This window comes from Aedes aegypti, chromosome 2 (genome assembly GCF_002204515.2).
Source record: "Aedes aegypti strain LVP_AGWG chromosome 2, AaegL5.0 Primary Assembly, whole genome shotgun sequence".
Classification (NCBI taxonomy): Eukaryota; Metazoa; Arthropoda; class Insecta; order Diptera; family Culicidae; genus Aedes; species Aedes aegypti.
This window is the reverse complement of record NC_035108.1, coordinates 260,237,400-260,309,488: the sequence shown is the minus strand read 5'-3', so window position 1 is coordinate 260,309,488 and position 72,089 is coordinate 260,237,400. Positions and strand designations below refer to the sequence as shown.

Genomic DNA, 72,089 nt, shown 5'->3' with positions numbered 1-72,089 from the left:
GTTTTAGAAAATAAAATTTTCCAGTGTGTTTATCATTTTTTACGTAAACTCGATTGGGAATCGTTTAATGATTATTTTCTCATTATTTGGATTGGCGGTAACAATATATATTTTTTTGTTTCAGTGTAACTCAATTGTGTTACATCAGATTTGCACTGAAACTATTCTACCAGTGACTATTCCAATAGCCGCAAACAAAAAGAAAACTTAAACTCGAACTAGGTCGAAAACTGATTTCCATTACTGACTATCATTTATTTGGTTATAAGAACAAACTTCAAAGACGAGTATTAGATTTAAGTCGGTTTAAAATACGCCCAACACGTACAATATATCCCTTTTGTTCAAGGTTAGGTATGTTCAATATAGTTGGATTAAACTCTAAACAGACGAAAGGATGACAGTCTTGTGTGTTTGGTTAGTTTCTGCTTTTTTCTCTTCATATTCATGTAATTTATATCGCTCCGCATTGTCGCTCTATCGGCAACCTCTTCAACTAACCTCTAAACTTAAACGCGAGTCTCCTCATTCATCCCCCTGATTACCCTATATTCAACCTTAAAACAAACAAACTTACTTCTACACAACCTACAGCGCGGGACGAAAAATAATCTATTCTTTGGCATTCAATGCGCCGCGGCTTCCTTACTGCCAATTGGGGTGCTAATTTTGAATTTCTAGTAACAATTTCGCTAAAACCTGGTGGAGGTGTCGTATCGATTGGGTTTTGTTGTTGGCCACGCGGTGTTACTCTGATGATGACGTTCCGGTGTGCACGGTGTTTGGCAATCTTTGTAACATAAATCTTGAGTCACGTTGCTTCCGGCGCTCACAAAGAGATGGCGCTGTGTTTGTCTTTGACACCGAGCTGTTGCGAAATCTTTCGAATTTCTTCGCGGAACGTACATGATGAAGTGTAATCTAAGAAATGAACTCAAAACTGAACAAATAAAATCATAAAGCATTTGTCAACTTGCATGCTCTAATTACCACGAACTCACACATAGATGGCGCCACTGTTCGACGGCGGTCTTTCCTTCCCCCCTAGCGACATAGGTGTCAACTGCGTAGCTTATCACTTGGGCGCCCATATTAAAGCTTCCATCCAGTATTTGTTCGACTCCTCGTACAAAAACAAACACCGAACCGAAAAGGGGTGTAACATGAATCCATTTCTGGGAAACAATAGCCACTATAGATGGGGAATCATTAGAAGCAACCCTTTTTCCCCTTTTGAATGTCGAAGGGTCGAATCCACCCCCAGAACAAACCATACCAAAGAACGACATTTGCAACTTGCCTTCCCCCGGTTGGTCGCCATCGGAAACCAAGTCGGGGGACTTTGCACGATGGGTTGGCGGAGCATTTCGGTTTTAATGATTTAAAGAAAACGAAAGGCCGGAGGATTTAGCAAATGACAAGAATTCAGGGGGGGTGGTTTCGAGGAACCGGAGGTACGGACGAATTTCTTGGGTAACTAATCCTTGTTTGTGTTGCGGAAACAAAAGACCAGGGGAACCAAAAGTGCGGGAGATGTTACCGAGAATTTCTGCCAACAACATCTCCGGTGACAAATCCTCCCCATCGCAAACTTATCACATCGTTTGCAGTTCGTTGTTTACTCAGGCGATCGCTTAATACTCGGTCCAGTTGAAAGATAATTGATATTTACTTGAGTCTGAAAGGGTTTGTATGGAGGGAACCAATTTTTTTTGCTGACGTGGAATGAGTGTAACAATGTAATTAATTCTCCTCAGTTCAAGACTTTAAGATAGATGTGATTTTTTGTTAAAATATCGTAAAGAAACCCAAGTACTCTTATAATGGACTTTAAGCACCTCAAATGGCAGGAACATCGTTACGCTGAATTGATACAATTTCCTTCTGAAGAAAAATCTGAATATTTGAGTAAACCAGCCTAAATTGAGCAAAAAAAAATGTTGTGGGGCAAATATTCAGTTTTTAAGGTTTGTTCTCGATTTTAATAATTTAAAATTTACTATAGAGGCTACTTTAACACCAACAAAAAGCTGACACATTCTTGGTAATATTAAAAAGGCCTCAACAGAAATCTACACTGGTCTCCACAGATGCCTTCACAGAGCATGAGCATGAGCATAAGTATAAATGACCGTACAATTCGTAGTTGCTACTCCGTGATTGACCAGAGCAATCGCGGTTTCTCCACAGATGCCTTCACAGAGGTATCTTAAGAGGTCTTCACATAGATCTCCACTGAAGTCTCCCAAAAGGTCTCCACATAGATTTCCACTAAGGTCTTCATAACTGTATCTACAGGAATATCTACAAAGGTCTCCGCAAAGGACTGTCCAGGAGTCATCAAAATGACCATCACAAAGATTTTTTTCAGGCGATCCTATAGAAGTCTACGAAGATGATTTTCATATAAGTATTTTGGGTTGCAACATCAGAAGAACTGCACTAAAATCCCTACATAAATCTCGACAGAAGTTTCTACAGAGATCTGCTAAATGTTTTCCACAGAAATATCCACAAAGGCCTCCATAGAAATCTACAAAGAGCTCTAAAAATTGATCTTAACATATATGTCTTCACATAGATAACCAAAGAGTTCTCCACAGAGGTCTTCACTGAAGTCTCCCAAAAGCTCTCCACATAAATTTTCACAAAGGTCTTTATGAATGTATCTCCAGAAATATCCGCAGAGGTCTCCACAAAGAACTATTCAGAAGTAATCAAAATGGCCATCACAAAGATTTTTTTCAGGAGATTCTATAGAAGGCTACCAAGAGGTTTTCATAGAAGCATTTATGGATGTCTCAACAGAAGTAATGCAGTAAAGTCCCTACATGAATCTCGACAGAAGTTTTTGCAGGATTCTTCATAGAAGTTTTTTCACTAATATCCACATAAGCCCCGAAGCTTCATAAAAGTTGTATAGCAACAATATCAATAACTGAGAAACCATTTTTTTGCCGATGATATAACTATGAATTTTATTTGTAAGATTTCATTATTGTCAGCTCTACAGAGTCGGAAAATGTCAAAAACGAAAATTGATTTTAATTTTTTTTATTGACGATTTTATTTTGGAAAGAATTGGAACTAAACTAAACTTTTATGGAAAGAATTGACAACTAAAATAATCGAACATCAGGATAATATGGTCAGGCCCACCAATTATATTTTCTTCCAGAGTGGCGATGAAATTCACAAATTTCATATGTTATTGGAAATAAAATTTACTGACATTTAAATCTCATAAAAAGAGAAACCTCAGAACCAAAAATAACAAGATTTACAGGTGCAAGCGATTTGAAGGAGAATTTTTCAATTATAAAATATGATCTTCAGGGAAGTCTTCATAAGTTTGTTATTTTCTAACCAATTTGAAAGCTTTTAGCATCATTATTTTCGAAATGTTTTGAAAAGTTCGAAAAATTTTAAAATTGAATTAAATTACAACAACTCTGAGTTAGAAGTAGTTTTCTCCTAATTTTTCTTCGTTTTACACAAAAAAAAAAACAATTTTATTTTACCATAACTTCATAAGAACTCTACCGATTCCAAATCTTTTCACGTGATTCTGTAGCTAATTTGGTTGATTTTAAAAACTCTATACAACTTATTCAATTAAAACATTGTTTTGACTCAGTTATTTTGCAAAAACTGCCCAAATCATGATTTTTTTCACGAAAATAAAAAAACAATTTTGTTTATTTTTTTGCCGATTAAACATTAATTCTTAGTTAAGTTTCTCTCATTTTTTAAACCTTCTCTAAAAAAAATATTTGCGTTTTCCAACTCGTAATTATTACAAGACGCAAGTTTATAAACTTCAGCTTAATGTGTTTTTTTAAATAGTAAAATAGTTATTTCCGTTAAAAAAATGAAAAATAAAAAAAACACCTTTTTTAAAAATAAACATGTTTTGAAATAGTTTTTGTTCACTAGCTTAGTTAAAACTATTTTTGAATTATATTTGTTGCGTGTGCAGTTTAAAAACAACTGATTTTGCTCCAAAATAATGTAAAAAGTTTTGGAACCGGTTGTGTATTCTTGGAACAAAGAAGAATTTTTTTGATAAAATGAGAAAAAAATCGGAGAAAACTATTTTTAACTAAGACTTGTCTTGATTTGAGACAAATTTGACGATCTTTTAAAAATTTAATTTTGAAAAAGATGGTATGCCAAAAGCTTCAAAATTGGTTAGAAAATAACAAAGTTAAAACTTTACTGTAGGTCATATTTTATAACTAGAAAATCCACTTACAAGTCTTTTGCGCCACCTCTATATCTTAATATTTTTGGCTCAAATTTTGAGGTTTCTTTTTTATGTAATTTAAATTCAGAAAAGCTAACAGATTTTTGGTTTTTGACAAAAAGCCGCACGCTATGAAAAAATATGTCGATTTGGATCACATTTTCAACAAATTTGATTTCATTTCACTTGAATTACTATATAGAACGTGGTTACAACTTTTAAAATGGTTTTTAGACATTTTATTTGGTAAGACTCAGAGGTGGTGGTCATGCACCATCAACAGTGGACGGTTTTACCTCGTTTTAACAATTAGCGCCTTATCTCAAAGCAAAATATTACAACTAAAAGTTCACTTAACTGAAGCATATTTCACATTTCTGTTAATGCTTGAACGGGTAGTCTGTTGTGTTCTTATAAAAATTTCCCTTGCGGGATCAAATTTAATATCGATGAGCAAAAATAGTGTTTTCGATATTTTTTATGAAAAATATTTATGTGAGTATCACCCAAAATACTTCGAAACGACAGAAACGTAGTGTTTAAGTTGAACATTTGAAGAACTAGAGGTGGTCCGTTTTTCCCAGGGGGTGCTCTTACCCGGTCTTCCCTTATGTAGGTTGTTGGAAAATCTTAGTTACTCAAAATGAAAGTAAAACTGTTTCACATTGATAGACGTTCGATGGACTACTTGTTGCAAGATTACACTGGTCGACAAAGGTCTATATACCAGAACAATTAAAGTTAAAAAATAGAGCTTTTTTGGGGATCCAATATTGGCTGTTCAGCTAGACCGCAGCCTCGCTGACCGTACATAGTACGAGCGCGGTAGCCCTGGATGAAGTCAATTTTTAGAAAAAATATGTTGATTCCAGACAAGTTGCATCAAACGGCTTTGCTCCTAAACTCGGTGCTTATACCTCGATTGCTTGAATACCAGATTTTTTTCACAATTTTTTAGGCCTATATAATCTGGTGAGCTCGTTTTATTTTTATTTTCTCGTCTCATAAAGTCCAAAACTAACAAGTTTTACGCAATTGCTCTAATTGATTTTTTTGTGGAAATATGTGGAGTAAATATGTGAAGTCAATCCAAGATAAGCTTACTATTTTGGTTAAACCTTCATAAGTTATTATGAAATCTTAAAAGCTTCACAAAATTTGAAGTGTTGGTTTATAGGCTTTAGGACATTTCGTCGAATGACATTTGGTCGAATGACGTTTGGTCGAATGACATTTGGTCGAAAGTACAATTGGTCGAAAGGACATTTGGTCGAATGGACATTTAGTCGAATGGCCTTAGAACATTTAATTTGGTCGAATAATGTTTAGTTGAATGGAAATTTGGTTGAGAGCTTATTTGAAAAAGTTTATTGAAAGATCATTTGGTAAAATTGATAATTGTTTTATAAATTTGGCAAAGTTGACTTATTGTTTTGAATAATCTGAATCATCAACTGCTGTTGAACCAAAATGGGACTGAAAAACTTAGCTCCTGTGAATTTATTATTATTTTGAAAAATCATCATTCTTTAAAAAACTGCTCAACAAGTTATTTTATTACTCAAAGATGTGAACAAAATGTTTTCTTTATTTATTATTCTTTTGAAATATCATCGTTTTTGATGGAAACATTCAGAGAGAGTGCTTGGGATCTTTCTTGGAATTCTGAAATTAAAACGGCAGGAAAAAAATGCCTCAATAAAACCTTTATGGCGAAGTGAATGTTGAGTGTCGGTAACTCTACTGATGGCCAATTGGCTTATTGTTACTTTCAGCTTAATAACATTCCTCAAGCAAATATATGGCTTTGCTGAAAGTGTTGAAGATCTCGGGTGAATAACAGAGTATACTGTAGAAGCTTTGGATTATTGAAAATGAAAATTTCGCTAATTCTATGTATCGGGTAAGGGAAGATGAGTTGACTGATATCATATGCTTCCTGTTGCAACTAAACCTTTTCGACCAAATGTCTAAATACTTCTAAATACCAAATACTTTCGACCAAACGTAATTCGACCAAATGTCATTCGACCAAATGTCTTTCAACCAAATGTCATAGATTCTGGTTTATATACTAAGGATTTTCGACTTCAACCTCTGCAAAAATGACAACTTAGGCAAAAAAAGCTCTCAGTTAATAACTGTGGAAGTGCTCTTAGAACACTAAGCTGAGTAGCCGGCTCTGTCCCAGTGGGAACGTTAATGCCAAGAAGAAGAAAAAGAAGAAGAAGCAATGAGTTACTCTAGACTCTAGAGTCTCTAGAGAAAATTGATTGAAATTTGCTTGAAGATCCAATATTGTCCAATAAGAGCGTAACCTCGCTAGTCGTACATAGCACGAGCGCGGTAGCACTGGCGGTGATCATTTTTCAACGATAATTTTTTTGATTCCAGACAAGTTGCATTCAACGTTTTCGCTCTCCAATTCGATGCTCATACGTCGTTCACTTGAATACTTAGATTTATTTCTAAAATTTTGATGGTCCATGTAATCTGGTGAGCTCGTTTCATAATTCGATTTTAGTTTTGGACAAGCTAGTGGAAAACTATAATATTTTTTTCAGCGTCACACAATTGCTGTAATTGGTATCTTTCTTGTTAGAATATTTATGGAGTAATTTCAAGAAAAGCTTGTAGTAACACCTTCATGAAGTTTTATGAAATCTAAAAAAAATCATAAATTCATAAAGTCAAGAGTTTTGATCTCATCCTTAGAAATTCAGAGCGCTTCATTGGAGTGCGAAACTGCAAGAACATAGCCGCCGTAAGCAATGAGTTACTCTAGAATACTTCTGCTAAATGCAGACTACCCATTCAACTAGAGAAATACCAACGATTGAATAGTCATCGATACCAAATCTTCAGAAACTTTTTCGCTGCCAATCTCGAGTTCGAACAGCTGGGTCGTCGCGATTCAGCTTCGCGTCAGCTTTTATCCGATTTCAAAACCCATATACATGAAGCAGATGCTCAACTGCGGGCGCAATGTATCGCGTTCTGAAGGCCATCTTTGTCCGTAGAACGAATCAAAAACCGCTAATCGCACCGCGCTACTACGGGGACTAGTTGAACGATCTCGCGGCGGTCAAATTGCCGTTGTCTCACGGTCAGTATTCAGTAACTGGATGATTCCCTGGCTTTTTTCGTCGCACCAGAGAGTTGCGGTTCAAATTTCGCATCGACATTCGACCATTTTACTGTCACTTTCGTTAGACAGACGGTGGATCGAGTTTGCCCCTGGATTGTTGATCAATCAATCCCCGAATCAGCTGTTTTTTCGCTGTCGAGGACTTTGTGGCATTACGTTTCCACTGGGACAGATCCTGATGCTCAGCTTAGTGTTCTTAAGAGCACTTCCACCGTAATTAATTGAGTATATGTCGTGTAGCAAGTTCAAAGATACTCTATGCTCAGGGAAGTCGAAAAAATTTCCATTACGAAAAAATCTTCGACCGGCGGGATTCGAACCTCAATATGATGTTGCTGAATACCTGCCCGTTTACCGATACAACCTTTTTGGAGACTGGTAGTACTGCTGAAATCCCGTTCTCTCCAAACATCCGTCACCGGATCCCTAGTTCCAGTAATGACGCAAACTATTGGCTCCGTATCCAGTCGAGGGGTCCATCGCTCCCCGCTAATGCTAGTGAAACCGACTAATTGAGCCGCACCACGCGGTGATGGCGTGACAAGTGTGTGCGGTATAGTTTAATTTCACAGAAGCCACGCGCAATTTGTACTCATAGCTGGTCGTCGTCGTCGTTTCCAGCAGCTAATGGAGACTATGACGAGAGGCGTGGGCAGAGTGTTGGAAACTCAGCGAGAGGAAGAGGCGATTGCACGATGGATGATGAGATAAGGGGGCCAGAACCGAGGGGCGGCTGTGCAATTCGAAAGATCTGCTAAGAATAGAATGAGAAATTTTCGAATCAATAAGGCCTTTGCGCTGGCTAAGAGCACGGTTGCCTTCTTGTTGACGCTGATCAAGGAAGTACGTACGTGCTGCTGCTGGACGTGATTAAATTGTATGTGCTTAGTAATGCGGAGGTAGGAACAGGTTGAGCCGGCAGAAAAGTGCATGACTTGATTGGTATTTTTAACAAATGTTTCTTCTTCGTCAAAGCCTGCGTGTCATCTTTAGAAGATAACAGAAAAGGACATATTTTCTTCATACTTTCAAAAATGAATGATTTCTCCTAATGCTTCTAAAACTCAACTTATGATATTCCTATAGAAACCAAAAGCTCTTTACTTGAAACCTTCAAGAAGACATATTGTCATGATGAGAGGGTTTCCAATAAATTGGTTAGATGAAGTTAAGGTGAAGATGAATCGTAGCCAAACCTAAAATTTTCAAAAGCACAAATCTGGAGAACCGAACACCCGATTAAGCTGAAAACTTAATCGATTGGCGCCAGCTAGTGACCAATCGATTAAGTTTTCAGGTTAATCGGAAGTTTGGTTATCCAGATTTGTGCTCTTGAAAATTTTAGGTTTGGCTTAGATTCATCTTCACCTTAAGTACCCCCATGCTATATAAAAAATTAACTTTCAAAAATCACATTGAAGGCATTCAACCTGAATGTAACAAATATATAAAATGTCTTTATCACCTTATTGATAGAAAACCGAAACTTTGTTTGAAGAACAAGCTTTTGATCTGAAAATCTATTTTCAGGCTCGTCATGTTGTATGCTGTACCAATATAGACCAGCTGTTGTAATACCAGGAAGAAAGCACTGCAGAGGATTCCAAATAATTTTTTTAAAATGGTTCTGGCAAAGTACTAATGAGTTACATAGAATATCCAATAATTTTGCAGACCCACCCTGTACTTCTGCTTCGTCCATCGTCTGCTCGTGCGAGCAAGTTCAAGATATGGGATGGGCCTGGATGTGCTGCGAGACTTGGAGAGTCGTCTAACACGACGGACTGCAAATCGTCTGCCTGATGTGCACACTCAGATTAATCCAAAACGTGAAATATGACTTCCCCTTTTCTGCTTCTGCTGCGCCTGGCTTCTGGGAAGTGCAAAACAGCGCGCGGTAGCGGAAATAGAAGTACGTGTTGCATGTGCAGTTGCACTTTCGTACGTAGGTAGCTTCGTATCGCCCCTCCAGATATACTTAGAACTTACACATGCCGCACTTGCAGAGACTAGTGTATACCATAGCCGTGTAGCAAGTTCCATCTTCGGACAGTGATTTGCATGCAGAAGCGATACGGAGGTCGCACAGAGGCCTGGTTTTTCAAAAATCTGGCAAAAACAAAATATCCAAACATGGTTTTAAGTTGAAAAAGAAAGCCAAACATGTATATACAATATCAGATTATGAAGAATATATACGAGAATTGAAAAAAAAACAACTGGGATTGGTGGTCTAATGGCTACCGTTTCTATTTCATAAGCAGAAAATCAAGGGTTCAATCCCAGGCCCGTCCTTTTCCTCGTACTTTGTAGTTATATCTTTCACTAGCTTCTATCTTATACTCTTAATCTATTCGTTCATAGCAATCGCTAGAACCAGAAACAGACATGAAATCGTTTCCCTACGCTTCCAATCTTCCAACATTATAGCACGACTTTCCTTACGCCTGATACATAGACAGTCTGCTAACCAGCAAGTCTCTCTGCCACAAAATTACCTTACCCCTATACCTTCCAACATGAACTGGTGTAGATGCAGCGGTATATCCGGTCTACTGTGGGCCAGTTTATATGCAACATCAACTTTTACCCTTTACTTGAATTGGTCTGCATTTCGAAGTGGCGGGCGCCATTGTTGTCTAAAAATAGAAGATCACCAGCACTTATACACTGAGGGTGCCTGTTAGTCCCAAGCAGTCATCTGATTGGTTTCCAAGATTTTTCCTAACCAGAACCACTGTGGTTCGGTGGAGTGAGTTTTCTTAGGCGACACCACACACGGGTCTGGGCCATTCAGACTGCTGCTCGACGCTGACGTTATTCGGTTTAGTTGCAGAACATATACGACGGTTACTAAGTGGTGCTAAGGACTTGGGTTGCGATTTGCGAGGTGCGAGAAATGGGCCCCAACTTACGAGAGTGTTCAAGTTCTCAAGTGGGGGTTTCAAGTACCAAGCCGTATGCTGCGATGGGAGTAAACTGTTTAGGAAATGCCAAATCGGATTCAAATAGAGATTAATTGGCATTAAAAGGGGAAATTAGTTCAGATTGAGTCGAGGTGGCCGAGATTCAAAGCTAATAGACTGAACTTTGAATCTTTCGTATAAGAATAAATGAATGTTTCCAAACTCGCTTCAGCGGAATGCGGTGCCAAATACAATGTCGAAAAACAGGTTATAAGTCAGGGTGAAGAGAAGGACGTCCTGTCCATTACCAATCATACTCAAAATATGATAATTTACAAACATATCGCTGGGAAGGTCTTTCAAGCACTTGGAATTTAAAATAGGTAAGTAACTATCCTTTTTTCTGTAAACAAAGCTGACAAGATCCATGTTTGTTAGCATTTTTTAACTTCAGGTCGCAAGACTGCATTGCTGTTGAGCGGTCCGAAGCGACAAACTGCTAACAAACTTGCATCTTGTATTCGCAGAAGAGAAATTATAATCGATCTTGCGACTTACGCGCTTATTCTAGCACACGCGTGCTATAATTCTTTTGATTGTTTTTGGGAAGCACCTTCACATATGACTTAGTTCATTGGTAGAGTCCTGCCTGTCCGGATAAGTAGCCATGTAACACAATCTTGTTTGTTAACGGCACCATTCCGAATCTTGTGTAAGTAATCATTTGAGAGCCATTTTTTTTAACTTTTCATGAAAATCTTGGTTTTATTAAGGTTTTCACTTGTAGTTTTTACCCAAGTAGCACGCGAAACATCTTCCAAAAAAATGTTTTTCAAAAATAGTTTCAATCGCGTATCAATAAAAGCGTCTGCAACTTACCTGGTTCTAGATCGGTTGCATATGAATATCAAGGCTCATAAAGCTTTATTGCCGTTCCAATGAAAACGCATTTTACTCCTAGTTTGACGTTCAACATTTTTGAAACGACAAGATTTGCTGCAAAAGTCCCTAGCAAATAGCAATAAAGTCAAATCTATCCAGATGTTTTCAGCAACTTTTCAATCAAACTCTTGAAACTTCTCCCGAAATGCCGGTTATAATGTTATGTTTTAAATTATTTTCATTAAAAGCATCCGCAACTTGCATTCAATTTTCGTCCCTATACCCACAACTCAAGAAGATTCATCCCAGTTGCGAGAAAGTTGCACTAAACTTCGTGTATGACAGCTTGTTTGTTTCAATTCAGTTGCAATATGGTTGAGTTGCACCTTACGTATCATCTAACAAAGAAAACATGATCTAGCAACAGATTGTTTGTTTAAAAGGTGTTTCTCATGTGTTGGCGGAAGTTTTTGCGAAAAGTTTAGATTATTTCAGGCGTGGCTTAATTTTGCCAGTTATGAACATGTATTCCGAAGGGTGCAGTCAAAGTTAATGGGCCATGTGGTCGCTTTTATAGTGCATTGGCGAAGCAATTGTTCGAAGAGCTGGTGGAGTAGTGAGTAGAGGAGTAGATTGGTGATCTTGAGTTGCTAGTTTGATAAACAACCCAAGTAACCAAATAGCACTTTTTTCGCCCTCCGTGCTCATATAGGGCTTTAATAGAGCTAACATGTCCTGTATTAGCCATATAATAGCCCTAAAAAGGTGAATAAACGGGTTAATGGCTACTTAGGAATCCCCGAACATCCTATAGCAGTAATGTCCTCTAGTTTGGAGCTTGTTTAGATGAGTTTTATCATACTGATGTAGAGTAGAGGATAAACAGACACTCATGATGTGTTGCAGATCATTATTGATACAGAGAGCGATAAGTGAGAGATACTCTCAATTTTCTCAAAACTCAACCCTGAATCAGTATCAATATTGAAGGTTTGTTGAAAAACTAAGCTCAAAACAGCTCAAAAGTTTTGTGGGAATGGAAATCTCTTGAAACCAAAGGAAATGCTTCTATAGGTGGAACTACTTCAAAGCTTGATTGAAACTTTCAATATTTGATCACCTTTTTTTAAGTTAGAATGTTTATCAGCTATTAGTTGGCTACAAATGTATTGGAGCTTTGGCTTTGTGTTTTTTTATCGATGGACATGAATTTTCAAAAAATATGTTCGAGACTTTCAGAAAGCTTGTTGAAAGTATATTGAAAGATGAACACTTAGCTGTCAGAATAGACCAGGACAAACAGTTTTTGTTTGCAGTTTGTACATTTTTGAAAAAAAAAAAATCAAAACGTTTACCATTTCTATGAAAGTGTGGACCACCCTAATTTTCAATAACATTAAACAAAGGGCAAAACAAGTTCAAGATTTTTATTTAATTTTCAAAAAGGTTCTGTTGATACCTCTTCTCAGCTTGTAAAAATTATAGTAATTTAAGTTGCCTTTCTGAATTGTTGGCAATACTCCTTTAAGAATTGTGAAGCATTTTTTTTTCTCGAAATTCAAGAAATTTTGGTTTTCTTCTAAAATATTCAACATCCTAAAAAATATCGTGTAAGCCAAAGTGCTAACTACTCAACTTATTTTTGCAATCATACATTAGGAATTTTGTTTTTCGATTATGATTTCAATGGGTATTGGCTATCTTTAGACGTATCGTTCGAAATTTCAAAGATTTTATGCACAATTGTAGATCGATTTTTCAAATTTTTTGTTTTTCCATGAAAAATATACGTTTCGATGATACAATACGAATCTGAATTCTGAACCATAATCATTATTATGATCACTTCTCTATAAGTATCAATTTTCGAGTTATTTCAAGTTTAATACACAAAACATTTATATTTTTATTTTAAAATAAGCCATTTTCATTCGTTACTCGCTATTCTTCATCAAAACATTCAGAGATGAAAATTTCTCTCAGAAAAACTTTTTTTATTGAAAACAAGTTGCCATTATGAAATTTTTCCCAAACATCTATTTTCGATCAAGTTTCTACGGCGAAAATTTAAAAAAAATATAAAAGCAGGGCTTTTGTGTGATTTAAAACTTAAGTGTAATTTTTTAATTTTTCATGATAAAAATAAAATATTTTTTCAGTGCATATTTTTCTTGTAGAACAAACGATTCGTTACAACCTCTCCACTAAACGTTTTTTTTCTCTTAAACCAAAAATTTTGGAACTAGAGTTTTTCAAATAAGAAGCATGCAAAAACTTATAGGCCATTTTCAGACGTTATTCTTGAGCTTAAAAGCTCTTCTTAGCTTCTTGAGCTCAATTTATCTACTAATTTGACCATACTGAAAACATGTGTTAAATTTGAGATCATCGGCATTAATTTCAATAATTTTGACTTGTTCTGGATGGTACTCTTTAACATTAGTTTGACAATATCAGAATTCCTGATTATAACATAACAAAAAGTTGTACAATAATGATCGATTTGCCTTCGCTTCTCGGTTTTGAAGTTGATTTTCAATGACGAATCAGCAAGTGGAATGATTCCAAAAGTCCTAGAAGTCCGATTCTGATAAAATTATCTGTTTAGACACGAAATCTAGCACTGTTATGCACACTCTGTAGCTAAAGTTTTCATTCATAATCGTTTCTTTGATCTGAATTTTAAATAATTCGTCATAATCAATCAGCAGATAGCTGATAAAATATTAAAAATTTAACTATCAGTTCTGATAGATAATTTTCTGAAAGTTTTTCCTAGTATAAAAACAGCTTATACGGAGGTTTGTTGATGAGATTATCTAAAATCACAATTTAATTTGTGTTTGTTTGAAAGATGTAGGTTTTATATTATCGACTTCTAATTATCAGAAGGCCTATGATTACGTTTGGTGCCTCTTTTGTCTTTAGGGGTGTGATAATAATTTCAAATATACAGTTCACAATTTTAAAATTAAAAATATCTTTTTGAAAAAGTTTGAAAGTACTCAAAATGTGCTTGTGATAGATAGGAGACCCTCAGTTTTCAAAGTTCGTTTCACCCTTTTTGAAACGTTAATCTAGGTTTGTCGCCTACCTGTTCGCCTCTGGGTCCAACAACGCCGTCTAAGTTGAATCGAAAAATACTGATTTTCTTATATTGATGCGAATAAGAAACCTTCGTGATAGTACTGCCAACGCTGCCGCAACGAGGGAGAGGGAAGACTTTGCCGTAAAATCGCAGGCAAGAACCGCGCGAAAAGCACACACAAAAGTTTTTGAGTGTCCATTAAGTTTTGTTAGTATAGGTTTCTCGGGGGCGACGGCACAGTGATGCGTTTGTCGCTTGCTCACGTATCGCTGCGTTTCCGTTCCCGAGCAAGCGATGGTATATTTTTTAGAGTAAGGAAATTTGAGTTAGTAGCGGTGAGATGATGGTGCTGATTGATGGTGTGGTGGTGTTAGTGGTGAAAATCAAAACGAAAAGTTTTGTTTTTAGTTCAGTGTTAAAATAAAAAATCGTTTGCAATTTATCTAAACAACTCATTCTTTTATTTTTGTGTGTTTTTTTTTCAATTATTTTGTTAATAAATCATCGAATAGTATATAATTTAAAAATAATCAAAAAAGTAAGTAACTTTCTAGTTTATTTCTAATAAAAATTAACACAATTTTCCCTTTCGAGCCGGAACCGGAAACAGGGGGATCCGCGTGAACCCGGCGGACCCGGAAGCGTCAAGCCTCGGTTACGGAGGGTTCACGTGGGGCCGCGGTTCGTTTCCGTCCGTCGCCCGTCGGGCGCTAGCTTTTACTTGTTTTGTCTTTAAGTTTGTCGTTTGATCTTAAATCGAAGTAAAAAGAAAACGTACTTGCGTTTTGGGTTTACACAGATTTTGTGTTTGTTTATCGATCTTCTCTTAAATGCTTGTGTCTATCTTGGCTGCTGATCTTACAATTTACGGATTGCTCAAATTTCGTTGCTTTAAAAAATATACAATGTTCATGCGTTGTTCTGATGTTCGGTTTTCGCATTCCTGAAGCACTCTACTACACAAGTGTATAAGTTTGTCTCAAAACTCGTTAAACTCAAAAACTTAAGTGTAATAATTTAACAAAACAAAAATCAACATAACCAACAAAGGTGTATAATATTAATTTAAAAAGGTGTTCGCTTTTCTAAATGCACAATAATAATATATCAAAATAATAATAGGTTTACTTTTATATATAAAAATACAATAATAAAAAATGAGATAACTAAAAGTGATACGACTAACCACTAACTATCAAAAAAGGGGTAAAATGAGTAATATGTAGCAAAAACACACACAGAAATATGACGACTTGCTTGCCTTAAACGTTAACGAGATACTTTCTACAGACATAAAGTGTTTGTTTCGTTTCATCATATTCAGTAGATAAAAAAGCTAGAGCACGCAACTATGACGCAAAAAACTAGATACAAGTGTATAAAAACAGGATTCCTCCTTGGCCTTACATGTAAACGAGCAAAAAACAAAAACAAAAATCAGTAATACTGCACTGTAAGAATTTTACGTGTAAAAAACTATTTCCCCCTGTTTCGGTAAGAAAATTTCCATTTTCCCCCTTGTTGTTGCGCACGTGAGTCGCAGAATTTTACAATTGAACACAAATAGGAAAAACATTAACACTACTGCGTGGATTCGAGGAGTTTGACTGTGCGGTCCTCTCGTTCTCTTCCCTAAACTTTGTCTTGTACCTCTCTCACTCTCGCTCTCTCTCTTTTTCACTTTCGTGCAACCAATCGCGTGGGTGCAGTGGCGGAGAGGGCGCGCCAATCGAAATCTAAGCGGCTACTGGAATAAATAAGCAAAAATAGGAAACGTGCACACACATATAAGAGAGAAAAAACGAAACGAAAATCATTAGAATAAATTACCGGCAGTTGAGTTTTGAAAAATATGTAACCTATCTAAATAAAAAAACTTCATGCTCTCCTTAAGTAGAGAAATTTGCTCGCGCGAATAGAAAACACCGGATTTGGAGAACGCGGCTCAATTTATGTTACATTTTGACGTTTTGAATGCGCTTCCGATCCCACTGTGGGACGGATCGTCCGTGCTTGGCTCTCGCTTCCGGTTTTTCGCCATTTCGCGTATCAGAAAAATTTTGGTTTTTATCATCGTAAAACGCTACAAAACAGTTTAACAATTTACCTAAATATTTCGTTTTAAATATATGTGTTCTACTAAATGCCTAATTTTTTATCGCCGTATCCAATTCTGTTAGATTTTACCAATTGTTAAGTAATAGATTATTTTTCTTGTCTCGATTACACGCCCTATTGACCTTAAAACCTACACGGAGATGATATTTTCAACATAAAGTAATAGAAACATTCGTTTGCCATGGTTCGCCACCCGGTTGAGAGGGACTGGCGACGACTTAGATTCGTAAGATATTCAAGTAATTAATGCATGTGGGTGTGTGAAATGGCAGTTGGGAATCGCGCCCGCTTGAACCGACGTTTCGGCCGGTCTTCGCCAGGGTCGTTACCTGCGGACATTGTTCGCTGTTTGAGCGATAATTTCCACTTATAACGAATCTGAGCTGTTGCAAGAGTTTTGCAGAGGCGCGATCGACGGCGGCCATTTCCAAGTCTTATTTTATGTACGCTAGCACATTCTTTAAAAAAATCCTATAAGCACTAAAACAAAAACTCCTTCTCACTAGGAAAAATTCGAATAAGATCGGCTTAACTAATGCGCGTCCACGCGTTTGAATGGGTTTGTGTGTGTTTGCGATTTACCTTCAATGAATGTACGTTTACGTGTGTGTATGTGTTTCTAGATGTGTGAACGAACATATACCCTGATAATAGTAATAAAAACACGCTGTCCATTCTCATTACTCCTTTCTCGACGTTTCGTTAATAGTTATGCATAAACATATACAAACCGGACGGTCCTGACTAGGATAATGATTCAGGAGCTGTCCGAAGAGAGATAGAATGCCTACACTTACAAAAAAAAAAATCAATCGTAATTCACAATACTAACCCTTACTTATCCTCATGCAATAACAATTGTTCAGTCATAAAGAAGTCAAATCGATTTGTTGCATTAATCAATAGCTAATAATGAGTCGCTTTCACTCTCGAATACCCCGCGCTCCGAAACGCGAATCCCGCGACCCACAAACTTGATTTGTAGAGAAATTTTTGTATAAAAAAAAACTATGTGTGTGTTGTTGTTGTTGACTCCGTACTTTCTACCCTAAAAAAATCCTGTCATAATCTCTCATGTGTTTACTGTTTTTTCTTCTCTGCGTACTCCTCGTCCAAGCCGTCAATTTAGGGCGCGAAGCGCAATACTTCCCCCTTCACTATCAAACTCGTTATCAGAGCGCTAAAAGAATTCTTACTTGACTGTTCTTCCCGTTGCCGTTGGTTACTCTCGGTTCTGCACGTACACGCGACCACATGCTGCACGTGCGTATGTGTGTGCATGCCCTGTTCTCAATTTCTTTGTCGCTTTTGTGTTCCCGCCTTTTTCTCCGTCGCAAAACAGCTGGCTTCCAGATTGATAACAGCACACATGTTTTCATCATCGACGACGTCCCACTCGGCGTCGCTTGTCGGTCTCATTATTCATTTGTGCTACTCCTCAAAGAGGCGAAGAAAACCGTGTCACACAGCATTCTTGGATCAACGCAGAAGAGAGCACTGCCGCGCCATCTTCCACCACACTAACTTACACATGCACACAACCCACCCTATCGCAGAAGCGACGCAGTTCTCGTCGATCTTCCGGTTTTGCTTTTTCGCGCTCGGGTTCATCGGCTTCGTTCTCGGTCATTTCGGACTCGGCGGTTGATGGTCGTCCCGAGAGCTGTGGCGGCGGCTTCTTCCCTCCTTGCAGTTCACAAATCTAGAAATTGGAATTGGAAATAGTGTTGTTCGTTATGTCGAAATTATTAAAACAGAGTCAAGAGTTCATCGGATCCTTCATCTTCTAAGCAAGGCACGGCTTTTTTTTATTCTGGTGTCGCAGTCGTTGGTTGGCTCGAACTGGTTCACAGCTGCGAGCTGCTGGAATGACGACGGTGATTCATCCGAATCGAATCGAGTAATTTAAATACGAAGTGAGGCCAACGGAGAGGAGGCACTAGTAGTGATGGGTGATTTGGTCATCACTATTTTCGGGTCGGCTATAAATGGGACCGGAGAACTCGTTTTGGCAACGCGCATCATTCGGATCTAGGCGGATACGATCGATAAACGGTTCTGTACCTGGGCCACTGATAAGTGACTTGCAGTTATCAGTGATAATGAATCGATGCAATGAGCATCGAGTTGAACAAGTTTTTGCACCATCCGTGGTTGGCGGGCGGTCCAGAAAAATCCATATAAATGGAAACAGTTTTAGTGGACATAGAGAGTAATGGTTAGAAAACGGTTTTTTAGTATTTTCATGATACCAAAAGTTGGATACTGGAAATTGCGTTTTTAAATTTGAAATTAAGTACTTTTCAGGGATGATGGGTTTCACCTCGCTGAACGTATTCTACGACAGCGGGGTTGGGATAATAAGTCGTCTAGAATTAGATACAATACATGGAAATCCTAATTTTATCCTTCAAGTATTTCACGGAATCTCAAAATAACAGATGGTATCTACTATTGCAACAATCGTCTTACTTTGCATTACCTAAATACTGGCATACTTTATAACATCATTCTCATTATAGGAAATTCAAGGAAATTTCCGAAGAATGCCAGTTTTTGGACTTATCAAGGTATTTCTGGATACTATTGCACCTTCCACAGGACGTTGACATTAACACAAAGCTAAGAAAAACCAATTTCCATTATCAATTGGTTTTCTGAGTATTTCTACTGGAATCATGTTTTTTTTTTCTTATAGATTCGAACATTTTTTCCTGTTGCTTCAACTTGAGACTACATTGAAACGCCGCCTTATTAACCCTCTAATACCCAACCCCGCCTTTAGACGAGGTACACTTTGGAATTTGGTGTATTTTTTCGTAGCTCGGAAATCAAAATGATTTTATTTTTGGCTTAAACCTTGACTCATAATACGCATATAAGAAAAGTTTTTTTATGACTTTTGAAACTTTTTTGTATTTTTGAAAATTGTTTGAAAAGTTGTATTCTTATATAACCTACAAATGTCTGGGGTTCATTTAACGTGTAATATAAAAAATCGTACCTTTTATATTTTTCTACTATCAACCTATCACTGAAGAAGAGCTTGGTGATATTGAAACAATTCCAAACCTGTTTTCCCGTTAATAACACGGACAATAAAATTATCTCCAAACAAATATTTAGAATTTATATTTTTAAAAGTACCGTAAAAATTTTAATTTTTGTTATTGCCAAAATCTGTAACTAGAGGAGAACTAGAAAAAATGAAAAAGGTTAGGGGTGTTCAAAAATAAAAATTATAAAAATCAAAAACTAAAATTCATAGATTTGCGAATAAAAATAAAGCATTGCCCAAAACGTGTTTAGAACGATTTTAGATAACTCAAAATGATATTTAGATCGAAATTTTGGACATTAGAGGGTTAATAAAAACACATCAGAATAAATATCGGTATATGCGATTAGTCTGATCTTTATTAGAATTGAAAGGTCAAAAGGCAATTGCACCATTTTAGTAGGTTTTAAGATGAGTACACTGATATATTCTACTGTTTTCAAGATTTCCAACAGTATTTTTTCATTCAACAGGAAAATACCACAATTTGTGAATGATTGGATTTCTTTTGGTTATCGTGCAGCAGGCACAAAGGTACTCTTTTCCCTGGGAAGTCGAGTAAATTTCTGTCACAGTAAGATCCTCAACCGGCAGGATTTGAACCCACATCCTCAGCTTGAACCCAGCATCATTTTAGAGCTTCTCACAGGGCACTAACAAGAATCATTTTAAGAGTTCAGAGTATCGTTTGAACCTTCTTTAAGGATTTCGGTCATCTGCTACATATTTGATAAAATATATTCCCAACTAAATTAATGCAAACAATCCGTAAAACTTGTGGTTCCCTGGATCCATTTTTTTACGGATAACAGAAACACGTATTATTAAAATATGGTAATTAGGATAAATGATGAATTGTTACATTTCATTCGAAAATGTTCAAAAGTTTTAAGTTTTTTAAGCTCAAGAGCTCCCATTGGTTTTCCACTAACTTAAGACAAAGCGAATTAGATAAATACAAAGCAATAGTTGCCTAAATATTATTCTATACACATAAGATTGACCCAACACTCAATAAACTGATTCAATAGTAAAATTATTGATAAACAATAATTTTTCTATTGAAAACCAATTTTTTTATGGTTTTCGAATCAGTAGGACAAAACGTCGAAAAGAAATAAATTTAGGAAATGTAAGGCAGACAATGTTGAAAATTCACTGCTTCCGACGTTTTGTACTTTCGACGATTTGTCCCTTTCGAGGTTTTAGGATTCGACATTTTGTCTTTAAACGTTTTGTCTTTCGACATTTTGTCCTCAAACCTTCATGGTTTAGGGACAAAATGTCGAAAGACAAAACGTCGAATGTCAAAATGTCGAATTCCAAAACGTCGAAAGAGACAAAACGTCGAAAGGACAAAACGACGAAAGCATCAATTATTCACCACCGATTTGGAATTGATTCCCAGAAATCTTTGCTCAAACTGTGGTAAGTATTCTTCCGGGAAAGAATCATTTTTCCAAGTAATAAGGAGCCGGATCCTATTCTTGGCACTTTTGATTCACTTCGGCAGTGGGGTTTTTTGAAAGCTTCTTCTTTCTGGTGTTACGTCCCCACTGGGACAGAGCCTGCTTCTCAGCTTAGTGTTCTAATGAGCACTTCCACAGTTATTAACTGAGAGCTTACTATGCCAATGACCGTTTTTTGCATGTGTATATCGTGTGGCAGGTACGAAGATACTATATGCCCTGGGAATCGAGAAAATTTTCAACCCGAAAAGATCCTCGACTGGTGGGATTCGAACCCAGGACCCTCAGCTTGGTCTTGCTGAATAGCTGCGCGTTTACCGCTACGGCTATCTGGCCCCTGAAAGCTACAGAGCTCATATTTGGCCACAATATGCGTCGTACTGAAGTGCTTCTTATAGCAAAGACAATTTGGCCGAGAAAACCCCCTATGCCAAAGTGAATCATATAAGTTCCCAAGTGGGTCTGCACCCTACTCGTTTTCTTACAATTTTCTCCTTTCGACGTTTTGTCTTTCGACATTTTGTTCCTAAACCATGAAAAAGGATTTCTAGAGGAACTCATTCTTGAGGTAATTTTACAAGATTTTCTAGATTATTAGAGATAATCGAAAATATAAAAAAAATCATATGAATCTGGATAAAATCACACAGATTTTGTGAAGGAACTCCTGGAAAACTTAAAAATGATCGGAATGATCGGAGGATTTCCTAAAAAATGTGGAACCTTACACGATGGAGATTCTTCAGTAATTCATAGAAAAATGTTTGGAGGAACTCCAGTAATCCTTGGATGGAATACTGGAGAAATTCCTAGACAATAATCCAGGGAAACTTAATAATGAAACCCAAAACGAATTCAAGGAATTCTTTGGAATAACCGTAGATGACGTAGAAATTCTTTGGAATAACCGTAGATGGCGTAGAAATTCTTGTCGGGTTTTTTCTTGAAAAAAAAAAATCTATGGAAATATTTGGAAGATCACTTAGAGTAACGACTGGAGAATTCGGTTGGAAGGTTAGTTTTCAAAATATCTGGAGGAAATCCTAGGATAGTCTTTGGAAAATTGTTCAAAGTAATCCCTGAGAAAATTACTGGAGGTAGTAACGTTGAAGTGCTCAAGAATTTACTGAAGCGAATTCCTTTAAGCACCCATTGAAAAGTTACTGAAAGAATTGGAAGAGGAATTTATTGATGAATTTCTAGAAAGAACCCTGCATTAGTTCTTGAAAGTATTTTTGATGAAATCCCTAGAGAAACCACTAGGATAATTCCTGAACCTGGTCTTAAGAAATATGTGATGAAATTTTGCATCGTAATTATCTGTAGGCAAGATAAGAAAAAAAGAGACTTTAGAGTTAGTTTTGGTTGAAATAACGACTTCAGCGAACTTTCAATAAATATTAAGACTTGCATAAAAATATAGACCAATTCTCCAAAAAGAAACCAGCTACCGGTTCTAGACAAATATAGAATATTGAAAGTGTCAGGCACGTTTAGAAAGTCGATAAAATGTCATACTCAAAATGATCTCACTTAACTGCTCAAAGAGCGCTTTGATAGGGGCGCAGCCAAATTTTTCTCGATTGAAGAGTATTTTCTTGCAAGTTTTTTGAAGCAAAATTCTTTGTCGTAAACATATTCTACCATGAATTACTGCCTCAAAATAATTTCCCTAGTTGTGATCAAAATTCCCTAAGAATTCCAGTTTTTTTGGATGAATAAAATTTCCTGATAATTCCAACCGAAACAACCGAGAACTATTTTCAAATATCTCAGAAAATTTGTTAGAAACAATTATAGAATGCTACTTAAAACTTTTGCAAAAGCTTGTGAAGGCTCTTCAGAAGCTTTCATCAGAGAAGCAGTAAGAAAGTATGTTAGATTTACTCACAAACATGCTGAAAACTTCTCAAAATGATTGGAACATCTTTACCTACTCTTATAGATACATCTGAGAAGTATTTTGCAATCTATTGACTGAATCGCAAATCGACCACGTTTTGTATGATGGAAGACACTTCTCGGACATTATCGACGTCAGAATCTATCGCGGCGCAAACATTCATTCGGACCACTACCTTGTGGCGGTTAAAGTGCGCCAAAGACTTTCCGTTGTGAACAACATTCGGTACCGACGCCCGCCACGGTACAATCTGGAACGACTCAAGCTACCCGAAGTCGCAGCTGATTACGCGCAAAGCCTCGAAGCAGCACTGCCGGAAGAGGGAGAGTTCACCAAAGCCCTTCTTGATGACTATTGGAACAGCGTCAAAGCAGCCAATAACAACGCAGTGGAAGGTGCCATTAGGTTTGTGGGAGCAAATCGAGGGAACGGTTGGTTCGACGAGGAGTGTCATACGGTTTTGGACGAGAAAAATGCAGTGCGGGCGATTACGCTGCAGCAAGACACCCATAAAAACGTGGAACGATACAAACAGAATCGAAAACAGCAAACCCATCTATTCCGGGATAAAAAGCGACGCCTGGAAGAGTTAGAGTGCGAAGAGATGGAACAGCTGGAACGTTCTCAAGAAACACGTAAGTTCTACAAGAAACATAATACATTCAGCAAAGGCCGCGAGCAGAAATAAGCCGGGATAAAGATAATTGAAAGGTGAAAGTAGCACTACGATGAACACCTGAATGGTGCAGAGGAGAAAGGCCAAGGCAGCAAGGGAATTGGCTTTATCAGTACGGTCGATGAGAGACACGTGCCAACTCCCACAATAGGTGTGAAGTTTAGGAAACTATCCAACAGCTCAAGAACAACAAATCATCTTGGAAGGATGGTATTGGAGCGCAACTTATTAAAATGGGTCCGGACAGGTTGGCAACTTATCTGTACCGATCTGGGATACTGGAGGGAGTAATATACCCAACCCAATATGCAAAAAGAGTGACAACCCAGACAACCAGAAATCGCATGAAAGTTCACGTAATAACTCGTTAATTCATATAAATTTAATCGAACCCGCAAAATACGGTGGATAAGATCGTCAGATTGATGAGTTTCCTCGCATAAAATGCTTTTTTTCTGAGTTCATGTATGTGAATCCAGCTCCAGAAAGTCGCCAAAGTGGCCATTGTGGCACAGGTCATGTCTTGAAGGACGTAGCGCCATCAAAAGTAAGTAAAGTAGCGAAATTTGCTTCTTCGAGAGAAGAAAATCTATTGTTAAACTTTGAACTGTAAGAGTTACTAGGTAGAACTGACGAATAAATTTTTCAACTACGTGATACAAAGTTGTTTAGATTGCAAAAAGCCATTCGCCACATTGTTGCGTCACCGTTAAAAGCAAACAGTAACAATTCACATCAATCGAATCCCTGTTCCAAGAACGAATCCCGAAATATCGAGACACCTGTCATACCTTTCATCTGCTGTCAATTGCGTCAATCGAACAGCAAGATAAGAGACTTTAAACAACAGAAATAGACAACCGCAGTTGAAAGAAATTAACTTTTTTGTGGCTCCCTTGAGCGATGCACCTACCGAAAACATTCCGTAAGATAAGACTATTTCGGCGCTCGGCTTTCGAATGCACCCCGAAAAATGCTTTCACTATTAAGCACGTACGACTTGCTAACCTCCCAGAATCGGAACCACCTCCCAGGCGTAACCCGGAAGCCATTTGGGGCTGTTGTTTAGTCCAACTGCTCGGTTCCACTGCGTTCTATCGTCGCTGTTTTCGAGCGGAGTTCTTCGCTTATCTGTCGCTTTGGTGACAAGTTCCAGGAAAACGAATCGTAACCCCGAGACCGACAAAAAACAAACGAAGAACGGCACGCGCGTTTGCAGAATTTCTCGGTAGACAACCGGTCGGACGCCTAGGGATTGGGCTGTGGCGTCTTCGCCTTCGCAGAAGAACTAGGGAACATTGTGGGTGTGTGTGGGAGGGCGTCTGACAGCGGAGGAGCTATTGAACCACGCTTCGGTGGTTATCGAATTAGCCTCATTTACACTTGAAAGTCCTTTTCGGGTGGATTGGCGGAATCGTGGGCGAAGTTTATTCTTTCTTGAAAGAGATGTAAATTTTCCGCCCGGTATTGGTGTAGATTGCAGTTTGTAATTAGTACAAATTTGATTAACAGCATCGGCTGTTGGATTGAATCACTTGTGTGAAGGTCGGTGATGATACAGGTGTTTCGAAATTAGCATTTTTGGTTTGTTGAGAGGTGGAGGTTTCAGATGAATTTCGGTAAGAGACTGACATCACTGAACTCTTTACCAAGTCTCACTGAAATTCAGCAAATTCTTGAAGCAAATCAGTGGGACCAAATCACGTTTCATGAAGCTGTGCAACCCCAGAAGAGAAGCTCACTCAACATTCCAGAAGAAAAACACGTCAACCCGGCGTGAACCCGGCGATTGATTTGCACCTGGCACGATGACGACCATGGCCTCCGGCTAACTGTGCCAGGTCCAAACGCAAGCCGCGCGCCGGAACGTAATTTTCCCATGTAGCAAATTTAATTAACTTTTACAAAGGCTCCCTTTCATCTCGGTCACTTAGGGTTTGGTGGAGTTTTTTGTTTGTTTTTGCACTCGGGGCCTGCGGTTCCGGGAGCTGAGAGAATCATCTCCATTCGGTGCCGTGGTTTGGAGAACGCGAACTGTGCCCGGAGATGCGATTCCTGATGATTGCTTTTTGGTTACGGGGTGAAAAGTTTCCAATGGAAGGTTGCGGAAAAAATGGAGGTGGAAATTCCTTTTCGATCTGCGTGGTGTTGTAGAATGGAAGAGATTGATTATTTCGAGTTTTTCCGGAATGAAGAAAAACAGGGAAAAGTTCGATATGGGTCGGGTGGCTTATGGGTTCGCCAATCCAACGAAGGCTTTCTTTTTTGCTGAGATCTAAAATCGAAATAACAGACTGACCGACAAAGTATCGTCAATCAGTATGCATAATTTTTGCGGATATGAATGGGTATCAAATATGAATGGGAGTTTCATCAAATTTGACCTACATTGAGCGAAGGACTACGGTAGCAGTCCTAATATTCGATATAATTGAAGAAAACGGTAAAGTAACCATAGGAAATTTCCATAGCCCAGTTGGAAAATGCACAACAATATTGAAAGACCATGGTGTTCCATTTTTAGAATTTGATTTGCGGAGGTTCTTTTTACGCTGAAGGAAGATACCAAAAAGTTTGTATGCGCAAATTACGGAGGCAACCATAAGTCGAAGTTTTAAAATTGCCCTTCGCGTAAACGAATCCTCGAGAATGATTCGTCATTCAGATTCACGAAAGGCGATGAAAAACCCATAGCGTGATGATATCACCATTTGTCATATCTGGACGATAAAGTATAATTCCGTTCACTATCACTACAAATCCAAAACCGATTCTACTTTCTCCCCTTATCTATGTATATCAAACAGGCTCTTATCTACGCGCGATTCAACGCTGACTACTTGCCCTTCCACTACCGTCCTATCCCTTCCATCAAAACCCACCTCGCAAATACCCTCGTTCACCATAGACTGACCGACTCAGCAGTGCCATCAATTACCCTGCCCATCAGCAAACTCTCCTCCTACCCCTTCATCCACCTCCTGTATTCCGATTAGGCGGCTAGAATTTCCAGCCCCAATCCCAACTCCGCGCCACCGGTCACCGGCAAATGATATTAATTAAAGACTTTGTTCGCCGGACCGATCTGTTTTCGCTCCAAAACCCCGCAGAAGTCCGATCCACCGCAATTAGAAACCACGCGCGAAGGGGGGGGGGCACCCCGACCCGTCTCTGACAAAGATTGATTAATTTCGGGTCTCCGAATCTGAAACGCGTTCGCGCCTCGTGCCGTCCCCGAAATATTCTAAATGTCAAACCGAATCGATTCAACGGGTAAGTTGACCGACCGCAGGCAGTTCGCTTAATAGATAGAGGCCTTCCCAACGGCTAAGGAGGGGTCGCCGATAGGAAATCTGACGCGGAACATGAACTGGTGCGCGCGCGAGTCATCGACGGGTTGACACTAATTTCCGAGGAACTCCCACCTCTTCAGAGTTCAGATTTGTGGCGATTTATCACATAGAAGATTTGAATCGGAAGTCTTGTCGGAGTGATGCATACTGTATTCTTCGTGATATGCGATCCAATGGACAATCCAATTAACCATGAAAACCAACTTATACTATGGTTCTCTAACTCGATATCGAGATACGAATTATAGAGTTATGGAGAGAATTTCTAAAAAGAGACTCAGTGAATATCTGGTGAGAAACTTCATAAATCCTTAAGGATTCAATCAGGTGCCATTGAAACTCTTGCCAGAATCTGCATAGAATTATGTACAATGAAAGTCAGTACAAATCCGTGAAATATCGCGTTAGAGTTTTGTCACCGATCAATCGTCTACAAAAAATATTAGGAAAGTCGTAAACAGTCGTGAAAAAAAATCCATCGAGGATTTCATCCAAAATCTAGCGAGTACAGTTCAACAAGGATTTTATTTATAATCCACCAGATAGCTTCTTTACATTTTTTTACGAACGTCAGGATAGATCACTAAAGAACAGTTGAGTCCACGACGAATTGCTTGAGAGAACTATCAAAAAACTATCAATGAATATCCGCCAAAGTTCTCGCCTTGACGAAGACAATTAGATCATCAGAAATCCTCCAGGGATTCCGTTGAGAACTTGTCATGATCATACAGAATATCTGCTAAGAATTTTACCAGGCATCCATCAAAATCCGAAATCAAGTTACCCAAGAATGGTTGATAGAATCCATTAGTCGTACTAGTAATCAATCCAATATTTCGAAAGAATCCCGTTAATGAGTTCCATTGAAATCCATCAATAAGCTCTCCAATATTGTGACATGCTATGCAAGTAATCGAAAAACAACTCTCCAAAAGTCCTTTAAGAGTTACTTAATAAGATCACCAGGCAGGCTGAACAACATGTTCCCTAGCTCTAATCTGAACCAAAACGAAGTGCATGGTTGCAAGTGAAGACAGAGACAGAAGATTTGTTGCTGACGTCTTCATCGCATTACGCGTATAGTAACTACTAAGTGTTGCAATAGGGTCGACTAAGATCAACAAGGACATATTGCAAACATCTTCATGAATTCTGCATTTGACAACAATTCCACCAGAACTTGATTTTTAATCTGATATTTTATTCTAATAAAATCTAGAAAGAAATCAGCCAGAACATCTGGTCAGGAAGCCTTCAAGAAAGACTTCACCAATCTCGAAAATGATTATTTCTGAGAACTACACAAGAAGAATTTGTCAAAAACCTCGGGAATAATGCCAATGGTCTCAAAAATGTTTCTAAAATTTGATTTTGTCGATGTTTGTTGCCGTTACAGATCATTTCTTGATCTACCAATCATCGAAACATGACCCAGGTAACCAGTAAGCTGCTGATTAAGTCAAAGTGCCTATTTGATTTTAGGAAAAGTTCGCTAAAAGGGCTTGTGCATAAGAGTAAATAACACAAAAAATTCGCAACGGCGCTTCCCAAGAAACACACGAGACATTTTTCAAAAAGATGTTTTCCAAAAATAGTTTCAGAGATGTAAAAATAAAAGCATCTGCAACTTACTTAGTTCTTGTTCCGTCGCATATTATTAGCAAAAATCTCATTGCTGTTCTCATGAACTTACATTTCACCCTGCGTTTGACATTATTGAATTTGATTGATTTGCTCCAAATGTTCTCTGCAAACCGCATTCAAGTTAATGTTATCAAGATGTAACTAACTTTTCAAGCAAACTCTTGCAACTTCTCCCAAAATGCCGATTTTAATGTTATGTTCCAAATTACTTTCATTTAGAGCATCCTCAACATGCGTTTATTGCCCACAACTCAAGAAGATTCATCCCAGTTGCGCAAAAGTTGCACTGAACTACGTGTTTGAAAACTAAAAGTTTGTTTGTTTCAATTAAGTCGCAATATAGTTGAGTTACATCTTTCATACCATGTAAGAACGAAAACATGTTCAAGCAACAGTTTGTTTGTTTAAATGACGTTACTCAAACGTTGCGCGAAAGTTTTTGCAAAAAAATAAGTTAATGTGCCAGTTATTGAACTTATTCCGAATGGTGCAGCTTAGTAATAAGCAACAAGCTTTCATTTATAGGTAATGTGGTAACTTATATACAGCATTGGCGAAGTAATCGCTCATCAGTGGAGTACTGAGTAGAAGAGAAGATTTATGATCTTCAGGTCGGAAGTTCAATTATCGTTTATATTTTTGTTCGCATCTTTTTTCCAGTATTTTCGAGTATTTTGTAACAAACAAGCAATTTCACTGTAACATAAATATTTTGCAGACAGATTCCATCTTGCGCTCTTTGCGTTGCTATTCAGGGCAACTGTAAGTCATATTTTCAATAATTGAATACCGTGGTGAATCGAAATCCGGACGGTACCAATATCCGGACACTCTGATAATATTCAATTATTTTGGCCTAATTTGAATGTTAAAGAATTGGATTTTATTCATACTTTTGACTTTAAATATTTAATATTACCTACTATCATTTTCAATCTAGTTAACATTGCCAAATAATTATTAGAAATAAAAATAAGTTTGTTATTTCTGTCGAACGTCATTTCATCGCGGTCCGTTTTGATTCAAGTTAGACGAACTGTGAACGCACAAACTAGGGCACGAACAACGTTTAGTGAATAAAAAGTGTGTGAAGCATATTTTTGTGGATTGTTTGAACAGAATTAAGTCTAGAATGATACTTTTAATGTTCGATAATACTAATGATGTGAAAATAATACAAATGTGTATTCAAACGGTGTAAAAAGAGACTGTCCGGAATTATGAGCCATTGATTGCAAATCCGGACATCATATGGAAAACCTACTTTGAACAAGTGTAAATGTTTTCTTTTAAGATAAAATATTAGAAGAGTTGAACGATATTCATAAATAGCGTTGTGAGTTATCAGAAGATGCATCAGTGTAAAATTAATTGTGTATATCTTCCGGTATCAGAATCAAGCCGCACGTTAATGAACTCAAACTACACGCGCTGCAGATCAGGTAGCTAAAACACTAATAATAGTTACGTTTTGATCTTTGTGGCATTATAGGAAGATTACATGCATCGAATTGACACAAGAACGATATTTAAACGAGTTTGTGTGGTTTTCTTGTAATCTATATAAATAAAAATTGAATGGTGTTTGTATGTCACGAAATGGCTTACGAACGGGTCAACGGATTTGAATGATTCCTTCTCCGTTTTGTTCGTCAAGGGTTCCGACGTGTTTGTGTGTATAAAAATCCCAGGATATTCATCGAGAAAGTTGAAAAAATGAGAGTGAACGGAAATGTCATTTTGTATGGGACGAATCATAGCGTTTTTTAACAGCCTACTTGATGGCAAGACGAAGTTTGCCGGGACCACTAGTGAAATATAAATATTTCATATTAGGGGGAGATCCCCCAGTACCGGACACTTAAGCCACTAAATTCATAATTCGAAAAATATTGATTTGATGGGCTCGTGTTAGTCATTTATGATAAATATTATCATTTTTATAGTGTACAAAAATAAATTTGAAAATATAAATATGAATTTTGACATAGAGTTTTGATGATGTATTTTAGTACCAAATTGATCGATCTTGAAAGGTGGCACCCAATACCGGACACGATCTGGAAATGTCTCGAATTCTGTAAATTTGAACATCATTGGATGTCTATACTATAGAAATAGTTTCAATTCAATGCATTTGCAACATTTACAAACATAATTTGAGTTTTTCTTAGTTTGCAAGATGCCTATCAAAAACCTCTTTCATATATGATGAAAACTAGCACATTTTACGATGTTGTTATGAATGTTCATTCTTCTTAATTTTATTGCATGTTTGATACCATGGTCGACGGAACCCATGAAAAATGAAAGTATTTTGAGACACTGATGCAATAATTACAAAGATATCATATAACAAATCAAGCTGTCCGAAACTGAGGGACAGGAGGTGCTTAACCAAAATTGTAATTTGTCCATATTTACTTCAATTATGGTACAAAATACATGCATACTATCAAATTAGGATTATGTTCGATCATGCTTGCGGGATCCAAAGTATTTTTCCATATTCAAAATAATTACTAAATAGGCTCAAAATTAAGAAGATACGTCAATTTTTTAAAGATTTCCAAAACTTTCTACTTGTTTAAAAAGGGATGCATATTTCGAGGATGTGTTATTCTACGCAAACATTAGTCTACATAATAGCTTTCTTTTCTACTCACACACCATCTTGATTGGACCATGATTTCTCAATGTTTCGACTTTGTCCGGTATTGGGTGCTGTCCGGCACTGGGGGATCTCCCCCTATATTAAAGGTGTCCGGATTTCGATCCAAGAGTGTCCGGATTTAAAAACATCTTTGTATTAGGTGTCCGGATTTAGAAACAAGATAGACTCCAATATTTCATTGAATTACATGTAAAAATCATCAAAAATCGAGAAATTTCCATCGCTTCCATGAAGATATGAAGTATAAGAATGTGTCTAATAATAACACTTTAAGAAAATTTTTAATAAACATATAAAAATCGCAGTTTGAACATTCATGTCGTCTTAAGCGTCCGGGTATTGATGCAGCACGGTACTGTGATTAGTTTTACGAGATACTCTTATTCTTGAGATGAAACAAACAATGCTGCTTGGGTTGGATCAAATAAAATATTACGAGTGAAATTGAACAATAATAACATCATGGTTGCGCCTAGGATCTTATAGAAGTTCTACTGAATAACTCGAGAGAAATTCGTCAAGAATAACAAGATGAATTTGTCACGAATCTTTAGAAATCAGCCAAATATTTGATTTGAATCTATCAAGGAACTTTCCACAGATAAATCCCGCCAAGTATTCGACTTAAACAGTCCAGAAATTCGCCGGAAATCTGCATAACATTCGCTAGGAATACAATAAGTACTGAACGTTTCTCCAAACACCTAACCAGATCCTTCCGATGCAATCAAAACTGAAAGATGCAAAAAACTGAAACAACCTTCATAGACTGCTGGAATTATATGACAAATAAAATCTTGCCATACATGAGACGGTTAGGCTCTCCAATTATCCAAGTGAGTCATGCGTTCGATAGCCAATGGGATGGTGTGTTCGATTTCAGGTCCACTTTGTCACAAAAATTCATATTACGGCGGACAAAAAGCCCTTTCCATCAATAACTGTTGAAATAGTCATGAGAACTCCAAGTTGAGATGGTACCGTTTTGTCTCAAATTCCGAACAGACTCATATTCCGAACACTCGGTTTTTGTATGGCGATTTGGTTGAAATGTTTCGCTGAAATATGTCACCAAATAACAAGGAAATGGCAGTCAATTGCAATTCAATTTTAACGTCTCCAATATAATTTTTACCACGGGAGTAGTGGTGATTCTCTAGTTTGAGACCAGTAAAACAAGCTCAGATAAATTTATTTGCGAAATTATTTATTTGAATACGATTTAATCGTGCTGTTCGGAATTTGAATCAAGGTGTTCGGAATATGAGTCAGAATAAACACAGTGTTTGGCATTTGAGTCAAAATGTTGTTCCATACTTTTATGTTAAAACAATACAAAAAATAATCAAATCAATATTATTATTGGTACACCCAACAGCTAACAGTTAGACTTTACGAAGAAATTAAAATTTACACAAATATCAGCTAATTTATGCCAATCAGATGCATTTGAAGTCACCGTTGTTCTTAAGTGTTCGGAATATGAGTAAAAACGGTATGTTGAAAGAGTTATGTAGAAGAGACTATATGAAAAGTTTATATTTTCTATGCGCAAGCTTTGGATATCGCAAGTTTTCCATAAAACTATGATTAGGTACTGATGGATGGGGTATTCGACCGTATGGAAGACACTATGGTAAGCCGGTAAGTCGATTGGTTCAATTCTACACAGAACGAAAAGTCCATGTTAATTTCAGCGTTAAATGATGCACATAAAAGAAATTACAGATTTGTCACAAATTCACATTACGCATAGTGTAAAATTACATCAACTTCATGTAAATTTAAGCGAATTGTCCTTGTAATCGGTTAGGCCCTATGTATGATTCATATGTATAGCGGAATTCCCTTCATGTACATAATTCTATATGGATTTTGATGTCATTATCAAGGGTGACGTAAAAAGAAAATAGTAAGTACAAATATGAGAAAAAAAGGACGGGCCTGGAGTTTAACCCACAATTTCTTACTAGGGAAGCAAAAGTTCCTATTAGCTTTATTAAAAGCAATTCAAAAACCATCCATAATTATAAAATATTCCCCTTGTAGAGCCCTTCTACTAACTGATTCTTCAGAAGGTACAATAACCCAAAGCGTGACCACCTTGCATGTTGGTGTGGCACCACTCATAGATGAAGAGTAGATAAGTGCGGAGCTTTTTTCTACGCCGCATCATTGTCTCTAAGCTTTCCGTCCGCGCAACAAACTCACGTCAATAATCCAGCAAACCCTGACTGAGGGGAACCCTGGTGCGGAGAGACGTGGCTAAATATTGACAAATTATTACGTTCCGTGGCGAGTGTTACGCTGTCGATGACGCGTTTGTGGTGACTTCCCTGGAGGTTTCTTCCTCCGTCCGGTCTGTCCATTCAGTACGGACACTGTCTAATGGAGACATCGTTAAGCTGTGAGGTTCTGTCACCTGGTCCGAGGTTTTGTACGAGTTCCACTTGTTGAGGACTACTTTTTGTACATTGCTTGGCCATATGGCGATGGGGATGATGCGACTCGGATTTGCCGGCTGGGAAGGTGAGTGAATATGAGTTTCTGAAGGTACTCGAGCAGGATTGAATGATTCAATTAGAATGAAACACTTGACGTTGAGAGCTGATAGATGGTTTGAAGGTTGTTAATGATTGCAACTTGAATTAGCTTGGAACGAGGGACTGCACGATGCAGAAATAGACTTCTGGTTTCTAGAAAACTGAGCAACGGGAAATTTTTTCTTGCTTTAGCAGGACACGCAAATCTATGTTAATAGGAATTTGAGTCAAACCTCGATATAACGTAACTCGATATAACCTAACTTAACCCTCGTTATAACGTTTATTTCTAACAAGTTCTTCAGAGATTCCTCCAAGAGTTCATAAAGGTATTTCTTCAGTATTGACTTGACGATTTCGCTTGAGGATTCCTTGAGTAATATCAGAAATTTCTCCAGGAATCCTTCCAAGGAATGATGCCAGTATTTTTCAAGGAATTTCTTCAGGAATTCCATCAGAAATTCTGCAAACAATTTCGCCCAGAATTTGAGTGAATCTCTAAACAGAAATGTGTTTAACACCGTAACGTAATGGAATTAGACTATTTTCTATTACATCTAATAAAAAGGGCGACAAAAAGTGAACCGTCCCACTGCAACAGCAATCATAATAAACTACTAATTTAAAACTGATAAGAAACCGATGCAAAGCGAAACAATCAACATCTAATTGAACAAAGTTTCAGCGCAAAGCAGAAAATCCTGTAATGCGTCTGGCAGAAGTTCCAATTTACAGAGGCATCCTGCTAACGACTTTCCCCGACAAGCTAAGCAAATTACAGAAATTGAATATCCAATGCAGCGGAGCATAAAACCCCACCTTTGGACACCCCCCCCCCCCCCTCTTTTGGACCAAGCAGCGTTTACCTCCCCAAATTAGTGCTACTCCTAATGATTACAAGCAACAATTACCACTTCTCAACCCTCACCCATTCCGAGCCTGGGAGCGACCCCCAGTGACAAAGCTAATGGCGAGCGTTCGATTGGAAGCGGTTCGAGACCCCCCATCTGGCAACAATACCTACATCTCCCATTATCCGAGCGGGCGCCATCCTCAAACACCCCAAAGAGGACTCCAATAGGCGATTGCAGGGCTGGTAGCGGCAGACGGCAAAATAATTTTGACTTACGAGAATAACATGATCATATTAGTGACTTAAAAAATCAAGTATAATATATTTCAAAATATGCCTACATACAAAATAAAATATGTATAGAAAAGAAGTAAATTGTAAGAGTTTGAAAAAATCTTTACATTATTTTTCAAAAGTTCACAAAATTAAAAGTTCGTGTGCTCTTTTCATTTCAAATTACACCTCAAAGTTTGAGCAAATATATTGAGATTTAGAGTTGGCGCAAGCGATTTGAAGGTCTAATTTTCAAGTTATAAGTCAGATGTAAAAATATTGTGTAATATCGGTCCTAACATGCTGCCTTGAGGAACACCAGCTCTTACAGGAAGTCTTTTAGACCTGGAGTTCTGATAATTAACCTAAAGTGTACAATTTGACAGAAAACTTTGAATTATTCTAAGAATGGATGTTGGAAAATCAAAGTTTTTTTTTAAATTTTATATTCAAGTCTTCATTTCAAAATCTATTGAATGCTAAAAAAGATTAAGCTAATAATCTTTACTATTTTAGACATTTTTGATTATCAAATCAAACATATTATTTTTTTTTTAGAATATCAAAAATCTATCAATCTTTTATCAGTTCACAGTGACCACGTCACTGAAAAGCGTCTCGCTACCAGCCCTGTGAATTGCTCTCAATCGGAAAAGCGTGTACGGGGATGGCGGGACGCGACGTTCGGTCACTTGCCAACATCGCCACTATCGGAGAAGGACACTCGATGAGCCTCTCGATAAGAGCTTTTACCTATACGACGCTCTGCGCCTCATCCTCGGTCGTTGTCGACAACAGCAGCGTCACTATCATCATCATCGTGGTGTGCATGTGAGCGCATACACAGCATTGTGCAATACATTTGTAACTTTTTTCGATCAGTTCAAAAGTAATGAAGATTTGGGCTTTAAGCGCAATTTTTGATAAAAAATCAAATCAATTTGTCTGAAAATATGAAAACTTTACAAAACAACTGTTTTAACTAAACTAGTTTATCTCTTCTAAATCAACAACTTCGCCAAATATACCACGAAGCTATCTGTTCACTTTTTGAGTAACCAATTTACCAAATACTAATCAGACTTATCAGAATTCTCTTTCTGAAGAAGGCTCGGATTAGAGTCGAAACGTTGGGCAAAATGACTGCAGTTCCAAAACTTCCAAATCAGTCGAACTTTTTCCTTTCAATTATGAGAATTTGCCAAAAAAAAGGTTTTTTTTTGCATTACGACCTCACTGGGACAGAGCCTGCTTCCCAGTTTAGTGCTCAATGAACACTTCTGCAGTAAATAACTGAGAGCTTTTTTTGTCAAAGTTGCCATATTCGCATTCTTATATCGTCAAGCAAATTTCCATTACGAAAAGATCCGGGAATCCTGAGCTCGATTCCCTTCAGCATGGCTTTGCTTTGTAGCCGCAGACTCTAACCGCTCGATTAAGAAAAGCCCCCGTTATCATTTTGTACGGAAAATCGAAAAAGTTGTAAATGTATCGCCCAACACTGTATAGCTTGGTATGTTCGGTACCGACCGGCAAGGAAACGGAACGGTTATTGGTACGGTTCTCGCTCCAGCTCTCAGATGCCTGCTGATCATGACATTTTCCACTTTCAGCCTTCAGCTGCCACACTGAAACTCTGTGGTATGGTGTGGTGCTGCAGCTAGTAGCAACTACTCACTCGGATGACGCGCTTTGTGTGCGAGGAGTCCCGACTAGGAAATAGGCGTTTGATTGACGTTATATTACGATGTGTGTGATTCAACACTGCTGGGAGTTCGAATCGCGGCTAGGGATGTGCGATTTTTTGTTTGATTTAGTCGATGATTGTTAGACATGTCATTGGTGCAATTCAATCTCAATCCTATCAGCTCCCCTTTCAATTATTTAAAAACTGTCTGGAATACGTATAACACATACATCGATAGAAATATTGTTGTTAACATTTCTTTGCAAACGAAATTTTAACAAAATCCATAATTGGAGCAAGAGCAAACTCTAGATCCCTCTAGAGGAGAGAGTGATTCAACGCACTCGCCATTTTTCTAATTTTGAAAGCCAATTCCGGCGTTGAAAGAATAAAACAATATATTACTAAGTAATTGCGAAAAGTTCAAAAACTTGATATACAGTTTGAAAGCACACACAAGTTTAATTTAGGACTCACAAGTCTGATTGAAAAGCAAGATGATAAGGATTTTGAAAGCATCCGAAAATTCTTAGAGAACGTTCTTGACCATTTTAGAAGATTAGAAAGACATGAGAATCGTTATTTAAAACATTTCAAAAATTCAGGGTGATGGTGGGATATTTTACATTATCATACAGAAATTTCCAGCAAATAGCAGTTTTGGTTGAAATTTTCAACAAATGCTTCCATCTAAGCATTTAAGCATTTCGAAAAAAATATATCAAACAGGACGATGGTTCACATTGATGCAAATTTAATTTTCGACAATGATCATTTGACGTTAAATCATAATTATGGTCAAATATTACGGACAAGAATTCTTCATGAAGATTAAAAATTCCGTTAGAATCTTCCCAACCAGTGGATTACTTCGAAATTATAGTACAATTTTATCAAGATTTGTTACAAATAACAAATTTTGTTCGATTTTTGTTAGAAGCACATTGAGTTGATGGAAGAAATTATAACATTATCAAAACAAAATCAGTTTTATTAACAAAATCTGTTTAAAATTTGTTTCAAATTAAAACATAATTATAACAAATCAATGGACTATAACAAATTTTGTTATAATTCTGTTATGGAAATAACAAAATAAGTTATAATTTTGTTCGATTTGAAACATAATGAGTTACATTTTTGTTTAAATTATAACATATTTTGTTTCAACTTAGTTCAGTGTAGACGAAATTGTGTTATAATTTTTGTTATTTTAACTACTAACCAGCCAAAATGATAAAACATTTTGGTAAAAAAAACGCGCTAACTGAGTAACAAAATCTGTGACAACTTTGTTGTAATCCACTGGTTGGGTTAAGGCTTCGATTTGTTTCCAAAGTTCATTTAACTCGATCTATATGATGTATGTATTTTTAGGACTCTGATAGGGATCATTACATATCCGAGTTTCTGGGAACTAGCAGCGATCATCTGAGTGAGAACATTGAAACAACGAAATGGATGTATCGTAAATGTACAGATTTTCATAATCTAAAGACGCTAAAGTAATAAAAATCATTTTTTTGCCAGGATCAGCAATGCGTTCCTTTTGTTGAAATTGGACAGTTTCGAAGGCAAGTTTGTAAAGGTTATACATCTATGTTTCATTTGTCTTCCAGCTACGAAAGTTAAAATGTTCAATAGAATACTAAGTTAAGCCGTAGAAGTCCCAGTGGAGACGAAGAGCTACGAAGAAAGCTATGCGAAAATTAAATTCCTAATAATTATAATCATAATAATTCGTTGGGAATTTCGTGTTGACTCTAAGAACCCCTTAAAATGTAAATAAGGCCAATGCAGGTATTCATACTTAGGAAATCCCAGAACCAGTTAGAAGGTAATCGTTTGAAAATGTCCCACAATGTTCTATGAAAGTTTCTTGAACGAAATCCTAGCAGTGTATATGAACTAATTTTCGTATTTAGTATAAAATAGACGATGCATTAACCAGAATTCAATTGGTAATATTATCAATAGTTATTTTAAAATCATCATTCAAAGCATTTTTTTTCTCTGGTAAAAACTGATTTTAATCATTAAGGGGGATTAAAAATAAGCGTTCATCATTAAATGCCACATAAACGAGAAATTGGATTTGGTATTATGCCATTTAATTTCAACAAAATGGCTTTGCTTTGTAGCCACAGAGGAAGCTCCTATGCGTCATATTTAGTGGGAAGTATTTCTTGGAGGAAATTGAATGTTTCTTTGCAGTAAGCGATTTTACAGGATTTTCGTATCGGATTTTTTGATATCAATTAAATTTTGGATGTAATCAGCTTATTATACTTGAAGTCCTTAAACAAGTGTCAAGCAAACTATTTTTTAAGTTGCCTATAAATACCTTGGATATGGCCAAAATATTTATAGGCCATACACCAAAATGAAGCATTTTGCCGGTAGCAATTGAAATTCCCGTATATTGTCTCCCTGTGATATAAAATTCCCGGATATTTCCCGTTTTTTTTTTCGATTTTTCGGTTCGCTGTTCATAGAAGCGAGCAGCGGTAAGTATTTTTGAAGTAAAAATCAAGCAAGAACATCAGAAATGCTTTGTAGAATGTTTTGAGCAAGAAATTCGGGTAGAATCCGTAGATATTTATAAGAATTGACGAACAACTCGACCAGACGGAAGAAACAAGATTATAACAGAATGTGTTTCCCTGATATGATTTTTTTATATCACCAATTGTTATGAAACTTGTACCGTTAGTAGTTAAAACAACAAAAATTCTAACAAACATTACAGCAAATTGAACTAAGATATAACAAACACTGCTATAATTATATCAAAATTATTACAGAATTTGTTGCAAGGATGTTACAAAATAACAAAAGTAACTGTGTTACTGTTTATGACATCGGATGTTATTTACAACAAACTTATAAATGCGATGTCAAAAATATAACAAATGTTGTTATAAATGTGTTATTAAAAATATAAAAAAATGAGAATAAACCCATCTTTTTTTATTGAAGACACCATTTGGTGCATTCGTGTCTGAAAAAATATTATCATACAGAATTAAATTCATTTTGGTTCACTCTCATTTTTTCTTCTCGATCGATTTTATCTACTTTTGCACATTGAAGAATGGTAAGCTAATCCCAAGCCCTATTCCCTAAATTCCTGTGCAACTTCGATTGCTCTGGTTAATCATGGAGTAGCAACTACGAATTGTAGGTCATTTATGCTCATGCGATCGATTTTATCAACTTCTGTTATTTTTAACTGCTGAAGATAGAAATGTGTTATAATCTTGTTATGTGCTTCTGGGCGGGAATTTTTGAGTCTTGGAAGAACTATTGGAAATTTATGATGCATGATTCATAAGAATATCCTATAGCAAAATCCATGGAAGAATTTTTGGAAGTTTTCATCATCTCTGCAAGTACTTTTGGAAAAATTATTGATTATTGATCATGTTAAGTATTTTTAAGAGTCCTCCCGACATTGTGTACGAAGGAAATCTCATAAAATTGTAGAATCGATGTTTCGTTACTTGCTTTCGACTCATAGAACCATACTAAAACCAACGTTTTACAATTGATATGAAAACAGCTTTCCAAAGGATTTCTGATCTACGACTCAAGGAGGTAATTTTTCAGAGTTTTCTGAGCAAAATGGTCAAATTTAGTACTTTTTCTTCTGCTAAAATCTTGAATTATCATGCAGTACTGAAATCATGGTCAAAAGTTGATTCAAATATGTAAAGTGTTGTTATTCTAGAGCAATAGAGTCCAAAAATGTCTGATGACATCTGTTGTTTTATTCAATAACACGATAGAGCGTGTTCTTGTTACTACTTTGCAAAATTTTCCCGCTCAAATGTCGACTATATCATATTTCAACTTTAATTTAAAAACTGGGTTCAAATTTGAAACTTCATACTTTTGATCATGTTGGACGTTCATTTAGTCGATAAAAGTGCCACAGGGGTTATACTTTGTAACACTGGAGTTGTTCCTCTCTGACATTTCGAAGGGGACACGGAAAACAAAATACACGCAAAATTTGAGTTTAAATCAGAGGGTGTGGTAATATCTCAAATGAAAAACGGATAATAGCGTTTTTGGGCTTAAGCCAACGAGAACCATTTAAACAATTGAGTAAAAAGGCGTTTCTGTCCTAATCTAAAGCGTTTGGTACTAAAATTGGGACAGGGCCTAATGACTGCAAATCACACTAAACATTAAATGACTTTAAACATTTCCAATGATTGCAAAACGACCCGAATGATCGATGTTTCTTATACATGATCTATCAAAAATGTTGAAAAAATTCTTGTTTCAAATTGGAACGACAAAGTTGTATGTACGCTCTACATTACATTACGAGAATACATTTTCCAGTGGTTTATAAGCGATCAAAGCATTTCTTTATCGGTTTAGACATAAAATTATTGCCTCTTCTCTTCATTTTTTTTTGTTGCGTTGTTAAAAGTGCTTAGCACATTAAATAGTTAATCAATTTGACAATTCCGCAAATAGTTCTACAATTACAAGGTATTTTTTAGAGTTTTAAGGTGAAAAAGGAAGGAGATTGGAGTATGGGAAGTCTAGACTAAGCGATATAAGGGAAAGGTATAATTTACACCATTGCTCATCAAATCGTAAGAAGTAGTGTACTTCAACACTACCCAAGTAACATCATGAACTTCTGTATTCTTCAATAATTTCTCTGTTTGACAATTTTTTGAAATCTGTTTGATTTGATTATCAAATAGACATAGACAGTATACACTCAAGTACTCAAAAACAATTGAAGACTAATCCTTAGCCAAGTGTTAGTAATTTCGAGAGGTTTTACTCCTTGTAACACAAAGTAATTCATAACCTGCGACAAAATTATCAAGAGATATACAATTTCTAGATAATGTACGATTCTACAGATTTTCGGAAAATATATGCCATCTAGCGATGAGGATGAAGCAAATAAAAAAACATCCTCATATAATTAAAATTACTGTAGAAAAGACAGATATTTATTTAAACAAATTCGTACCACATCACAGTAGTGGTTAAGACTTAAAAATATTACTATGCTTTGTTCAACAAAGTTACTTATATGTTAAGTTTTTATGTTAAACATTTCTGTCTCTGTTGATCGATAAAAAAATTGGAGTCTTCGACAAAGTTGTTTTAAAGGTTATGTGAAGAAAGGTGGTCGAAGATACTTTATTTCTATACATTACAATAAACTGATTTTCATATAAAATCCTCTTCAAAAGTACAAACATTCACTTGACTTTTCACAGAAATTTTCATCGCTCAAAATGTTCTCGAACTATGTATATATTTCCAATACACAAAACTTTGCTGAACATTCCCAGAAAATATCTTTATGTTTTAATGAGTTTTAAGCAATTTATTGTAGAAAATCCATAGTTTTTTCACCAAAATATTTCGAGAAGTAACAAAGAGTTGCAAAAACAATTATTAGAAATACCAACATCTAAATTATGTTTTCCAGGTGGCCTCCCTCTTGGTTTCAAATTTCAATGAGGATAAGAAAATATACGTTTTCTATTGACTGTCTAACGAGAAACTTGTGACGATCGACGAGCCTCCATTATTCATATAACGTAGGTATTAGAACTAATTTGGAGGTGATGGTTTCCTATTTTGGAAGAAAACATCACCTGATCGCGAATCATTCAATAAGCGTTTTTGATAAAAAAAATCCAAAATTATTATTTATAAGAAATTGTACAGTTGAACGATTACGGCCAGTTTTCTCATAAGGACCTTCTTGCCGAAATTTTCTACAGCGACTCCCATTTGAACTGACATTTCTTTTCAACTGCGTACTGCGATCAGAAAAAAAAAGCGCATTCTTGATCGATTCCTTGCAGAAATTTCCCATGCATCAAGATAGGCCGAGAAAATTACTTGTCAGCAGCGAATCAGGCTTTGAGGCGAAGAAGCCCGTCATTCGTTTTTGCATCAATGATGACTTTGCTGCGTGCACTTTCAAAGTGATAAAAGTCATTCTTGATAGTTCTTGATCACTGTACGCGCCAACATACATAAAGTATGCTGATACTTTTTCAGCTGTGTCAGTGCAAAACCAACTGATTTTCTTTGACTCTAAATCGTGAGATGAATTCGCAACAATCATCAATGGTGCGTACAAATTTCAATGACGGCCTACAAAGTTAACGCACTTGTCTCAAATTACCGCAGATGCTTCCGAGGATTCAAATGAAAAAAAAATTGGGGCGTGTAGCCCAAGATTTTAACAAGTTGATTTTTTACTTATAAAAATGGGCCGCATACTACACACATTTCAGTTGAAAAAATCTTAGAAGCAGTTCAGTTAAAATTTATAATAGAATTCCTGGGACTTCTACTTTCCACCAGAAGTTTCATATTTTTTTAAATACTGAATACTGTGAGAAAAATGGAAAAGTTTGTTTCTAGATACAAATTTATGAAATATTGAGGCTGCTTTCTGTTCAGGATTTAAATTTTGAAAATTTTAGAAAAAGTCAGAAACAAATTTAATTGTGCTAAATTGATCAATGTAATATATATAAAAAAGTGTATTAACAATAGCCGCAGTGGTTTCCTGTCAATGTTAATCTTTTTGAATCAAGATATAGAAAACCACAAATAAAATAAAATTTAGTACTTCTCAATGATATTAACCCTCTAACACCCAAATTTTTATTTTCGATCTAAATATAAGTTTTGGTTATCTAAAATCGTTTTAAACAAGTTTTCGGCAATGCTTTATTTTTATTCGAAAACCTATGAATTTTGGTTTTTGATTTTTATAATTTTTATTCCTGAACATCCCCATTGTTTTACATTTTTTCTTGAAACCTCTTCTAGTTATTGATTTTTGACAATAATAAAAAATCAAGTTTTTATGATACTTTTGAAAATAATAAATTTTTAATATTTTTCTGGAAATATTTTTATTTTTACTAACTGAAAAACGGGTTTGAAATTATTTCAATACCACCAAGCTGTTCTTCTGCAATAGGTTGATAGTAGAAACATATAAAAGGTACAATTTATTATATTACACTTTAACGGGGTTCATGTGCATTTGAAGGTTATATAATAACACAATTTTTCAAACAATTTTTAAAAATACAAAAAAGTATCAAGTCATAAAAAACTTTTTTTATATGCGTGTTATGAATCAAGGTTTGAGCCAAAAATAAAATCATTTTGATTTCCGAGCTACGAAAAAATACACAAAATTCAAAAGTGCACCCCGTCTACAGACGGGGTTGGGTATTAGAGGGTAAACAGATTTTCTGTGTGGTTTTCAACCGAAAATTTGTAGAACAAAATTCAATCACCGGACATCCCACCGTTTATCAATCAATCAAATGTTTTGCTCGGGTGACGGCCGATCATTCGTCTGATGCCCACTGCCGAGGACCATGCACAATCCCTGAACCAACTGTTTGTAGGCCCCACCGTTCTTTTAAGGACATCCAAACGACGACGACGACGTCAACGACAGCGGAAATAAAAAATTGGAAATTGATGAAACCAGCTCGGAAGCTTCCCGCCGAGAGATTATGAATGCATGGTGCTCGTTAGTTTGCTTGCTGTGTAGAAGGTATTACGGATCCGATGAAACTGCTTTTTTTACGACGTGGAGAATCAGGGGGGTTTGGGTGTCATTTGGCACTCAAGACTTACCTGTACGTTGGGGGTAATTTTTCCGTCTCATCCTTCCTGTCGGGCGAGCACACATTCTTACACATACACACTCACACTTCCATCGTCCAATGGCGATGGCGAACAGTGGAAGGGCGGCGGCGGCGGCGAGGACTAGAGTTGATTGTGAATGCTGTTCGTATTAGTTTCCGGCTGTGGTGTCGTCATGGGGAGCACTAGTAATTGTTTGATAATTTTCGCGATCGGTTCGGGGCACAGTTCTTCCACACAGTCTCACGGTCATGGTTCTTCTGGTGGCGAAGGGGGCGTTCGCCTCGCGGATTTTACAATCCAATGGGTGGCACCTGCACGTACCGGTAGATGTACAATCGGTAGTCCTTGCTGGCGAGAACTACACTGCCGTCGTCCATCAGGGCGACGTCGAAGCACTGGGCGTGTTTGACCTTGCTTTCCAATGCGGACACCAGTTGGCCGTCTTGGGTGAAGATGGTCAGATTGAAGTTGTTGTGATTGTCCGCGATCAGGATTTCACCGCTGGCGTTGATACCGACGCCAATCGGATAGTTGGTGATGCCTTCGCCGCCGATCTGGCGCAGGAACTGGCCCTCGTAGTTGAACACCTTGACACAGTGCGCACGGTTGTCGCTGATGAAGATCTCCTGCTTGTCGTTTACCACGACACCGTTCGGGAATTCAAGATGCTTACTGCAGCCGAACTTTTGCAGTACGTTGCCCGACTGGTCGAAGATAATCACACGCATCACTTTGCACTCAACCACCACAATACGACCCTTGCTATCGACCGTAACTCCCCGTGGATGCTGCAGAATATTCGCTCCAAACTTTCTCACAAACTGACCGTACTGATTGTAGATCTGGATTTGGTGTGTGGGCGATCGTTCGGTCACAATTATGTCACCGGAGGTTCTCACCACTGCTACTCGGTTCGGGTAGAGGAGTTGTCCGTCGCGTTTGCCACACTCGCCAAATTGGAACTTGAAGCGACCTTCCTTGTCGAAGATCTGGATTCTATGGTTGTTCGTATCGGCAACAATGATGTCGTTCTGAGCATTCACCGCTACACCGCTGGGTTCGGTAAACTGTCCCTCCATCACGCCAAACTCACCAAACTTGCAGTGGTAGATCATCTTCTGTCGCTTGATTTGCGACTTTGGTGGGAAAATGTTGGTGTTCATCAACTTGGAGCTGAGATCGATCATCGATTCCTGCGGGATGTGGTTCAGTGGAATGGTGTACTGGTCATTGACATTGTTAAAGATGTCGTTGCCACCGTTGCTCCATTTTTCGTAGGGATTGAGCGGTTGCAGGGGCTGAACTTCACCGACGAATGGTCCCAGACTGTTGGCGCTGTTGAAGCGTTTGGAGATGATGTTCGAGTCGAATGATGAGATGCCGCCGTTGGATTGTGAGGGTGAAGTGGACAGGTGGTGACTGTTTGCGGTGTTGTTGCTGGAGTTCGAGAAAGGTCTGCTGTCCATCATGTGACTGCTGCCCCCATTCACCATCATTGGGTTCTGCTGGATGAGGTTCAGACTACCGGTGCTGCTGGACGGGCTGTTGCCATTGGTCATGATTAAACCGTTGGAACCGATGATTCCGTTGGATCCGTTTGAGTTGTTGGTCGATGTTGGTCGTGCAATTGGGGGTTGCTTGGTCGATGAGGTGACATCCGAGGTCGATCGGATGTAGCCGAATGTGTTCCGAACGCCAACCTGAATCGCTTGGTAGTTGGAGACGAAATCGAGTTCATAGGACGATTGCAAGTCTTGCGTGATGGCCGGGAAGAGCAGGAGTTTGTTTTCCATAAACTTTCGCAGCATGATTGTCTCCGCTAGGCCGGCACATTTACTAAGGCGTTCGACAAATTCGCAACTTTGCAGCACCTTGTCAACCTGATCCTGACTCTTGGTCAACAGCACCGATTGGGACATGTTCTTCGTGTTGTAGAAACTTTCGAGTTCTTTGAGCAGTTCAGCTTTGCGCTCGTCAAGCATCGAGCGGTAGAACTGGTGCGTGTCGGTAATTTCGTTCTGAGCCTTGTGGTATTGCACCTGAATTCGTTGGGAGTTGTGCTCTACGTTCTTGATTAGCGTCCGCAGTTCGGTTGCCTTGGCTCGGACTTCGCTAACCGTGTGTAGAAGACTTTCGATTTGTTTCGGAGTCGAGTCTGGGTTGTGTTCACATTCGTGCACTCCGTTCGGGTGTTCCATCAGCATGCAATCCTTGCAAACGGGCACGCTGCAAGTACGGCAGAAGAACTTCAACAGTTCGTTGGTGTGTCTTTTGCAGAAATAATTTGGCTTGTTTTGACCGTTCATTTCTACGCCGTTAACGTTCAGGGCTGACAACTGGCTATTGAGCTGATTGACAGAGTTTATCGGATGGTTTCCATTTGCACCTCCTACACCCGTTCCATTGGATGTGGGTGGCGTTATCACATTATTCATGATTGATTTCACCAAACTACTGGCTTCGTCCTTTATGGTTAAATTCAGCGAGGTCAAGCGATGTGGTGCCGGCTCAAAGCCGTTCATCATTTTACTGCTATTGAGAATGTTGTTGGCCAGCAGGCTTCCTTCTAGCGAACCTAGCCCTCCGTTAGCAATGGTCGTTGTCGTGCAGGTCGTTGACCCCGTACTGGAGGCTGAGCTTCCGATGCGAAACACAGAATGTCCGTCAAAGCAGTGCATAAATTGATGAGCCGTAACGCAGTTGGCACAGAGGAAGTTCACACAATCGATACACTTTGCAACAGCATCCGACTGTTTGCTCTTGCAGCCGGTGCACCGAGGGAACAGCGATTCCGAGCTGTTCGACTGGGCCGATTCAAGGCTCGAGGCTGTCACGTAGTCGTCGCAGATGGCAGAGTCACTGGCTGGGGGTGAAGATCCGGTTGCGGAACCACTAAGGGTAGTTAAGGGAGAGTCCGATAGGTAATCCGCTGGTTCACCGTATGATCCAATCGAGTTTGATGCACCGGGTAATGATTCTAGCGATGGCGTGGGAGATGAGGCCATTTTACTGCACGCACATCAATGCTTATTTTGATGATTTTTGATGTCTTATATATCACTTCGTCACACTTGATTAATATTTTCTTTGCTGGGGGTCAAATTGGCGCAAAATCTCAAACTTCACTCTGCTCGTTTTGCATTGCTTCTACGCTTATTCACTTTTTTTTATTTTTGGCTTAAACATGCAACAATTTTTCCCTTCTTTACACTTTCTGTATTTTCACTTTCTAGCATCTCTACGGGAAATTTTCAACAACTAGGAATTTATCGCTCTTCTATTCGCTCACTTTCTTTTATTCGTTATTGAATTCACTAATCTGGAAATGAGAGAAAATGCACACATATTTAATAACACACAATTTCAAATCCACAGTCTGCGGCTACATCCGGCGAACGATTCTGATTCTAAACATCAAATCGTAGCCTCCAGAAGCTCCATGGTGGGGCCCGCTGCACTTCTCATTGAATGGCTTCTTTTTCTTCTAAAAATACGCGTTTTCCAAAACTTGCTTTCGTTCCCTTTTCTTCTTCTTCTTCGTTATGCATCCTCCTGTTCCTCCCTGTTTTCTAGCCTCTATGCCAGGGGCTCACACACCATCCCGGCTTCGGGTAGTGCTGCAAGCAAGGCAGGGCAGGCCCGTAGTCATGCACCGCACACAGAACAAACCGTGCCGCGACGAAAGAGATCGTTATTTTTACTTTTTAACTCGGTATGTTTATGCTTCCAGCATATTTTTATGACTCTCTCGCTCAATTGCACTGCGTTTCAAGTTCTTTCCCAACATTTGCCGCGGCGTCGCGTCTTGTTAGTTATGACTATGCTGTTTCGGAAGCTTCTAACTTCTCTTTACCCTGGCTCTGGTTTCTAAAGAACCGCTGAGGTCCCGTTTTCTTTTTGTTCTCGGCGGCGCTGCCGAGAAATGCAATGGCAGACCAAACCAGACCAGGGAAGCAAAAATGAAGGGAAAACTTAAGAAAACACAAAGTCTCTCGTCGGAACGATCCGAGCACAGGATGTTTGTGTGAGATGTGGAATGAAGAAAAAAACTAAACGAAACAAAAAAGAACAAAAAGTGCAACTTGGAAGAATGCACTGAGGGATTCGGCAGGGCTGAAACAGGGAAGCCAAGGGGTGATGATGAATTAGTGTCTGGAAGAAGGTAGAAAGGGAAGGTCTGGGAAGTGGAATGATAATCACTTTGAACGGGTCGGGCCAGAAATCAAGATTTCTGTTCCAACAACCAGACACAGAACCATTGAACAGAAATTGTGCATTATTCGCTTCTTTGCAAAGCCTCAATTTCACTGACACTGATACACTGACGCGGCGCAGCTATTAGGCAACTGTTTGTGTATTGTTTCTTTGTGTTCTGCTCCTTTTGGTTCCTGTCTGGAGCGATCCCGGGATTCGTAATGGAGCCTCCCGGCAGTGCAGGGATTCAAGGCTGTCTCCGAGCCACGAGGCAACTGATCCCTGACCAGGACGGATTAATTTACGCGTTAGCAAGAGTCTTTGTTACGGAAACATATGGTTCGCGAATCACGCCAATACACGACAAAGACCACGTTTCGAAAGCACGTTTTCGATGGTAATTCTCCGCACTGAAGTGCCTTAGAATACGGGAATTATCGCTTAACACAAAAAAAACTAAACTATTTGCGAATGACTAACTCTTCTCTTCTGTCGGTTGGCAGACAACCCGTAGGACACTCTCTCTGACTGTGTTCTACACTACAGTGTGGAGTGAGCCTTGCAGAAAAAGAAGGAAACTGACTGTAATCTTTGCTACTATGCGGCGGTTCCCGAGCACAAAACTCACTGTTACTCTCGTCGAGTCTGCAGTACGACTAGCAGCCGTTGAGCATAAAATGTGATGGAAACCAACAAGCTCTGGTCTGGTACAAAGCGCTCGTCACCAAGACCAGCTCCTCCGGGCCGCGCTACAAATACAGCCAAGAACGTGAACGCTGCTCAGAAACCATGAGGGGTGTCGTATGGACGGATAGATACAGGCAAACCCGTCTCCGCTGGAACCGACGACACAAAACAACATCGCAGGCAAAGAGGGCCGAGTTGGCTTGGTACTGTACCTGCTTCAGGCTTCAGAGGTTCTGTCGGAGCTTCACTCTCGCTCTCACCGTGGTCTTCGCGTGAACATGGCTGATGGCGCGCGGCATTTCTCACCCGTGGAGTCGAAAATACAGGCGCACCTTAACTGGTATGCGTTATGCCATCATCGTTAAGGGTAAACAAGAGAGCGCATCGGGCAGAACCTCCAAAAAGCCGACAATCATTGAGCGGTCAGCAATCGTCATCGTGAGTTACCTTACCGAGCAGAGCTACTGACACTCACTCATACCACGGGCAGGCGGGGGGTGCCTTTACCCTATGGCCAGTGGGTGGCAAACTTGTATGAATGGTTTTAACAACATAAATACATGAGTTTCAACCATTTTCTAATAACTCTTTAATGAATGTTCGAATACTCTGAGCAGAATCTCAAATAGAGAAACTTAAAAGTAGATGGAGTACCGTGTACCTTTTAATTCCGCTCCTAAATGCTTATCTTTGACAGATACGCGTATTTCGACTACCACTTGCAGTCTTCTTCAGTGTCAGTTACTCGTATCCACTCATACGAGTAACTGACACTGAAGAAGACTGCAAGTGGTAGTCGAAATACGCGTATCTGTCAAAGATAAGCATTTAGGAGCGGAATTAAAAGGTACACGGTACTCCATCTACTTTTTCTAATAATTAAAATATGTATACCAGTTGTTTGATCTTGTTCAAAAAATTCACAAATTTTATTTTTGATGTATATAAAAAATATGCAATGCGTTGAAATATTCATTTTTTGAGCACCAATTGTCATCAATTAATAATTTCAATGTGTAAACTTACTTGAACTCAACAAAAAAACAAGAAGATGGGTACCGTCGATGGGGGTGACAATGGGTCTGGGGGGTGAGATTGGGTCAAAACGGAAAAATAAGTATAACGCATGTACTTTATTTTGTTTTGTTATATTAGTAGAAGGATTAAAGTCGTTTTAATAAACTTCACACGTATTTTCCGGAATCCATTTGATTTTTCCACAAAAATTTCATTTTTTTCGGTGCGGTTCCTAAAACATTAAAAATGGGGGGTGAGAATGGGTCAAGAAACAACGATGGTGAATGAAATCACAAGTCTACTTTTTTGTCGTTTTACGGTGCCATGTGTACTCTTTCTTCATTAAGATGTGTTTATTCTTTCTAAATACAGCATCGCTGAAACATCAAACAAGTCTAGTTGAGGATTCCGTGAATTGAATAACAATGCAACGCATTTTTGACAACTTTTCAAACCAGCAACTGTTTTTCTTGCGCAACAACATCGTAATATTTTATCAAAGGGTTTTTTATTTCCTTATTTATTAGTGTTTTCATATTATAGAAACAACTCACGGAAGTATAAAGGAGCTGGATCGCTGAAATACCGGGATTATGACGTCAACATCTGCCTAAAATGTATTGATCGTGAATTGTCGCACCGAAATTTAACTAATTGCGAAGGTTTAAAAAAATCACTGTTTCTGTAAACTTTTGGGGAAACTGAATAAGCTTTATGGCAATGGGAATGAGACTTTGAAAACAATTTGAGGAGAAAAACGAGAAAATTGTCTGTAAACTTGACGATAAATGCTGGGTTTACATATTTTTTCTCTAAGCTCATCAATTTTTTGCTATAATTGTTCTTTAAGGCGCAAGTAAAAATGAAGCAAATGTCAAAAATCAAATAGCAGTTCAACAAATCGGAAAAAATAAAAACACACAGCCTTTTTATTTTGCAAATAAAACAGCCGTGTGTTTTTATTTTTGTCGATTAGTCGATTTAAACGACAAAAACTGGTTTTTCACTTTTGGCATTTGCTCCATTTTTACTTGGGCCTTAAAGTGGATTTATCATACTTGTGAAACACCTTAGATGTCTTTTCGTCTTTTTTGCATCGTGTTTCATCATTATTTTTCAGCTGTGAATGGTTTTGCAATCATATTCTCAGAAACAAGTTATTTCAATTACAGTGACCCAATGTCACCCCCTGTATGGGGTGAGATTGGGTCATTTTTCATTCACTTATAGCGCCGAAGTGAATAAATATTTTTCTATTTTTTTTGGACAGTTGTTGAAGTACCGTCAAAGTATAAACACACCAAATTTGAAGTTTGTTGGAGTTAAATTGCGAAAACTTTTCAATAAATAAATCGTACATATCCTTTTTTGACCCATTCTTACCCCCAACGACGGTAATAAAATATAGAATAAATATATAAACGCATAAATAATAATTTTGCATTCAACTCTCCATAACTCAATACTAAAGAGACTATCGAGTTAGGGAGGTATCGAGTTGCTACATCGTGATTGACCAGAGCAATCAAAGTTGCGCAGAGGTTTAATGGATGGTGCTTGGGATTAGCTTACCATTGCTAGTTAGAAAACCATTGTTATTAGAATCCGAAGAATCTTCGGCATCTCCACAATTGCCATGGAAAGGATATTGGGTTAGCGAGATAAGGGGATTTTTTTTATTATCGGACAATATGTGCCGAATTTTCCCGATTTGTATGGAAGTTTTATCGGAGGTAGAGCTCAAAGATACATGGTCAAAAGTTAAATTCAAAAAAAAATTCTAGTGGTCTGTTTTCTCGGAAAACTTTAGATGAATTTTCACGATTGCATAAACATACCTCAAATTTAAAAAAATATATCTCCTAAATTATGCATCGAAGAACAAAAGTTTTTTTTAGTGAAATCGAAAGGAAATTTTCACAGCAATCTTTTGGTAAGTTATAAGTCAAGGAAATTTCCATTACGAAAAGATCCTGGACCGACCGGGAATCGAACCTCGATACCTTCAGCATGGCTTTGCTTTGTAGCCGCGGTCTCTAAGCACTCGGCTAAGTAAGGCCCCAACATCCCAAGATCCAAATACAATGTACTGAAATACTTATTTTCTGCATTGATTTGCATATAGAGGTTCGGCGAACATGTTTGTGACAAAATTAAAATTTCAGATTACACTCAAAATTTATTTAGCTAAGAATTTGAGATAACCCTCATTATTTTAAAACATTTGCTAGTGAATCAAAACTTGAAGCGATAACATTTTTTTTATATACATTTCATTATAGAAGTCTAACGAATGTGTTTGAGTTTTGTTGTAGACTGTTTGCCTGTAAATCAAAATCATGGTGATAACAAGTCAACACATCAAAGCAGAAAAACACCTAAAAATTCTTTTACTTAACCCTCTAATACTCAACCCTGCATTTAGACAGGGTATACTTTCGAATGTTGTGTATTTTTGCGTAGCTCGGAAAACAACATGATTTTATTTTTGGCTTAAACCTTGGCTCATAATAGGCATATAAGGAAAGTTTTCTATGACTTTTTGAAACTTTTTTGTATTTTTTAAAAATTATTTAAAAAATTGTATTTTGTATAACCTTCAAATGCCTGGAGTTCATTTAACTGTAATATCAAAACGTACCTTTTATGTTTAGTACCTTATCACAGAACAAGAGCCTGGTAGAATTAAAATAATTTCAAATCTGTTTTTCCGTTAGTTACACGGAAAATAAAATATGTTCCAGCAAAAACATAAGTATTTAATATTTTCGAAAGTATCGTATTTTTTTTGTTTTGCCAAAAATCAGTTACCAGAAGAGGCATGAAGAAAAAATGAAAAACGATAGGGATGTCCAAAAATATAGAAAAAAAAAAAAAAATAAAAAACCAAAATTCACAAATTTGCGAATAAAAATAAATCATTGTCCAAAACGTGTTTAGAACGATTTTTGATAACGAAAAATTATATTTAGATCAAAAATAAAAATTTGGGTATTAAAGGGTTAAAAAGGTACGAAAAAGTGAAGACATCAGCCTGTTAGCCTGTAAATTAAAATGCAAAGCAATGACATATTTTTAGCTTAATTTAATTTTAGATGTCCATTGAACATGTTTGAGCAGATATGAATTACATTACAAATAATTCACATAATTTTAATGTAAACGGAGCACAAACTTCTACAGGTTTCACCCGAAAATATCTTAACAGGTTTGAAATAAAATATAAATGAGTGGCTAACTCAGGGAGATTATGTGAAACACAAGAAAAGGGCAAGCACACATTGTACGTAGAGTGATAGTGTTCTATAGTCCACTCAATTGGCGATTGAGTGCAGAAAACCTGAGTATACAACGTTCAAATTGCTTGTATCGGTCCTGAAGTTGACCGTTTTCGTGTCACAGAAAATGTGACACATTTCAAGAATTTGTAGGGCTTGTAACCGGTTGTCGTGATGATTTTTGATGGACTGCTTTGGAAGAAATAACGCCTTAAGCAAAATTCAAAACTATGTCGCAAAAACAAGCTTTTGATCCCAAATAATTTTTCTGGATTGTTATGTTTTATGTTGTTGTTAAACCAGTAAAAATCTCTAGAGAGGATTAAAATTAAATTCTGAAGATGATTCTGAAGCTACATCTCTTGTGATACGAAAGAATCACATAAAAAAATTGGAACTATTATCTAATAAAATTATAAATAAATTGAAGCAAACAAAATCCTGTCACGATAAACACTTTATATATTTAGGGTAAGTTAGGTCAAGTTTATTAAAAATCGTTTTTTTTTATCTATGAACTCAATTGAGGTATCATTATCTGACCATGTCCCCCGTAAACACTTATTATCTCATGCTTGATAGCTTGCTTTTCAAAACCATATATTTGAGATAGCCTGTTTTGAAAAAAGAAGAAAATTAATGCTAGCGTTTTTGAATGTTGGGATTTTATGTTTCTGGTATAACTCTGTCCGTGGAACACCTTCAAAAGTTCAGAAAAAAAACGTTATTTAACACGTATAGGCCTGAGTGAAAGCAAAAATGCTAAACCCTCACCGCTCAGCGATTTATTAACGGATTCAAATGATTTTTTTTTCAGTATACTGGCATACATATCTAGTTTCTAGAAGTGTCCAGAAGAACTTGGAAATATTTCTGTGGCCGAAGTTAAACCGGTGGGTCACTGGGTCAAGTCATCGCTCAAAAGGTTTTAGTATTTTTGCTTTCATTCGGGCCTATACCGGTTAAAATTTTGCGATTTACAAGATAATTTAAGGGCAGCTCATTAAGACCTGACATAATAAGGCCATTTTTATTGATATATTACCGCAAATAAAATGACAGCCAAAGAAAGAGTATATCGGAGGTCGGACTCGATTGTCCGGATTATCGATTTTTACTTCACTCCGGATAATCGAATAACTAAAAGAAAAACTAAAATCTGCGATAAAAGAACATAAATACTACGTCCAAAACTGCAAAACCATTCATATTGTATATTGCAGTACCAAATTATCTCAAATTAATTAGCTTAGCTTAGCTTAGCTTAGATTGACTACACATATCAATGGTTGCTATTCCGTGATTGACCGAAGTCAGTGAATATGCACAAAGAATCAACTAGAAGTTCGGCTGGGATTGGCCATAATCTTCTTCAGTGTGCATAATTCAGTGCCTCTATTTATACATGGTCAATAACGGCGCCGGCCACGTCCTTGCAGTCAGGTGGGATTTAGGGGAGGAATGTTAGTGTGTAACCTTTGCTATTTGGAGACCGTGTTTTCCTCTGCATCTCCACAAAGGTTACTGGGAGGGATGGTTGTTAATGGGGAGGATCGTTGGGTCACAGGATTCACTTTGATAAGCGATAAGACCATGATAAACGATTATTTGTGAGCATACTTAGGAATATAATATTTTCAATTGACATGAAAAATTTTCAAATATGAGAAAATAATGTCGTTACTTGAAGTGACGAACCATTCAAAGTTTGTTGAACAAATAGCTAAAAGCAACAGCTGCTAGGATGTTTTACTCAAATTGAAAAAAAATCTATTGGCTGGACCATCACATAATATTCTTATGCCGACACTTACAGTGGCGCACCATTCTAGCACAGACAAACAGACCGAACCATTCAATGCTTTTTTTTATTTATAAAAATAAAGGTAAGAGATTTTATATAAAAAAATATAAAACAAAAAAGTTATGAATAAGAGTTTATGCTGACACTTACAGTGACGAACCATTCATAGTTTGTTTAAAAATCATATTTATGTAACGATTAAATGTGCGGTCATACATATTTTACAGATTAAAAAAAAAGCATGAAACGAGCTCACCAATTGATCCTTCATCCTTGAGTGAGCAGCCACAATCCACTTTCAGCTTCACTCGTGTGCTCGGCCATATAAAAGCACTAAGAAAAGACCGCGTCACCCGAGAGGGAAAAATAATGACGATTTCTCGGGTTTTTTCGACGCACTGCCCGGCAGAAAAGAACGCGGCACCCGAGAGGCAAAAAACTGACGACTTCTCGGCAGTTCTCGACGCACTGCTCGGACTTTCTCGATGCACTGCCCGGCAGAAAAGAACGCGGCACCCGAGAGGGAAAAAACTGACGACTTCTCGGCCATTCTCGACGCACTGCTCGGACTTTTTCGATGCACTGCCCGGTAGAAAAGAACGCGTCACCCGAGAGGGAAAAAAAAAACTGACGACTTCCCGGGCTTTCTCGACGCACTGCCCGGCAGAAAAGAACGCGGCACCCGAGAGGCAAAAAACTGACGACTTCTCGGCAGTTCTCGACGCACTGCTCGGACTTTCTCGATGCACTGCCCGGCAGAAAAGAACGCGGCACCCGAGAGGGAAAAAACTGACGACTTCTCGGCCATTCTCGACGCACTGCTCGGACTTTTTCGATGCACTGCCCGGCAGAAAAGAACGCGGCACCCGAGAGGAAAAAAAAAACTGACGACTTCCCGGGCTTTCTCGACGCACTGCCCGGCAGAAAAGAACGCGGCACCCGAGAGGCAAAAAACTGACGACTTCTCGGCCATTTTCGACGCACTCAGTACCAAATTATCTCAAATTAATGCATACAAACCAAAAAACAAGACTGTCAAAAAACAAACTTGGGATAATCGAGTCTAAAATTCCGGGTAATCGAATGATCGAGTCGCCGGATAATCGAGTCTCCGGATAATCGAGTCCGACCTGTATAGGGAAGATCGGGGCCATCCTTAGCCCAGTGGTCCGCGGCCACAAAGCACAGCCATGCTGAAGGTGTCTGGGTTCGATTCCCAGTCGGTCCAGGATCTTTTCGTAAAGGAAATTATTATTATTATTATTAGCTTTATTAGCGAGAGTTTCAGCCCATGGCTGGTTCATCTCCAAGGGTAAAGGAAATTTCCTTGACTTTCCTGGGCATAATGTTTCAGTGACATTTTTCATATTTTGAAAAAAAAAAATGGGCTTAAACTCTAAAGCTTTGTAATTTTTTAATACGTTAAAATTTTTGAACAATATTTCTACACATCCTTGTGTTACTTTCAAACAATAGAATGTAAATTGATAATCATGAAAAATCGTAATCCAAACCTCTGATAGAACGATTTTTTGATGGACTATGTATACTTGGTTCACTCTGACTGAACTAAAGACCGCCGTTCAGTGAGTTGGTTCACTCTGACTGAACAATTTCTAGAAAAATAATAATCATTTAATGTTTGCATGGTCAAACTGGGTGTATATCTCTAAGATAAACAGATTATCAAGATCCCACGACACCAGTATCTTGAATTCTTCAATAATCCATATCGTCAATTTCAAAATCTGTAACATAACGATAACTTGAAAATTCAAGTTTTGCAGGGTCAGGGCATTGAAGACCAGAAATATTCAAATATGCGTTCAATCAGAGTGGACCAAGTGAACATCTTGAATACCGACCAAAATATACTGGTCCAATAACCGGGTGCTAGGGCATTCCATACATACACTATAGAACTACCATAAACTTTTACCGGACTCTGAAATCGACTCAAAAAATGCAATAATCAATCAGTTTATTGCTTTTCAACACTTGGTCCGCTCTGTCTGCACAGAAATTGTTGCAATGTCTGACCACCCATTCAAATATGGTAAATTGTCAAAAATCCAAATCAAATGCATCGAATTAAGTAATATTCATGAATATCTATTGATAGATGAGTAGAAGAATCATTCGGTGTCGGAAAATCTTACAAATCTCTTGCAATTAGCGCGCTGATCATTTTCGCTGTTATGGTAATAAGCACTTGGTCCACTCTGACTGCATACTTTTATCGAATTTTATTGATCATCCGAAGTAAATTTATTGCATATCTCTCGCAGTTTACAGCATTCATTAAATCTGATCAGAGTGAAATGGAGGTAGGGTAATTTCACATCTAATGAAAGAATACTCGCGAAACATTAGTAAAGGACTATGTACAAATGAGAGGCTCTCTTTGTTTACTTTCTCTTTGATCAATTACTGAGTCACATTAACCTCTTCTGTTGCGTTTTTTGTATGTCAATCAATTTCGACACAGATATTGAAGATTTTTTCATTATAAAAAAAATCAAACAAATCTTAAAGAAAGAAGAACAATAAAGTTTTTGTAACTTTAATATTTTTGGGATAAACAATTATGCTAACGGTAAACAAGTTGACTATGAGCAAATTATGAATTCATTAATGAACATACTATATAAGCTCAACACGTTTGAGAACCCATGCGCTACACATCGAACCGGGAGAGCCAGTCAGAGCACATGTGCGCGTATCGTTTTTGTTTACACCGGAGAAACCCCCTCAATCCTACCTGAGTCCACTTTCTTTGTCTGCTTACCCCCCATACCACAAAGCTGCTAAGCAAACATCCCACGATATAAAGTAATAAAGCAGAGAGCCATCCAAAGACTAAAACGTGAGCTGAGCGCCACTAACACAGAACCACGCTTGATCCGCCGGAGCCCCATTTGCTCCAGGATTCTAAGAGAGACCGACAACCATGACGACGACGACGACTAAGGCACCAACACCAGCAGAGCCCCCCAGAGTTCAAAAACATTACGCGCTCTGCTTTGCTTTTTCCCCATGACTAAACAAAGAATGCCCATCCAATGCCTCGAAATCCAACGCAAGAGAGCGCACTCCCTCACATCTTCGGCCAGCGATATGTACACACAGAGCAGCGAGCGAGCGACCGATGAGCGGAGTGGAGCGCGATGGCGGTCGCAGTCAGTGATGGCGGCGTGGGGAGGCTTGGTGGGGGGAGGGAGACCGTGTCTACCATCAGAACCCCCAGCTCCCGGGGCAAGCGGGTGCAGTGGGGGAGCGGTGCGGTGAGGCGTACGGCGTATATGCGGACTTCCTTTCTTTCTTTCGGGTTCTGGATTGGGGGCCCCGCATTCTCTGCATAACGACTGCTGCTTCACGGTGTGTTTGAAACTGTTATTAACGAAAAATGTCCACTGAACCTACGACTAAATATCACTTTGAACGCTGAATGTGAAACTTACGGTTATCTGATGTGCTTTGAAAGATGTACTGTGCTTTGAACATAAATATATCCCTTGAAAATGGCACTAAATCCTAAAATCACTATAACTTTCATTTCCCAAAACGAAATATTATCAAATTCACGGGAGGATGCAAGGTAATACTTCTCGAATGGTGAAAGCAAAATTTATGATTTTTTTGTTAATAACGCATTCAGACACGCCGTGGACAGCTGCTTCGCTAGCTCCGATCAACAGACCACCACCCTCTCCTTCCTCGCCGCACCCCCACAGTTTCAGCGTCCTCGCTTGTATCACGCGCGCGCCCCCCGCATGCTGTTTATTGCCCCCTTAGTTATAGGAAGAAGCCGTCGTGAGTAGTCACCAGAGCACAGCTCGGCAGACGGTGCAGTTTGGATCAAGGGTAACGACAACCGACAACAACAACAGCAAAGGAGACGACAACGGCGCGATGACGACAACAATAACAGCAACAGTTTTGTGGCAGTTTGGTTTTTGTTTCGAAATTCGCATTCGGCAGACACGGTTCTTTATCAGACGAAGAATAAACGATTGTTGAGATGCTTTGTGTTCCCCGGGAGCACATCCAATCAATTTTCAATACAGCAAACTATTTGAGTGTAAGTTGATTTTATCAGTTAAGGTAGGAGAAGGGTTGAAATAGTTGGACCGATTTCAACGGAGAAGTTATATTTTGTGAAGGGGATTAAATCAGCAAACTGGATTGATGAGAATACTCTTATAAGTTATTAACGTTTTTCAGGACATCAAATGAATATCCTAGAATTAATCATAACTTCAATTCAATAACATTAACGATAAATGCGATGAATGTTCTCATAAATTAATTGAGTAATAATTGAATTTTATCACTATAAATACCAAGAGCGTAGCCATCTTCCATCTGAGGAACGAATAAGCCTTAAATTTGTGTTACAAAATTTAACGCAATATACAATTTCTTGAAATTCTTCGCACCCTCCTGTTATCTATTATCTATTTTTCTAAATTGAACATTACGCTACGAAGAACATCGAGCCTTTACTTTCGTGAGCAATCGGCAAATTATATTCCAAAACGTGATTAAAAAGTTCATTTTCTCGACTGAATAACGGATTCAATTATCAGATTGTAGGTATCACTCGATTGGAAGAAGGGCTGGAGCAATTGGTGTGCAGTAAGAAGATCATCTTTAGTTCACTGCAGAATGAGACTGCTAGAACACAATAGTGAAATTCCTTAAAGAATGCTTTAACCCTCTAATACCCAACCCCGCCTTTAGACGGGGTACACTTTTTAATTTTGTGTATTTTTTCGTAGCTCGGAAGTTAAAATGATTTTATTTTTGGCCTAAACCTTGACTCAAACCACGCATATAAGAAAAGTTTTTTTATGATTTTTGAAACTTTTTTGTATTATTGAAAATTGTATTCTTATATAACCTACAAATGCCTGGGATTCATTTAACGTATATTATAAAAAATCGTACCTTTTATATTTTTCTACGATCAACCTATCACAGAAGAAGAGCCTGATGGTATTGAAATGATTTCAAATCTATTTTTCCGTTAGTTACACGGAAAATAAAAAATGTTCCAGAAAAAAAAATTAAAAAATTCATATTTTCAAAAGTATAGTAAAAACTCAAATTTTTATTATTGTCAAAAATCAGTAACCAGAAGAGGCTTCAAGAAAGAATTGAAAAGGATAGGGATGTTCAAAAATAAAAATAATAAAAATCAAAAACCAAAATTCATAAATTTGCGAAGAAAAATAAATCATTGCCCAAACCGTGTTTAGAATGATTTCAGATAATGAAAAATAATATTTAGATCGAAAACAAAAATTTGGGTATTAGAGGGTTAAAGCAGGTCTTCTCAATCTTTTCAAACTAAGTGTCAAATCTCAGTAATAATATAGTGCAGCCTGTCATTTTTATTCAGTGCACTAAGATATTTTTGGATGAAACGAGCAAAAGTTAGTTAGTAAACAGTGTATTTTAGCAAATTCGAAAAAAAGACAGCCGTTGCTGAACATCCTACCGTAAGGGCGCCATTCGCCACTCATTTAGCAGCATTTCAACATGTTATCGGATGATCGATATTTTTCACAACGTTTTGCACTAGCAGCAAGATAAAACATTTGTTTTTGCAGTGAAAATGTTGAAATCTGTAAGGGTATCGAATAACATCTATGGCAATGATACAGGTTTAAGCCGCCAATCATCGCTCATCTTTAGTATGAGGCCCTATTTACAACACTAGTTGCAATTAATTTTCTTTCTTTAGCTGGTTTCCCAGAATCTTCCCAGAATCTTGTTTAGATCTTTCCCAGAAACCCATTCCCCAGAATAAGACATTCCTCAGAATGGGACATTTCAAAGATAAATAATTGTAGGAAATTTTTTTTTTTTTTTTTTTTTTTTTTTTTTTTTTGTCGGTAGCGATAGGGGTAGTACTGGCACTCTTAATCTGCCCTAAGCTCCTTCCCAGCATTTGCTTTTATAAGCCTCTATTGCGTTCATCACACAGACGTTCCTAAGCAATGTTGCTCAAATGGTCACTGTGTACGCTAGCAGCAATCAGCCCTTGCCGTAGTTTTGCAGTCTAGTAGTTCAGACTGCTATCAAACTATGATAAGGCCTGAAATGCTACTAGAGTGGTTAAAGTGAAGAACGAAATAGTTTTATTAAAAGGTCCTCATTCCCCATTTCATTTCATCACTCACTATCGTCACTTTTATTTTCGACACTATCACGTATATCACCGATTATCACTCATCAACTTTCGTAATACACTTCAGATATACTTTCTATTATATCACTTTTCACATCACACCATTTTCATATAAATCTGTTAGCATTACTAAGTAATTTAAAGATATTCAATTTAAATGTATCATTATTTTTGTTGCTGTAGAGTCATTACTATTCAAACTACGATTTAGCACTATGATCAAGAAAGTTACATTAAAAAAAAATCACTTCGATCCATTCTTCTGCACTCGCTGTCACTAACACTTTTATCATGTACGTTTGAAGAACTAGGCAATTAAGTTTATATTCAGAAAAATGATTGCACAATGTATTATGGCCATTATTAAATTAGTAGAGTTCACATCATTATTATTATATTTTTAACAAAACTATCAGAATCACTTCCACCTTAATTTTTAAGTATAATTTAATTATAAAATCACAATTAGCAGCTTCACAATCACTAAATTTAATAACGACGAGTGTAACGCACAGTTTCACCAAACACCCATTCTTATGTTGCATTATAAAACGATTGATCACACGTTGGCTTCGAAACTTAACCACCATTGCTGATTTGTACAAAGGATGCTACAGCTCGTGTAAACGAATTGAAACATCAAACAACCAGCACTGGTTTATAAGTAACTAATGAGCCCTGGCGGTCCCTCCGTTCGAAGAGAACCTGATAATATGCCGAAACATATTAACAGATCCTCCGCCTGAATGCAGCCGTTTCATGATAAATCATGAACCGTTGGAGGTATGCCAAAGTATTGGGAAGGTGATATATTTCACAGACGGGTATTATTATGGTGCACCTTCTACTTTGGCACCGTCAAACCCTGTGATCGTGGCCAGGGAAATAATTGTAGGAAATTTTTGGGCTGTTAAAATCCTGGTAAATGGTAAATAGTGAACACAAATAACTGGAAAATTTAGCGAAAATCAAATTTTAGTTTTCATAGCTAAAATTTTTGATTTTCTTTTGTTTTTAACGACGAAACTTTTTGTTTGTTTCAGTCTTTTATTAACTAAATGGAGAATCTACAAATTAATAAATCAAAAAATTCCAGTTTATTACAGCGCCCCCTATGGTCGGATATGTTATTAGAACCGTATGGACGATTTTCATATATTTGGATGATTTTCTCCTTACAAACTTCAAGCTCGTAAAAACCCTTCCTCAGAGTTGATGGATGCTGCTCCGCATCTATCCTCTAATTGATTAAAGTAGTTTGCTGTAAAAAGGAATTATCAAAGGCAAAGGAAATTTTCTAGTGTATTTATGTTTCATTTAATTACGAAGGCAATAAACCTAGGAAGAACAACCAATGTTCTAAGGAAGGGAGAATATGCTATGAAAGCAAAAAAAAAACAAATTCCATCAATTTATTTCGTGAATATAAAGAATATTACAGTGATACAAAACACCTTAAATACAATAAGAAAGAACAGCCAATTTAAAAAGAAGGCAGAATAACTATGAAAACAAAACAAATAATTTTTCGAATAGCTTGGGTAAAGTTTGATCATAAAACATAGTATGACATATGTAAGAGCAGTTTATCTTGAACAGTTTTGCTACTCTCCCAAGAATGTTGGTTTCCCGAATGTCGTTTCCCCCGAACGCCAGTTCCCCAAATACTCCGTTTTCCAGAATAGCCCAATTCCCCGAAAAGTTTTTGCTCTCATAATTGTCATAACTTTTTGTGTGTCAAGGTAATGAACGAACCGGTCATCTGATATGCACCCTTCTTGATTCAACTTGCCTCAACTAGCCAGTTCCTAAAGTCTATTCGTGTACCTGTTTAAACTGCATCGCTTTTCGAGACAACGGGTCATTCGGGCTTTCGGTGAAACGGGTCATTCTGAGAGCTGGCATTCGGGGAAAAGTTACACAATCGTGTTAAACAGCTTTTAAACAGCATTTTCTCCATTCTTTGGCTAAAACCTCCCCACCCCATATATCACCAAGTAATTTATGGGCGGCTTCTTAGATGGTTTGCCTGAGACAAGCAAACACTTAAAAGGTTTTTTTGGACTTAACATGTATTCGCTTGAGATCCATAATGATGATTTTAACGAAATATTATTTTGGGTGAATTAATGTCGATGTTCGGGATTTGAAGCGTCTGGGAATTCAAATCAATTGGGTAAGAACATTTTTTAACGACAAAAGACTAAATAAAACCAAATTTATTTTTCCCGCTCTTTAAAAATGTATTAAAAAATTCTGGAGAATGTCCAATTCTGGGGAATGGTTTTCTGGGGAATGTCCTATTCTGGGAAATGTCCTACAACCATTATCTTTGTATGACAACATATTTAACTGTGGTAGCTAAGAAGCATCCTTCGACCGCCATAATAAAATCATTGTTGAACTCCTATTTGCCGCCTCAAACAGACTAAAATTATTTTTTCTAAATAATACATAATAAATCAAATGAATTTCGTTCTTATACGTTCCATTTTGGTATACTAATGCATGCTGATAACTTTCATTCCGAAAATATGTTCAGATTTTTCAAAACATTTCAATGAACGGTGAATGTCGTCCTTACGGCACTTAGCATTCTGTTCCCTTACTAGGATACTATGATAATCTGAACCTGGTTTATGTGAGGATTGTGTTCAGGATCATGAGGAGTTTCTGAGAATCCTACTAAGAATGCAATAAAAAATCCACATATAATTGTGACAGAATCCCATCTAATGTTCGCAGGAATATGAGATTTGTGCATAACATACGTCATTCTTCTTCTTCTTGTCGTTTGCGTCCTCAATGGGACAGGGCCGGCTACTCAGCTTAGTGTTCTTATGAACACTTCCACAGTTATCAACTGAGAGCTTTCTTTGCCTAAGTTGCCATTTTCGCATTCGTATATCGTGTGGCAGGTAGATGATACTCTATGCCCAGGGAAGTCAAGAAAACTTCCATTACGAAAAGATCCTGGACCGACCGGGAACTGAACCCTGACACCTTCAGCATGGCTTTGCTTTGTAGTCGCGGACTCTAACCACTCGGCTAAGGAAGGCGTCATTATTTAGCCCAAAAATCATTTGAGAATTCTCCAAGTATTTTCAAAATAATAAGAGAATATTTAGAAAAATCGTTAAAGTATGGTAAGTTTCATTGAAATTAAATGCTATTGTTAGTTTTAGTTATACGTCTTGGTATGTTCTTTCGAGCCTAAATTAGAAGAACAGTCAACCAACCAGATATGAAAAAAATCCTCGTGGATCCTGCTCTAGAAAAAAAACATCTCGGAAATTCCCCTCAAATTTTTCAACCCACTATACAGGAAAGCTCCAGAGATTTTACACGGCATTTCTCAACAATTATCTAGAACTCATCCACATATGTTCTATTTTGAAAACCTTCAGAAACTTCATCCGGAATAAATTCAGAGGTTCTACTATAGATGTGTAATGAAACCACTTCAATCAATTTTGCAACACTTCACCAGAATTTATGCATATTACACTCTTAGCATATATTGGAATATATTTTTAAGGTTCTTGAATTTTTCTTGAAAATTTATTAAGATTCTCGAATAAATATATTAAAGATTTTTTCCATCAATTTCTTCAGAGCTAGGGTTTACTTCAACTCGAGATTTGCATCTTCAAAGCTGTGGTGTCAATGATTACAATAGGACAAAAAAAAGTAAAATGGTGTATTCTCCAGTATAATGTGTAAAGGCCAATTTTACCAAGAAATTCTGACGAAAAGCATAAGAAATTTGCTTGATGTTGAACCGGTGCATTTGGGTGAAAAAGTACTACATATAATAAAGTTTGTAATAATCTTCCAGGAGTTTCTCTAAGGAAATGTTGGTTTTTCTAAGGAATTTTAGGAAACATCTAGGGGGCGATCCATTAATTACGTAAGACAATTTTCGGGGTTTTTCAACCCCCCCTCCCCCATGGTAAGATTTTTTGTATGAACATTAAAAATAAATTATATGGCGCGTAAGAAATCTCAAACCCCCCTCCCCCCATAAACCCTTACATAATTAATGGACAGCCCCTAGGCCACTCCTAGGCCATTTCTATGATAAACTAATTGTGAATCTCCAAAAGGAACTTAAACAAAGTTTTTTAAGGATTTTTGAAAAAAAAAAAATGTGCATGATGCGATTGAGGAAATACATGTGCTTGTGGCTGGATTCAGTCCTGGGAGATTACGAGAAAAATTACGGAAAAATTACCAAGAATTCGTAAAAAATAGTCATATTCTGAGTAGTGCTTACGAAAAAATTGTAGAGAAATCTATGGAGAAGAGCCCACATAAATCATTACTAATTCTTGGAGTCACGGTGCTCCCCTGACCGTTATTATCAGAAACAAATCTCCATGAAATCTATGTTCACCAGTCGTTTTCTATAGATTAGCTGCATGTCTGGGCAAAGAACCCGTTATGAAGTTACGTCCTTTTTATTGTAGAAGTCCACAAACTCAAAAGGAAATCAGAGACATTTATTTGGATTTTTATTGGCCGTGATTATAGAAATTATAAACCATCAAAATTTGATTAAAAGTAGGTGTTTTTAGTTATTTGTAACCTCTGGGAGGAGTTTTGATTGAGAAGATCGTCGAAATTTTGAGTAACGCTCTTTTTGAAAAGTAACTTTTAAAATTACTAAAGCCTGTCCACGTTAAATTTCGGACACCCAAATAATGGCAGCAAAAAAAAGTTACTCATAATTCAACAAAAACAATTGTTTATTTCAGAATAAAAGAGTTATATCTACAAAATAAACAGTTGACAAGGATGTTAATCCTTCTTTCTGTAAAATTCTCGAACTTTCTGTGGTACACCCGCCATCCGTGTCCGAAATTTATCGTGGACAGGCTTTAATTTTAAATAGATTCATTAGGTAATACCGGTAAATAATGTTGAAATGTTTTCGATAGTATATTGAACTTACATGCCGTCAAAGTCTATCACATTTGACTGATTTTTCATAGGCTCAAGCGATATAAGGCGTTAAGGAGCCAATTTCATTATACAACAATATTCTGGATAGTTTAGTGAAGTAATGAACGCACGATTCAGATTTCACGTTGTGTAAATTGTCTTTTATATCGAAGCGCAAGTTAACGTCGAAGAATACTTTCGGACTTGACTTTTAAGTTCAAATGGAATAAAACGAAATTAATGATGAAAGCATCGATGCAAAATGAAAAAAAAAAACAATGCAAACTATAGTACATCCGTTACTATTAATAGAAAACGACTGGTGAGCACAGATTTGATGGAGGTTTTTTTTCTGCTAATAACGGTCAGGGGAGCATCGTGGCAGAAATTTCTAAATTAATTCGAGAAAATTTCATTATTGTGGTTTTTGCCTCTAAAATTTAACACTAAATTCAGGAATCGAGTAGTGTTTGGTCCGTTGAATCTGGATTTACATCATTAAATTGGTGGTCACGTACATTTGCGTTACTCCGACAAAACGTTTAATGAGCCACATCCAATGTGAGTTTGGGGATGGGGAAGAACACCATTTTGCATGTGTACATCGTGTGGCAGGTACGAAGATACTCTATGCCCTGGGAATCGAGAAAATTTCCTTTACGAAAAGATCCTCGACCAGCGGGATTCGAACCCACGACATTCAGCATGGTCATGCTGAATAACTGCGCGTTTACCGCTACGGCTATCTGGGCCCTCACGGCTCATCTGCTTCATCCATTGCCAGTTTTTTCGCACCAAGGACATATATAATTTCTTGTTAATCTGGTAGCATTACAATACTCCTTTCTGGCGTAAACATCAAAATTCGATTTATTTTATATTGAGCGATTTTGCATGAAAATTGCGAAACTAATCTCTAATGAGTTTGCTCTCTCAGGAGAGCTCATTGATTGAGATTTGAGTCTAACAACACTGGTTGAGTGAATTTTCAATTTTCAAGCATTTTGACCATAAAAATAAAGTACAAACTACGGATTGGTTCGAAACGTTGGCAAAACTTAACAAAATCGTAGAATGAGTATGAAATTCGCACGGAAAGTACTTTAACTGTTACAACGGCAACACATATGGGGCGGTCCATTAATTACGTAAGACATGATAAGATTTTTTGTATGAAAATCCAATATAAATTGTATGGCTCTTATGGCAAACCCCTCCTCCCCCCATAATCCCTTAAGTAATTAATGGACAGCCCTTATGCTCTACTAACATTTTCCTTGTAGATCATTGATTTCGGTATAATTTTGTGTAGTATTTATTACTATTGATTCCGGCAAACTATGTCTTGCCATCAAGTAGGCTGTTGAAAGACACTATGAACTGTATTCACATACAAAATGACAATTTTTTTTTTACGGTTTCCTTAACTGTTCCGCAGAATCATCCAACATTTTTTCCTCACACTAACACACATCATCCTTGACGAATGTAGCAGTGAAAGGATCAGATGAATCCTTTGACTTGCTCCAATTTTGCAATTTCGTGACATACAAACACCATTCCATTTTTATTTATATAGATAGATATAATTTCAAATGTTCAATTCTAATTATTTCGACGGATGGATTGTCAATTTTTCCACAGTACAGAGCAGTTTATTTCCTACATGATATGATTTCTCGCGAAACATTACTAAAAAACCTATGTACAAATGAGAGATTCTCTCCTCTCTCACTCTCTTTCGATTATAACAGTGGAATACTAAAGCTTTTGAAAAGTTTTTCACTACAGATCGAAAGACAATTTCTTTGACTAGCGTTTCATACCAAAAACGCAACAGAAGAGGTTAATGTGACTCATTTATTGATCAAAGAGAAAGTAAACAAAGAGAGCCTCTAATTTTACATAGGTCCTTTAGTAATGTTTCGCGAGATTTACACTTACCTTTTTCGACGCATTTAAACACATCACAATCTAACTTTCAATCACTTAGCGACTGTATTAGGTTGAAAACCATTCACAATAAAAAAAAGTATTCGACTTAATCGGAAAGGTCATAAAGTCCGGTTCAAGAAATCATATATACCTTATATTGTTGTTTTATCAACTCACTTTTAATTCTTATCAATGTTCGAATCCTCTGAGCAGAATCTCAATAGAGAAACTTAAAAGTAGATGGTGTACCGTGTACCTTTTAATTCCGCTCCTAAATGCTTATCTTTGACAGACACGTATCCAGTGGATACGAGTAACTGACACGGAAGAAGACTGCAAGTGCTAGTCTAAATACGCGTATCTGTCAAAGATAAGCATTTAGGAGCGGAATTAAAAGGTACACGGTACTCCATCACTTTTAATGTTTAAAGCTTTTCAAATAATGTAATATTATAATCTAATTGTTTTGGAAAAAAACACTATATTTTTCTTTTTTTTTCATCAATGGCCGAAAAACTCTCAAGTCTTTTCAATTATGATTTATCGTATTGGCGGCTAACCAGCCGAGTGAAAGTATTAACAACTACAGAAAATCCAGACATTACATATGCTTTGCAATTAGTCTAAATACGACAAAAATGAAGTAAAATTTGCAACAAAAAAGTTGCGCGTATTCTCGAAGAGAATTGAACTTACTACTGAAAATTAACTAGACAGGGCGCGATACCGCTACCCCAAGCTGCATAGCAAACAAGTATATTGCTTGCCTGTGATTATCTCGCGAGAGTACATTCAGAAATAAATTAAAACTACTTACACAATATCAGAGATAATGAAATTCAATGGACCTTTGGCAATCTTTTGGCGAATCTCTCTTCAAGTGGATGGTGTCACGTCATACCTGTAAAAAAAGAAATTTCTCAATTAGATTTTTATGTCATTTCACAAACAAAAAGTGTTATTTTGAAAGAAATTTATGAATAATAGGTTTTAATTTGGCTCGCTTTATGTTCATACAAGCTTGAAATTTATCATTTGCAAATATAGCGATCGATCGCTATATTTGCAAATGATACACATTCACGGGTCGAGTTTTTCTAGAATTTGTCAGCTTCAGTGAGATTAAAATGATGATATAATGGTAGTTCAATGAATACTCAAATTCCTACAAAATAAACTACGACAGTTTAAGCTGCTTCACAGCTCTATAACTAATTCAAAATTTCCACCAGATCCGAAAACGATGTGACCTTATTATCCAATTGATTTCCTCTTCCATTTGTGGCAATTACAAACGGCGCATGGCCTTTGAACATTTGGATGTTTTCATTGAGTGATCCAGTGCAGATGATATACGATTAATCACCATTATCTCCTCTTAACTCAAGAACCCCCCCATTTACATGAATCCATCGCTTTTGAAATTATCAGCTAATCAGAACAATCCACCGGTGATCGTTTTTTTCCCCAATCTGGTGCGGCAAATTTGTTCCGCGGCAGGATTTTTAATAGAAACATCACAACAAAACCCCCATCGGTTCGGATTGCTGAAGAGACCGCATGTGAGCATCATTCTCAGCATCCAGCAGCCGGCATCCATTTGCGCCGTCATCTTCGTCATCGCGGCACATCATGCAAATAGAACTGCTGCTGCTGTTGCTGATCGATCGGTTCAAGCACCTTTCGAGAGAATGGAGGGTCCCTTTCCGGCGCAGCAGCGATCCTTCACCTCTCGCAAGCTCTTAAACTACGCACCACCCCTCATTCCGGTGATTTTGAACTCGATTAGGGTAATGCGGGGCAAAAGTTTGAACTTTAGGTTTTTCCCCAGTAAACACACCATCGTATATGATAGTATATAAGAGTACAAATGTGGAGGCGATATACGTACATCTTGCATGTAGCCTTATGGCGCATGTGCGTTTATCGCCTCCACATTTGTACTCTTATATCCAATCATATACGAGTTAGTGTTTACTGGGTCAGATGATATCTATTGAATGAAAAGTATTCAAGCTCAGGCTTGTTAGGTTAGTCATAGCTCAAGATATCTTAAAAACATATTACTAGAATTTTTCAAGTTTCATTTGTATTGAAAAATAAAAAATACTATAATAATTCAAAGGTGAACTTGAAAGTTCGCACTGAATACACGATAAGGTTATTACGAAAAAATCGTTTATGACGGTTCTTTTTACACTCATCTACACTAAACACCCTTAAACAAAAAAGTTGTAAAATTCAACGGGGCACCCCGTAGATATGTGCCTTAGGGTAAAAAAAAATTTCTCTCAAAATTTCAACTCATTTGGTTGCTCCCCCTGCTGGCGCATTCAATTCAAAGTTTGTATGGAATATTCGTTTCAAATATATTGAAAATTAACCCTATATCACTGTTTTGTTCCATATACTAGTCAACCGCGTTTGATTGAGCCCAGAATGACAAATTTACCAGTTGATACCCTAATGAGCATAGTTGCAGAAGGTTGTATCTGGATTTAAGCTCATTTTCATTAACCTTTCAAGTGTTGAAAGTTAGGCTTAGATCAGTTCTCCCGTACAATCACATATATGCATGTACCTTGTACCGCAGCTCGCCCAGCGTCATAGGTGGCTATGATGCGCTTAGTGGCTACCTGAGACGAGACTCGCGAAGACGGTCTTCTTTTTCTGTGATTGCTGAGTTTTTTTCTTATTCCACTTTGTGTTTATACTAATTATGCGCATGCTGTTCAAAACCTCACATAAACCTCTCAGCAAAAAATGATTGAGTTTGCATCACATCGAATCATAAATAGCCGTTTAAGTGAAATTTCACGCCAGCAAACGTAGCAGACATTAGAAATAATTAATCTTCTGCTTATATTTATCTGCAACTTTGGAAAAAACTGCTCCGCCGACTGAGGTTTTTAATAACAGTTTACTTTGAACACAATACTTTTCACTTTTTCAGCCATAAAAACGGTGGGCTGCATTTGACGTTTCGTGAGAGGGGAATCTGGGCTGCATATGACGTTGATATTTTTCCTCTTCGCGAGTCTCTCTCAGGTGGCTACCACCCAGCTATGTTGAAGAAATACTAAGCAGTATAGCAAATCTACTTCAGATAGTTAAAACACCATTTTTCTCAATTTTAATCATCATATAACCTTCTACAATATTGTTCGCCTTGGTATCAAGTAGTGTTTTTGACATTCTTGGTTCAATTGAACGCGATCAACAATTTTCCTGACCCAAACAGGAGATGATGTGCTGTTTCCCATGTGTTTGAGCTGAAAATCTCATATTAACTTCAATTCAATTGCGCTAGCTCATGGAACGACCAAATTAGCTGAAATTTTCAGGAAGTCTTCCTTTTACCCTAAAGAATAATCCTAGGGGGTGCCCCGTGAAATAATACAACTTTAATTTTCACCCATACTAAGATGGGCCAGTCTAATCTACACGCTCAAAAAAGAGTTCTGGAAAACGTGTACTGTCAAAAATACACCATGAACTACCACCAACGTTCACATAAACATGATCTAGTTCACGGTGTAATTTTGCTCGTTGACGAGTTCACGTCTGCTGTTCACGGATTTTTTTTGTGTACTGTCGCGAAACGCCAAGAAGAAACTCTTGACGTTACATCCCTGAAGGGCTAAAAGCTGGATTTGTGATCTAAAAGTTATTTCATAGTAACATTTTAACATGAAAACAATCTACAATCTGGACCAAAAGATAAGATGTCGCGCCATCAACAGTCTACTAAAGCTAGCCTTTTTTATTTATAGAAGGATACAAAAAAGCTTCCAAAACTGACCTGTTGCGTATGGACCAATGCACGAGTTCAC

General features: G+C 37.5%; 1 protein-coding gene across 7 annotated transcripts; it reads right to left on the bottom strand.

The window, feature by feature from the left end:
- Positions 1-15,048: 15,048 nt before the first annotated feature.
- On the bottom strand, positions 15,049-49,110 carry LOC5565690 (brain tumor protein). Of its 7 annotated transcripts, none has more exons than XM_021844889.1 (4): positions 49,024-49,110; positions 44,190-47,520; positions 17,585-18,090; positions 15,049-16,017 (listed from the first exon to the last, which is right to left on the bottom strand). In XM_021844889.1, exon 2 carries the CDS (start codon positions 47,204-47,206, stop codon positions 44,492-44,494), a length of 2,715 nt encoding a protein of 904 aa, XP_021700581.1. In that variant the 5' UTR covers positions 47,207-47,520; positions 49,024-49,110; the 3' UTR covers positions 15,049-16,017; positions 17,585-18,090; positions 44,190-44,491. The 7 variants fall into 7 exon arrangements, with proteins under 7 accessions (XP_021700581.1, XP_001650044.1, XP_021700585.1 ...); XM_001649994.2 differs by having other exon boundaries at positions 48,876-49,068; XM_021844893.1 differs by having other exon boundaries at positions 15,049-16,014; positions 48,876-49,068.
- Between the last annotated feature and the right edge of the window lie 22,979 nt (positions 49,111-72,089).

Bases quoted from the DNA above. Each gene is read 5' to 3' on its own strand.
- LOC5565690 (XM_021844889.1), bottom strand. From the start codon at position 47,206: ATGGCCTCATCTCCCACGCCATCGCTAGAATCATTACCCGGTGCATCA.